Raw genomic sequence first — 65,913 nt, forward strand, 5'->3', positions numbered from 1 at the left:
ATCGGTTGCAGGCCTTAGTAACACATTTGTAATTGTAATTTGTTACTGTGATAATCACAACAAAATGAATAGCCTTTGTAATGCAGTTCCCCAATATTCCAAATGATTAGTACTCTGTAAAAGTTCATTAGCACTTTGTAGGTCAGCAAAGCTGTTATTTTTTAATCATCCGAACAAGGCAGTGTTGGGCACTCAGCCAACTGTTAAGCAATGCTGGTGCCATGAGCTAAACTGTACGTAATAATTTTGCTTCCATTCATAAATAAACATGGAACCTCGTAAATATCCATTCAAATTGCTGAAGCCTGTTAAACAAAATAGAGAGTAAAAGTTGTTCATAGCTTAAGTGTGTAAAGCCTGATGAAATCACTAAATACCCTGGTCACAAAGTAGATTAAGCCTAGCAGCACATGACCCAATCATTCAGAGGCAGCCAGAGCCCACAGCAGGCGACTTGTTAAGGGAACAGAGTCAGCAAATTAACCCCATGGGATCTCAACATGGTCCACATAGAGGAGACCAGATTGGACAGGGAAAAAATCAAAACAAAGCTCTTATTGGTCAAATGACTCAGGACAGCCAGATAGAATAACATCACCACAGAGAAAACAGGAATATTTAGAACAAATGGCGTGTCGCATACTGAAGTAATCCAAAGCCTCCATATGCAAATAAATAAAGTAATTAATTAGTCAGAGATTTTGGAGCATCTGACACTTTGAGGTTTAATCTGACATATGGTTTGTTTGTGGGAGTGGAGGAGTGTTCTAATACAGATGGTTTAAAATGGATTTCATTTTAAACCATCTGTATTTATATGAATTCCATTTAATTTAGGGAACTAAATAAAACTAATTAAAAAAAATATATATATAATCTTATCTTATCTTTTGCTTAAAACAAATATCGATTTTGTATCTGATACTGATCAAGACCATTGCATTGTGCTCCAATTACATACACATTTTATTGGCTCCTTTTTTATTGTGATACACAGTCACTTTATGTCCAGTATGTGTAGAGAATGGCCTTTTTATTTCATGCAGTGTGTGATTTGGTGACACTTTAATATCAAGGTCTGATGGAGAGGAAACACTTGAAGGCCTTCAAGGATGTTTTAATACTTTTTCTCTGTTCTCCTATACTTCTTCAGTAGTAATCTCTCCTGTACACATCTGTTTCTAAAGCTAAGTGTAGGAATAAAATCAATAAACCAGAAGCCACTTGGCAAGTGCCTCTTATTCACCTCTCACGGGACTGACAGCATTGTAGTCCACCCTCTTACTGTCACACTGCCAGTCTGCCACGGCTCACAAGATTGGTCGTTCATGTGCCATTTCTGCTGCTCTTAGTGAAGCAATGTGACAAAATTGAATTTCCTGATAGCTCACTCAGACAAGCGAGAATAATGGGCCTGTTGTTTCTCTGAGCCCTCCTGAAAAGAGCTGCGTGGTTTATAGGTTTCGCTCAGAGAGCTAAAATAAGCATTGTGTTTCTTACTTTTTTTATTCAGGATGTAACAGAATGTTTTGGTACTTCAAACGTCGTTACATTTAGTAATGAAGCATGATATGTAACTGCAAAAAAAATTCAGGTGAACCTACTTTCCAAACCCTTTCAGAAAGGACCAGAACTCTGAATTATGTACCAAATACACTATGATACTCATGCACGGCCACAGGAGGGCCTCAGAGAGAGCACTCAGAAGACACGTCTTCAAAATCTTAGCAACATACTTTCAGTATGGTTTCAAATACATAGTGGATCCACAGTTATGTACTTGTAGACAATTGATGTGGGATATACAAAAAATCTATACACTAAATACTGGTATTTAATACATTGACTTGTTTTTTAATCTATTGCCTGTGTGAGAAGTCTGCATTGAAAAGCACAGAACATGCAATGCTAACACCTGTCATTGTCTACTTACTACATGGTGATATTCAATATTCATATGTTTCTCTAGTTTTTATGCTAAAAGGCTAAAGCCAAATGTACCCCTCATAAAACACTGCCCACTCATGTGCCCACCACATACTTAATATTGCTTTGGTCAGGTCATATTCCCATAACCCTAACAGCGTAGCTAGGGACTTCTGTGTACTTATTTCCCTGTGTTCATGTGCTTTTTCTCAGGGCTTGGGAAACCCCCCTGGCCAAGCCCTTCACCAGGACATGAAGGGAGAGGGCAGAGCTGCTGAAAATAAACCCCCATTAAAGCCATTTTATTCTTGTGCTTCAGAGAATCATGACAGCAAAAACTGGTTCCCTCTGGAATACGTGTATGTGAGTGGAGAATATTTTTTGATATTATCCTGCAAATAGAACACAGCCCCACACATGAGGTTGGATACAGAGAGCCAGAACAGTGACCTTTAACATAATGATGATGACATCAATCTACCAGTACCCTATAGTGTAGGCCTTTGTATTGCATACAGTCTGTACCTCAGAACAGTGTTTAATCACCTAGTTGTCTATAGCATTTCAATTGGTATCAGGAAATATGGGTCCACTCTTTTGAACACAATTGTTTTCATGACATTTTGTCTCCAAGACAATTTGAAGTTTCTTTTTGGGGGTGCGGGGATACTCACTATTTACTGATTTGTGTAGTTTTTCTTCAATGCTTTTATTGACAGACATAACAACTGGGGATGCATATGAAGAGTAGGCAGCTTATGAGCTGCATATGTGCGCAGGGCTGTGATTGTTACCACTGGGCCAGAGCTCCACACGCAACCCAAAGACTCACTCCACAGAAAATAAATAGTTATGGCAGTTGTCCTCAATGTTTCAGTGCTATAGAAATGTTAAGCAAACCAATACTGAGGGACTCTGAACAATGACCTTCTCATGACAAAATACCATGGAGCCATTCAGGACGGTTCCAGTCAGTTTCACCATCCTGTGTCATGGTGAAGGAACAATTCAATGGATGAGTCTCATCCTTCAGCGCCACTTCAGAAAGAATGTCCTTTATACTGAATGATTTAACTGGGTCATTTGACGGTGAGATGGACGGTTCTATAAAGGATTGGGATACAGATAATTTAGTTTGACTCCAGAAGGTCCAGCATAGGGAGACTGGAAATCTCAGTGGTTTGGTTTGAAGCTTAACGGTTGTCTATTACTCCACACTTAACTTTGGTATAACCTGTTACTGTGTCAATAAGGATGGGTTTGGTTCCATCCAACATCAGGGAAAGAAGAATATTTCACTACACTCCTTTAGTCTTTAAACATATTTGGGTTATTTGGAGAAAATCTCAATTAAGGTGCAATTAAGGCTATCTTGCTAAGAACAGAACTACAGATGTTTCACCTTCCAGACTCTCGGATTTGATCTAGCAAACATTTAATTCCTGGTCAAGTGCTCTAATAGCTAAACTATCTGCTGCGTTAGAAGGGATTATTAACAAACCCTCATCAATTATTACGTAAAAACCAACCTCAGCTGACCTTTAAGAATAAGTTCTTACAATGAATGTGCCTACAGAGAGGCTTAGACATTAACATGACGGCTTTAATTTGTGACTTCCTGGTCTGTTTATCCAACTGACACATCTCACATGATAATCCTCTTTTGGCTATGAATGGAGGCTGAGAGCATCGCCGGTTCAGTTATACTTCCTGAATGCTCCCGACTAAAAACAAGGGAAGGATAGTGGACTGGCTTGCATGGCAGCGTATCAGCATTTATAGCATGACTTATGGTGTTTTCTATGTAGCACATTTCAAGGATGTCTGGATGAATCTGTTTCATGAAGGCAGTCATAACCTGTTTTTCAGATTTTTTTGCTATGCTGCCGTGAAGTGTGCTGTTTCACCTTTCCTTGTTCTATTTATTCAGCCTTAAATTGAGCCATTTACTTAAATTAAAACCAGTCAGACGCTTGTTATCTGGTGATTTGTCTGTCCATCCACATGTACAGCATATCTGTCACCTCTGATTAACTTAATACACCTGTCCACTGACCGGCGTCTGCTGAGGGCAGTCAGACTTCCCCGAGGCAGCCTATAAGATAGCAGAGCTTAGTCCACTACGTAGCCTATCTGGTTATGTATTGGACTAAGGGGAAGGGTAGCCATTGAAATTCAAGCCTACCCAGCTAAAGCGGGACGACTGTCAGTCTGTAATCAGCTGTGCTCTCTGTCTCTCGCTCTCTGTCTCTGTCTCAGCAGCCTATTGCTGTTAATGCTGGGCTATTAACGATGCGTTTTACTGTAACACCCCGAGGCAGTTTGACTAGATTAGGGGTCGTTTGTCAACAGTGTGGGATTGTCAGAGGATTGTTTACTGTACTCTTAGCATGGGAAGAGATTTCGAGAGAGAGAGAGAGAGAGAGAGAGAGAGAGAAGGGGAGAGAGAGGGAGAGAGAGGGAAGAACATAGAGAGGGAGGAATAGAGAGAGGAGAGAGAGAGAGAGTGACGGCGGCACTGAGAGAACTTGTGACTCTGCCCATGCAGGCACACAGTCGTACAGCAGGGCACAGCACAACTGGCTGCACACGTGGATTCGACTCACATCTCATGAACCAACCTGTCTCACAAGTCCGTCTCACTAAGAAGATGGGCTTCATCTAAATACACTTTGTTCCCAGCAGACCCACATCCAAGCCCTTGTTTCTAGTCACCTCTCGACTTTCAGACCACGGAGATCGCCCAGGGAGTACCAGCGGGACCGACAGAACAGCGGACAGAGGCCAGCTGGGACAGACAAGACGTCCTGGGGTATTTGGCCGGAACTCTCATTGGTAGAGGGAAGATGACATCCAAGTCGTCCCGGCTGGGCAGACCCTCATCGGCAGGGTCCAAGCAGCCCTCTCAGAGGAAGGAGTGCCAGGCCGGCAGTCGCTCCTGCATGCTCCGGGTGGGGGAGAGGCTGATGAGGGCAGGGAGTGAAGGGAACCTACATGTAGTGAGACCCAAACCCGCTCAGCGGAAACCCCCAGAGGAGGGACCCCAGCAGTCTGGCGCCGCCGCTGCCAAAGGTAGGTTAAAATCCGGTGGGCGCTTTGTGTACCGACTACTGTTCTGACAGCCTTTTCTGGCGTCGTACTAACTCGCTGTTGTATTGTGTTAGTTCCCGGATATTGAACTGAACGTTTTCTGTAGAAGTTTTAATCCGCGTCACTAATGAATAACAGATGTGTGAATGGTGTACATTGCTACATGTCTCTGCCCTGTAGTGGACTCGCTCACCCCATAAACCCTCACACTCTCTCAAGTCCGCCCGCCAATTTCACACACACGCACGCACGCACAAACACGATACACAATTACTGTACAGTATGCGAAGGGCTTAGATCATCCTGTCAATGGGGCATTTTGTATTGTCATGAATTCCTGGGTGAGGCACATGAGTCTGGCTACATTGTTCTGGCTAGGCCCCCTCTGCGGCCAGTGGATAAAGCACCGGGGTCAATCCTTTTAGCTTTCATTGTGCTGATTAGTTACATTCCCCCTCTTATCATCACATTCCCTTTCAGTAAAGTTGACTTCATCTCCTGACCCTGTGTTCAAAAGCAACTGCTGCCGCGGACCGTCTGATTGCAAATTGTACCGGTTTGAATTGAACTCTGCCAACTCTGCAGCTGGAGTCATTCAGACAGAGAATAAACATTTCTCACAAGGTCTATGATAACTGAGCATCAATCACAGGTGCATGTGGCCTATTCACACCAGTGGTGTTATGTACTGAATTGCTTTCCTCCTTTCCTATATTTCTTCGTTTTTAGCACGACATTCCAGAAAAAAAATTTTTTTTTTACTTTTAAAACATCATAACTCAGCATTTGTGGAATGTCCTCTGTGAGTTCTTAAAACATTACAAGACTTCTAAGTTGTCAGCGTATTTCACTGGTGAATTAAAATCCGCTTTCATCCAGGCATTGATGCAACCAAGAGGCTACAACCCCAGTTCCCTCTAGGTCTGAAATATATAAATTGAGCTGAAAAACAATGGCTTTGGTACATGCACATGGCCTATAACTGACAGATGACATTTTCTTGTGGATGTGTATGATCAGCTGCTGTTGATGGTAGACAGCACCAACAGCTCCATTTATTCTGAGAAAGATCTAAACTCTAATGCTCCGCTCTCCTCTCGGGTAAAGATATAAGGCCATTCTGGTAAACTGCCCTTAAACCACCCTAGTTTTTAAATGTCTTCCCTTTCTCCTTACATTGTGACAAACTCTCCTGCTCCCACTGAGCCCTCGGCTTGAAGTCCCTTTACACTTGCTGTCACATGTGACATACGCTGGAGTTAGACAGACTAGAATAGAATATTGCTGAATTTGGTCTACCATTGTGAATGATCCCAATTTAGTTGGTATAAAAATAACCTGTTGACGTTTAGTGTATTTGATTAGCTTCTTGTCCGTATGCGTTTGTATTTGTTTGGCCTTCACAGACTAACCAGGCTGTGAATAACAAATATTGCCGTGGAAAATTATCCACCCTCCCCTCTTCTTATTTTTGCTTATTTTTGTCATCGAATGTTTACAGATCTTCAGCCAAAACCCCCCCAAAAAAGAAGATTTAACTGAAGGAACCATAAATTCTTAAAGAAAAATGTCAGGCAATCCACCGTGAGCTGAATCAGAAATGGATCTTGGAAAACAAGAATCTAAACGCAAGCAAGTCTGCATTGTAACAGCTGGATATGGAGATGTAGTGGCAGGACCTTAAACAGGCAGTTCATGCAGAAAAACCCGCAAACGTCACTAAGTTCAAAGCCGATCTTCATGTAAGAGTGGGACATGAAGCCACCTGAGAGAATGATCAAGAACTACAGAAGCCATTTCGTTGCAGTCTTTTCGGAGAACCAGTTATTCAGTATAAGGGAATAGTGTGTGTTGGATGTTCACCATTTTGTTGAAGTAAAAAAAGTACATTTAGTGTTTACTTACTTCCCCCTTTATATAATGTTAGGTTTTGATTGAAGATCTAAAAACATTCAGTGATAAAGGCATATGAAAACAAAGAAAAGGGGACACATTCCTATTTATGGCACTGATTAAAACCATAATGGGCATTTTCACTGATAATCTAAATCTTTTGATGCATCACCAAACAGCCCAGTTTTCCTCCCTCATTATCCATATACATCTGAAGACTCTAGACACTTCCAGGCCACTTGGAAGAACTACAGTGTTTTATCTCTGAGCCATCAAAAGCAGGTTCATCAACCAACTCTTTTAAAAGTATTAATATCAGTCCATGACATACAATCTGGACTCTTAACCTTTCAAGTCTGGGGAACGCCTTTCACTTTCAGTGAGGTTTCATTACTAAAGACTGATAAACTGTGAAATTAATCTATTCATCTCATTCCCTAAAAATCACACCTCACCACTTTTTTATAGGAAATGGTAAGTGCTAAAAAAGTTATATTGAATTCAATTAGTGTCTCAGAGTGTTCTTATGTACTCAAAAACTTGTTTCAAATTAAGGTTAATTGAGATAGTATGTGTTTAGATCCATTAACATTTTAAGAGCAGGCTGCACAGGCTTATGTCAAAAAGAGTTCATTTTTTATGTCCTTTGCACATTTTTATTTACACCTACTAATTTGTAAATTAATTGGTAGAGTAATTGGTAGTGATGAAAGACTTTTGGAAAAAACACTAAATGTTTGGAAACAGGTGATTTTGTACAGTTAAAGCCTGTCTGTGTACACTGTCTGGTAGTAATGATCACTGCAGTTCAGGCATGGTGTTTTGGTTTTTGTCAGTTTTCACTTTTTTTTTCAAGGGTTTAAAACAGTTGGTTGCAAGTTCTTCTAAAATGGTTGTTTTTGAGCAAAGATACATTTCTACTGGCCTTCACAAGTTTCAGTTTCAGGTTTTCAAGTGGATACCTGTTTTGTTACATACATATACCGGTGGCTTTACTAACACCTTATTTCTGAACATACATGTTTGAAAGTGTAAACTTTCTCACAATTTCTCAAATCTCACAATCTCCTAACAGATCTTTAACCAAGTTGTTCTAACCAAGTAAATACATTTTCACTTATGTAACACTTGATTCATCCAAAAGTGTTCACGTGATCTAGCAATTATATCAATTCTTGTGAGTTATTGCAGTCAGCAGCCTAGCTCGGCAAAAACTGATTCTGATTTGCTCTGACAGCTGCGTGATTTCATATCAGACGGTCCACCTTGTCCGTCCCCACCCCCACCACCTAACGCTACCGCCTCTACAATGATATTTGTATTTTTTATAGCCACAAACAGTGATGCATGCTTCATTGAACACACATCTGAAGCAGCTGCTCAGACAATTTTCGTTTTTTGTTTACCCCTAGTGATTTAGGGGATCCGGGCATGACTTGGCTATTTCTGTGGTTTTGATTTAGATGAGATGCTCACGAATGAAATCATCGAGGCTGGTGTGCTTACACAGAATGGAAATTGTTCCTTGTGCTCCCGTTTGGAAAACCTTCTCTATTCTCAAAATGTGTCTATTTACCAATTTTTGGAACCCCCCCCCCCATCCAGCTGATGGTTGACTCAGATTGACTTACTATAAGATACCCAGTTTTAACCTGCACTTATGTACCTATTCAACTTTTTCAATGATTTCATTCAATAGGAATACATTATACCACAAAACTAGCTAGAAGTAGCCTGCTCAGTCTTTTCTAGCTTCTCTAGGCTTTGTCCATGTTACAAAGGTTAAATCGTGCTCCTGTCAGTGCTTACTTGACCTGCTCACCTGTAGGTTCTTACTCAACCTGCTCACCAGTTGTTGCTTATAGAAGTGATGAGAGATGGATAGAAACTGTTTTGGATACTCCTCAGCTCATAGATAAAGTAATCATCTTAACCCACCATGGAAATATACCTGGCTAAAAGGTTACCTATTTTCTTATTACAGATATCTTGAGTTGAACTCAGATTTGACCTTACGCTACAGCTGTACACTGAGGCTGACAAAATCTAATCCCAGAACCATTCTTGCTTTATGTTCAGCGCCTGCCAAAGTATGTGTAGTTTCGTGTTAAAGTGAATGCTTTTGTTGCTATAACTTTCTGTTGTATATGACATTCTTCACTGCCCTCACCCAGTCAGTTATTAAAAACCCTCCCCCGCATGCTGGACTGGGAGCATGATGTGAGTTACAGTAACTAAGTAGCACAACAAGCCTGGATAAAGCTAGTGGGAAAAGACACATTCTGGATGAGATCTTGATAGCCTTTTCGATTATAACATACCCAAAAGCCTTGTCGTGCCAAGTTCACTTGAGGTTAAACTGAAACTATTGAAATGTTCCTAATCATTGTGAGAGCATGTCAGAATACCTTATCTCGCCCAAAAGGACAGAAAAAGAAGAGCTTTAGCTTTGCAGCTGTGATTGGCAAAGTTAAAATAAGCGTAATGGGGAATCAGCATGTTGTTATTATTTAATGGTTACTTTTATTATTACTAATAGTATTATTATTTTATCTTCATACAGTAGTCTAAATGATCACTTCAGACTTCTAAGCCATTTCTAACAGCTGGAACCAGGCAACAGGTCAATGTCATGTCAACTGTGATTATATGGGTCTGTTAGTGTTTATCAGGCATTCTGGTGTAGCAGTGTGCTTCCAGTGTTTGTATAAGCTATTGGCTTGGTTTTAACAGTCAATAAAATGAAGCATTCCAAAATCTTGGAGAAACTGACAGAAGCATCAAGTTAATGACTACGAACAAAGATTCAGAGTGAGTTTGGCATACCACCCCATATCTTGACATGAGATGGATATATAATATGTTTTTGATTAAATTGTTGGGCAATCTCGATAATTGAAAGATACGTTAACTTCCAGTGTCAGCTCTTAACAGACATGTCAATGTCCTTGAAAACAGGGGAGGGGACATTCTTGTGATAACTTGTTTATTAAGTCAGGGATCTGGAGGGCTGTATGAGTTGATATAACTGGGCTACATTCCCAATGGCACACTTTTCCATAAATAGTACTGTACTTTTAAGAGATCCGTATGGGGCCCTCATGAAAATAGCACACTATATAGAGAAAATAGTTCCATTTGGGACCCACATAAATTACAGAATAGGACAATATTGTAGCCTTGCTAGTAGACAGAAAGGGAGAGTAAAACATTCCTATACTATCGCTTTGCTCTTCCAGGATTCATCTTTTAAAATGGTCTCATAAAGTATTTTCTTTTTTAGTTCATGATGGCTTATGAAACCTTGTCACATACCATTTCAAAGCATATTTTCAAAGCTGAATGTCCCAGCCTTCAGACTCACTGAAAAATGAACAAACAATTGTCTTACAAGATCCACAACACAGTAAAAAATTACAGTAAATGTCGGTCCCCACAAATGATTTGCAGCACCTATTCTTGGCCAGTTGGGATATTGTGTACGACTAACTAATTTAATTTGCTTAAAGCTGAAGTATGTTTTTTTTTTTGCATTAACACATCGCTATTCTATTAATCTGGATCGTCGATGAATTCCTACCATATCAGACGGTCCCAGGCCCGCATCTGAAAAACCTCTGTATACCCTGTACTGCTCCTAAGGAAAAGAGTGGTCGGCTCTCACAGTGGCAGGAAATGTTATCCTGCGCACAGGAAGTGATGCCTTTGACGTATCAAACAAAGAGCTGAGGCTGGACAAAATAAGGAAGTGGCTAATATTATTTTGTGTATGAAGCAGCAAGAGACACTAGCCAATTTTATAAAAGAAAATGGAAGAAGTTCAGAATGTAACGGTACCTAAGAAAATATGTTTTGGGTCAAAAGAAAGCAAATCTGGTAAAAGAGAGGCAGATAAACGCCGTTCGAAGTTAACATTGGTGCAGCTGCCTATCCACGATGGATGGAACTCTTGGAGCAAAATGCATTAAACTTTGATGCTGATGATGGAAATTCTTCTGTTAAAATAAGTAAGTGAAGTTAGCTAAAATGCTAGCTACCTAGCTAACCTCACACTGTTGTTAGTAATTGCCCTATTGGTGTTAATGTGGCTAGCTATACAGAGAGAGCAAAAATGGCTATAGTTACTGACTGTACATCTATTCAGCAGACATTGTTCACAGGTTTTGCTATTCCTACCAGCTTCTAAAAATGTCAGCTTGCCAGGAAGGACAATGTTAGCTACCTAGAATAACCTCATACTGTTGTTAGTAATTGGCTATAACTAATTACCAGGCAAAAATTATTGGCCAATTTGGTTAACTAGCTAACTTTCTGTGGATAAAGACGCGAGCTGCCATCTCTACATGCTCTTTGCTTTGTTTACTAGTCCAGCTAGTAGTACTGTAATTGGAAAAACATTACCAAGGCGAGTTTAGACTAGTAGCTAGCTATTCTCATGTTTTCTATGTATGCTATATCAGATACATTTCGTTTAATTAATTATAATATATCATTAAAATAATCATATGTCAACTCAACTGGTCCATTAAGATTTTTTTTTTAGATGAGTTGAATAAAGTGCACGGATAACATGTTGGGCTTTAAGAGTTACCGACATCACACCAGCGACAGCTGAGATTTCTGGGAAGATGAGGTGGAAATACTTCCTGTTTTGAAAGTGACGTCCTTCAACTTTATGTAGCACTCGCTTTGGGCTCACCAGTGTGATGTTGTAAATCTATATACATCCCCCTGATATTGTTTTACCGCCATCATGGCGGTATGCCATTATGTGCCAGACCTTGTCCACACAAAGTAAATGTTGGTCAGTATTGTTTGCCAAGCCATGTTGTTTTAGGTGTATTGTGGGATTATTTAGCTTAGGGACCTTTGACCAGAAGAGTATAGTTAATTCTAAAAGGCTGATGACCTGTAATGGCAGCGATTATGGGTCCCTGAAACATCGTTTATTCTGAGGAGATAGATGTGTGTACCAAATTTCATAACTTTAGATCAAGCAGGGGTAAGCGATGGGACCTTGAGTAGCTATCAATTTCATTAACTTCTACTAGCTCCACCATCTGCATATTTTTTAGCAGTGCCTTAAATCTCTATGATCAGATGCATTATTTACCCACATTTGGTCAAAATCAGTTGGCAATGATGGAGATATCATGTGTGACTTATAGAATGGACTGACAGACAGAGACCAACCCAGTCCCCTTCCTTATTTCACAGTTGGGGGAAACATCTGAACATGTGACCAACCAACAGGGGTCTTTTGCAATTGAAAACATCCTTATATTTTGTTGCTGAGGTTGCTCTCTTCCTCTTCCTCTCTTGCTCTAACTTTTTTTTATTCTCAGCATTGAGATACCATTCTTTAAATCATCAGTTTTGCCTTACTTCTCTAATCTCCACTTTGTGATAAGGATATACAAACACCCATCCGGAAAATCATTTTCCATAATGAACTCTCCCAGAATTGTGCAATGTGATATGTAGTTGAAGCTGAAGCATTCTCTGGCTGGCTGTGTAGTCAGCGAACCAATGCAGCATGGCAGACCAGAGATCCACCTTCGGGGCAGAAGTGAACTAGATCAATCAGCTCAGCTTTGTCAAAGGGATAGAGTAGGACTAGGCCTCTCTGCTTTATCTGCTGCTTCCTTTATATCTGTGTGTGTGTGTGTGTGTGTGTATGTGTGTCTCCCTTATAGTCTATCTCTGTCTCCCTCTCTCTCTCTTGCTCTGCTCTTCACTTCACTTGTGCGGACTGTCACACAGAGAACCATAAGTGTCACATCCACTTGGCAGGCTTTTCGTATTGAATCAGTTCAACTGCTTAACAATATCTTTCCAGAACCAAAAACCTAAACTGTATAGCTGCCATACATACAGTTGAATGCCCAGATGTCTAATGTTCTGATTTAGAATTAATTATTATTTTCATTTACAATCATCACAACAATGTGTTTTTATTAATTTGTGATTTTTAATAGACTACATGCCAGATATATGCCAGATATATGCCAGTGTACTATGGAATAGCTTTCCATACCCAATTATCTGAAATTACCACAATGGACAGTGTGAACATCGCCTACAGGAACATTGAAAATAAATGTTTCTTCCAGTTGATATAGCCTACCATAAGTCTCTAAGTTAACGCCATGGTGAAAGTCTAGCGCATGGAGCTCAAACGGAATTGAGAGGAAATACTAGCTTTTTTTGGCCAATTCAACATGACGGAGTGATGCTGATTCAGATTTTTTCTTTTTTAAATATATAACATACAATGGGCTCCCAAATTGCCCAGCGGTAAATTATAGTATAATTACTTTATAGCCGCACCATTTCAACCGGTTTCATGGAATAACTTCAGATCCCTAGATCTGTTGCAAAATGGCTCAGCTACAAACAAGGTTGTTAGATGTAGGAAATGGCTGCCATTCCCCTTGAGGTTTTAATGACTCCTTGGGTCAATTGAGCACCTGCAAGCTGAATCATTCTCTTACCAAACTGCATTAGTGCTGTTCATGTAAATGTTTAATTATTATTATATTTATATATTTCTTAATTTGCAGTAATTATAACAGGTAAATTGATTGAGAACCCATTTGCAGCAATGACAAGTGGAGTAATATTCCTTGCGTAAATGCCTCTACTTACTGTTTAACTTCGCAATCATTTGCCTTGTGTTGGACAAAACTCGGATTCTCTGTGTGAACATTTTAATGTAGGAAACTGTTGGTGGGGTTTCCAGTTTGGCCATGACTGTGACCTTGAACTCAGAATCCAGCTGTACACAGGGCGAACAGAGGAGAGGTTGAGAAAAAGAGGTTCAAATATAAATATAATAGTATTGAGACATTTGGAACAAGTTATGTTAGTAAGATATGTATTTCATTTATTCGTTGGATTAGCTATGTATTCAAAAACATGTTAGGAGGAGCTAAAAAAAAAATAAGTCTGGAAAAATTGAGAACAGGTTTACAATGGAACTTCCTCAGGAACACACGCAAACACGAGCACACACATGCTCATGTTTTAACCATAACTTTCCAGGTGTAAACTTTCACTGCAGAGAGACCTGAACACTGAGTTCACAGTAAATGCAGAGTTCATATTGTTAAGGTAATTGAGTCCAAAGGCAATGGAATATCAGTACCAACAACATACAGTCTGGAGGGGGAGAAAAGGTAAGGCCAAAGCAGCATGTAAAGACTAGATGTTATTTCCATTATTTGACATAATTGATGTGGATTTAAATCCCTTGCTGGGCTGGGTGGGATTTGTCCAGTATTCCTCCGCTATGTTTTGATCATTTGAATTTCCTGTTAGTGAATAATTATCCAAAGCACCATTGAGGAATTACCCGTAAACTGAAATGCAGCTGTCAGACGTTTCTGTAGTTATACAGAAACGTAATAACATTCCTGGTATTAACAGACTAACACCCCGATTTAGCTTAATTAAACACTCAGTCATGTGAGGATTGCTAAGCTGAAATATTTCAAGTAGGATAAAGTGCCGTATGACTGTGGAGACTGTATTACTGTATCCACCCATAGGTGGATTAAACCCATTTCTTGCAGGCTCATCAATTAGTCATCAACTTTGATGTTTTTATTCTTACAACAGTAAGTCAAATTGTTCGACCCTCGTTTGTGTGGTTCAGATGCACACCCTTCATGGCGTGGATCAGCTTGGCTCAGTACAGTCAGTACAGTTTCATATATAAACGTAGATGAGAATGTACTCTTTCAGATGTTTTTTTCCACTGGACTGATGAACAGAAGTGTTTAAAGAGCCAAATGTCTGCCACATATAAATGGTCGTACAGAAAATCTGTCAGACTGCAGATCAGTGTTATTCGGCCACAGAATTTCATAGGGAAAATATAAGTATATTTCTATGTTATGGAAATTGACCAGGCAGTCCTCTGCAGGAAGCAGCTTGTTTCCAGAAAACACAATTCTAGTGTTATAAGTCAAAGGTCAAGGTCATGTGCCATGTGGGAATAGTTCACTTAAGATTGACTTGTGTTGCTCAGCCTCTGATCATCCTGGGCAAATATACTCTACATAATGTGCATAATTGTCATAATTGGCATGGTGGCATTCTGGGCATGAAGTAGCTTGTTTCTATGCCAAAGTGTTCAGAAGTTACGTAGATTGAACTGTCAAGATAAAAAGAAATTGGGAACATTTTCACTTTAGAAATCATATATTTATGGAATTGTGGAGGGAAAAGCTTCTTCCACAGTTTTATATATCAAGGTGAAATTAGGCCAATTGTGAAGGTCTTTTTGAAGAGCAAATTGACTTCAAATCATCTCTCAGGGACAGCCTAACTTTACTCAGGGTATGTTATCAGTATGTTTCAAGTTCATGTGCAGCTTGTTTATAGGACACATCATTCTTTGTGTGGAGTCTCTGTATCATATTTTGTTTCTTAATCCAGCTGCTCATCAAACTAACAATATATATAACCCAATGAGCTGTACATACTCCTGGTGAAAAACTGGTAAATGACTATGAACTGATGTTGCATCTATTTTGGGATTAGGAACAAATCCTACTGTACAGTGAAACGAAACAACAGAGAAAACATAATTCTAATGCCTCCGATTCAAAAAAATAAAAACAAACTTTTTTTTTAAATGTTGAAGCCAATATAGAAGCACTGGGCAACTTGGCTGAAATTCTCACAGCTGTGTACATGTGCATCCGTGGCCGCCCCCCGTCCCCCTCCTGGGGAGGCTTTACAGCACACTGCACATGCCAGAATGGGTTCCCTCTCTCTCTTGGCTGCTCTTGCCTAATTCCAGGAAGATAAATAGTGGACACTGGGTACAGAGGAGACTCGTATATGGGTCTCTGACCTGCCTGCTCTGCCTCCTGTCTCTGTTTTCCTGATGGCATACCTCCTGCTTTCTTTTTTTTAACCAGGAGTCTTGATGATTTGCTTCAGTTTATATCCACCATGATGGTGGGCAATAGACAGGCTGTGCTGCAAAGAGAACCCTGAATATGCTTTCCCATGTTAAACATCTTAACTTTCCTCTGGACTGAAGTAGGACCCTTGTGTGTGTAACACCCTTCAATAATGTCTTTGTTCCCCATGCCGTAAGTGGAAAAACCTCTTGCTGTGAGTATCCTGCTGTGGGTTTGAGGATATCCTACGAGCTTTGCTGTTTGTATCTCTGTGTTAAAAAGGTGAAGGGGACCACGGCTGGACTTGTGCCAGTCTTTGGCTGATTACAGACTAGATTGGTGAGATAGAGTAGCAGTCATCTCCCAGCAAACACAACATGCATTCTTGAGTCAGTTTTTCCATGCAAGGCCTTAAGCCACGTTCTTGTAGGATCAACATTGTTCTGAACAGGAAGGAAAGCTATGTTGAACCTAACGTAACCCTATATGAGTCTTCGTGACACCATTGTCCCATCATTTGATTCTTGCCTGTATTTGTAGTCATCACTGCAACAGACCCCACAATAAGTGCCAGCTCTAGCCTTCTGGGGGCCCTGAGCAACATTTTATTTGGGGCCCCCTCTCCCCTATCGGTCGGGGGCTCCCCAGCAGTCAGGGGCCCTAAGCGACCACTTATGTTGCTTATGCCTGGAGCCGGCCCTGGCAGCAAAAGACCACCTGCACAGTTGCCTTGCATACAAAGTTTGGCGACAGATCGTACATGGATTGTTCACATGAAATCAGAATAGTTTGAAAACTATTTGGTGATTTGGTGTTTCAACTGCTGAGTTTTATTAAGTGAAAAATAAGACAACATCTAGAGTATTTTAATGTTTTAGATTTTCTTTTGTGTATCTGATCATTTGCCAGTTTTTTTTTAACTGCTGTGTTCGCTTCATGTCAGACATAACAGGACCTGCGTCTTACAAAAAGTTCCACTTTTGACTCGTCTCTCCACAGAACATTATCCAAATGGCTTGGGGGTCAGTAATGTGCTTTTTGCAAATGTGAGATGACCATTAAGGTTTCTCTTAGCAGTGGCTTGTTCCTTGCAATTCTCCCTTGCATTCCATTTTGGCACCGCCTTTTTCTTATTGTATAATCATGAATGCTGACCTAAGTTGTGGCTAGAGAGGCCTGCAGGTCCTTAGATGTTGCCCTAGGTCATTTTTGACTTCCTGGATGAGTCTTCGCTGATTTGATTGGCCAGTCACTCCTGGGAAGATTCACCTCTGATCCAAGTTGTCTCCATTTGGAGATAATGGCTCTCACTGTGGTTTGTTGGAGTACCAGCGCCTTAAAAGTGGCTATGTAATGCTTTCCAGACTGATATATCTCAACAATTTTTATCCTCATCTCTTCTGGAATTTCTTTTGATCGTGGCATGGTGTGCTTCTTGTTGAGACCTTGTAGCCTACTTCACATTGATGGTGAGGTTCTATATATGTCATGTTTAGATTGAACAGGGCTCCCAATAATCAAGCTTGGTTGTGTCTGCACTAATTGAAACCAGTGATCAATTATATTTGGTTAATGGGGTGATTGAGTAACTACAGGGGCTATAATTTTTTCACACAGGGCCAGTTGGTGTTTGAGATGTATTTACTCGGTTTCTCTTCGGGTAAAAAGTGTTTTTATAACAAAAGTGTTTTTACATCACTAAAAAACACGAATGTTCAGATTGAAAAATCACTTTTGTATGTTCCAGAGTAGAATTCATACACCCTCCAAACACCAGATCTTAGATCTCTTTCAAACACCCTCAAAACACCAGATCTTAGATCTCTTTCAAACACCCTCAAAACACCAGATCTCAGATCTCTTTCAAACACCCTCCAAACACCAGATCTCAGATCTCTTTCAAACACCCTCCAAACACCAGATCTCAGATCTCTTTCAAACACCCTCCAAACACCAGAACTCAGATCTCTTTCAAACACCCTCCAAACTCCAAATCTCAGATTTCTTTCAAACACCCTCCAAACACCAGATCTCTTTCAAATACCCTCCAAACACCAGATCTCAGATCTCTTTCAAACACCCTCCAAACTCCAAATCTCAGATTTCTTTCAAACACCCTCCAAACACCAGATCTCTTTCAAACACCCTCCAAACACCAGATCTCAGATCTCTTTCAAACACCCTCCAAACTCTAAATCTCAGTGCACTACTCATGTTTGTATTTTGCAATTATGTTTTTCTCACTCTTATCAGTATTATTAGTGCACAACACTGCAGCTTGGTATAGATGAAATGTTGTTCCGTAACATCATTTCCCCCAACAACCTATACACACACATGCACAGCAACCTTCCAGCATAATTGTAAAAGTCATTTTCTGCTTAACCGAAAGTGCTTTCATCAAAAGCATACCTTAAGGTCCGCATTAAATGTCAGCTTGATGTGTTGCAGCATTCTTTGCCCGAAGTTGTTCAAAATGCTACACAAATGTGGACATCTGTCATTAGTCAAGATGAAGTAAACATAGCTTTGGCAAGCATAAAATGAGCAAGGCATTTTAAGTATCTTAATCGTTTTGTCCATCTCCTCACACAGACAGCCTAACTTTTGTATGGAACAGATGTTCAGAAAATATAGTCAACTAAAAATGTTTCTAGATGTTTCACCTCACCCTGATTCCAAAGTCTGATTTAGTGTTAAAGGTATAGTTCCCCCAGCTTAGAAATTACAGTTGATGGCACAAAAGCCATTCAAATGATGGTCCTAATATTGAGATTATTAAGATTGAGGTTAAAATAATCATAGTAGAAGAAAGATGCGTTTCAGCTACTCGCGGATTATTTGAAAGTGATGCATGAAAAATGTCAATAACAGCACCAGGACTTGGAAGGGATTTGTGCAACAAATTGTAAAACAATATCATTTGGAAAAAGTGCCAAAAAAACTAAACCCTGTCCATAGATCTTTTTCATTAACTATAAAGTAGAGCTAGTGCTCTTTCTATGCAATCATAAGGAATTGGCAGTTGATAAGAAGGCCTATTTCATGATCAATTTGTTGACCCAAAATCAGCAACTTGTAATAAAGAAAATTGCCAGCAAATACACACTGCATTTGCGTATTATCTTACTCCATATTATTTTGCCTGACTTACGTTTCAAGGTTGCTGTTTATCCTTAAAACCCACATGTTGGTTTTACTATGAAGCTGTGTACTGTCTGTGAAGAGTAAGTACATACCACAACACAATCTTCTGATGAAAGTCCAAGAGATAGAGTACATGTCCCCCAACAAGCCTACAGACAGTCTGACTCCAGCCCAAATCAGCGCTGTGTGTGATATAATGAATAAAGAGGATTATGCCTGCTCTCTCATTTGGCCTGCCCGCTTTGAGGTCCTAAGCCTCCATTATCAAGGTGCTTTAGTAACACCACCTTTTTCAAAAGCAAACACCATGGTTGTCTTATCATTCTTAAGCCATACAAGGTCTGACTTCAGTTTTTTTCATTAACATTTCACAGTTCTCGTTTCATTTCGTAGTAAGGTGCTTGCCTGTTTCAGTTTGTTTAAATGTCAGAGTTGAGTTCAGAGTTGGCTGTTTTCGTCCTCGGGCATTAGCTGATGGATTTAACATCAGCAGGTGTTGCAGGTAGTCTAGCTGTTAAGAGAATTGGACCAGGAACTGAGAAGTTGCTGGATCCAATCCCAGAGCAGAAATTCTTAAAACTCTGTTGTTTATCCTTTGATCAGGCAGGTAACTCTAATTTCTGTCACTGTCAATAATGATTGCCTGGCACTGACCAAATTATCCAAAGGTGTCTCAGAGTGTGTGGCATTAGCGTAAAACACATTTACAATTCAAAGATTTATATTATACACTTTGTACTCATTTAGGTGACTCAATGTACATGGTAAGGTAGTCTTCACTGCATCTGCATCTGAATGTAGTATGCAGTGACGGTTAATTAATTCAATTGTTTTTGTATTAGAGTGTTGGCTGCATGAATAAAAAATGTATGTGCTGAATGTTGAACTCGACTGTAGATTAACGCAGCCAAGACTGTCGGCCAGATAATTTTTGGGAGCAAAACAAGTTTCTGACGGGTTATGAAACAGACAGCTATACTGACTCATCATGTTAAATACTGTTCACACATCACGCATGTTGTTGTTTTTGGATGTGCACTTCTCATGATTAACAGATGACATGAATTTAATAGGCATGGACAGGTTTGTGGTTGATCCTGCTTTTCACCTCATGACAATATTTGTTTGCCATGTTTGAATCCAGATGATTTATCCGGTTCCTCTACATCTGTTTTACCAACAGAGTCCGGAAACAACAACCCAAGACTGTCGTCACCTGAGGATCTAGAGCACCTCCACAGACAGCAGAACCCATTGAATCAGAACCACAACTCTGAGCCGCGCTCCCCCAGCACAGTCCCGAGGAGGTACACCATCGGAGGGCAAGCGCCACGGAGTGCCAGGGACCCACTGACCATGCAGCATGCTGAGGTAGAGAGAAAGAAAGAGGTGTTCCTGGAACACCTGAAGAAGAGGTATCCTCACCATGCTGCAGTCATCATGGGTCACCAGGATCACCTCAGGGAACATGTAAGTGGAAATGTGTATATACACAGTATATACATATACAGCTCTGGAAAAAATTAAGAGACCACTGCACCCTTTTCTTTCCTTTCTAAAAAAGTTGAAAAGGAAAGTTTTTAGTGAGGAACAGAAGCGTTCAATTTGGAGTGGTCTCTTAATTTTAACTCTTCTGTTCCTCACTCAAAACCTTCCTGTTCTACTTTTTTGGATGACACAAATTAGAGGAAAAGCCAACATAGTGTCCCAGTAAGGTGTTAGGCCACAACGAGCTGCCAGAACGGCTTCAACGCACCATGGCATGGATTTTACGAGTCTCTGGAATTACACTGGATGAATAACATGTCGGTCCAAAATCTCCCATAGGTGTTTAAATGGGTTGAGATCTGGTGATAGTGAAGGCCATGGCATTTATGTCATCATTTTCCATTTTCCATTTTCCTACTCAATATACAACAATTCAGTGACCCCTTGTGCCCTGTGGATGGAGACATTGTCATCCTGAAGGAGACCCCTTTTTTCCTTTGATTTGTCACCTGTCTCCTGCACATAGGGTTGAAATTAGACCTAGGAGGAGTTGAGCTCCTGTACTTCTACTGCCCAGCAGTTTAACATTTTAGATACAACTGGAAAGTAGAAAGTGGGGCTACCCCACTTCCCATATCACAATTTTCCCCTGTGTGTATATATATATATAGGGGGTAAATTGCACGATATAAATAGCAAGATCTAAATATATAACGAATTTAATTTATTGATTTCACGTCAACCGGTGCATTTCATTCGCATGTTATTGGATCACTATCTGGGAAAGCGCATCATTCACCCAAATTTAATTCGGTCGCTGGTGACTGGCACGCATGCACGAGTGATCCAGACCCCTCCCCTTATGTGATACTAAATTGAAGAATTTTAAGGAAATTGAAATCCTCATGAAAACATTAGTATTGTGTACCTGAAATGGCATGGTCTGCTTGCGTGCGACAAAGAGGGGAGGTGCCGTATCTGCACTGATGCTTCCATCTAGCACAGCCGCAGACGTGCTAAAAGAAACTTGACTGTTCTGCAAGTTTGACAGGTAAGTCCAGACCAGCAATTGGGCTAGACAGAGTTTGTTTCCATGTCCACAACTTATGTCACGTTAAAGAGAGCTCATTTTACAAGCGAGCGCAACGTAGTTATTGAGAAAGAATAATCGCACTCGAAAGCACAACCAACGCGCTCCCCTTGGACGTCTAGAATAATCGGAATAAAAAAATGGATGCTATAATTTTGGATTGAGGCTTTTACATTTCCGTTCAGGTAAACCTTACTTTGCCTTGATTGTGTCCCTGTTGCTCGTTAATTACACTATTAGCTATTCGGACGGCATATGATTGTAAGCAACAGTTTATTTCTGAGTAACTGATAACCTTGTTGGATGTTTGCACATATACTTATAAGGATACAGGTAGGGAGTATGTCCGAGAGCAGAATAGCGTAAACCTTTTTTTTCTCCGATTTGAACAAGGTATTATATTACAACTACAGCCATGTAATTATTTTGTAATGATAGAAATATTCTTATTGCGCGATTGCACTTATGTATTTTAAAAATATTTTGCATTTATAGATTTATGCACTAGTTCATTATGAATATCATTGTTTGACTTTTTTTTTTATTTGAATGTTCGTTTGTAACAGAACATTTTCAATTATTTTGTCATTTAACCCTTTGCCCTAGGCCAGTCTACAGTTCTTGTTCAGCACCCATACAGTGTGTGTTGTCCTGGTTTTGTAACAGGGGGAGTAACTGCATATATATCCACCTGTTACCTTGTCCGACACAATTGGTCTACGACAGCAGTGAGGGATTAAGGATGAACCATTTGCCAATGCTTTCAAAGACCTGGCACCCAACCAAAGTGGACGAACCCCGGTCTGGTCTCTGTTCTGTGCCCAATGCATCTGCCAGTGATTAGACAACATCAAAGTGGGCCATTTGAGCAATCTGATGCTTAGTGGGACCCCTGTGCTCTCCCACTTACTATGAGTAACACGTTGAACAGTGATGGAGTGCTACCTTATGGTGAAGAGGTATGCAATTGTAGTCTGCACATGGAACCCATATTGGTTGGATTAATTCAGTGGTTTTGTGTACGCACCTGGAACTATTAGTCTAATGTACTTCATCATTAATGACAGGCTGGGTCCAACTGGCTCTGAGTGACTCTTAGCTGGTATTTCAAAGGGACATGTCGCCCCCCTCAGAACTGTCTTTTAAGAGGAGACCTATGTCAAGCTTTAGCCAAACATATTGCCTGGTCCAACTTTAGTGACACTTAAACGTGCTGTAATAAGGCTGTGATGTAGTGCGAAAATGCACAATGTGTCCCTTTGTTCCGTTATTGTGCAATCCTCAAACTGGTATCACCGTAGCAACCACTTTCATACCGTGATCAGGGTAATTACACTGTAGTTAGCTACACCAGTCTGCTCTTACTGTGTTAATACATGTTCTTGCTAACACTTACAAGGAGACAGTTATTTTTTCCCCCCCTTAGCTATGTTTTGGTCTGTTTGTCCCCCTGTACTGTCACTCAGACAGCTTCTCCACCCTAATCATCCAACACATTATCAGCACAAAGAATAGGGTGAACCTGATGATCACCCTCATAATTATCTTGTTTTCAACTTCAGGTTGGAAAACCCTGAATATATTTAAAAAGATGAAAACCGGTATGTTTTTACCCAGTAGCCACACCTCAAGTCTTCAGAGAATCTTTGAATAACTTAAATGATGACGTATCCATTTACCCTGGACGTTACTGAGACAGTTTGCATGGGCACAACCTCAGGGCACTTTGGGTATTCCACAACCAGGTTTCAAACGCCCGGCCACAATGACACAGCCTAACTGCAAGGCATTGACTTAGACCAGCGTGCCACTCAGTGGCCCCTACTCTATAGATGTTATTCATTCAATTCATTTCCTGTGCATCAAATCATGCAATGATAATGAGGCCGGTCAGGGTGAAGTGGAAAGGCCGTTCTGATCCATCGAGCTGCCTGGGGAGGATATTCACCAGCGCGTCAGCAACCGCAGCCTAGTCGCCGTCGATGTTCAGTTGTAAGTGCAGTGAGTAAGTTTGCCGTGTGTGTGCGTCAGGTTGCAGATGTCCCCTAGCGAGGCAGGATGCGACTCACGCGGCCCACGACCTCGCATGTGAAATGGGGGATCATTTCGCTGGTTCGGTTTTGAGTTGGAAGTGCTGTTGGTGGCTTTTCCATAACTTCAACAGTACTTCTCCTTTTTAAGGCGTCATCATATTGAGTCCTTGCCAAATAACACAGAACCAGTCCATTATATATACATTATGTTTATTGTATATGTATATATTTTTGGCGCCGACTTCAAACTGTTTCTATGCGTGCGGGCCGTGCAGTGGAAGTAGATGTTACTTGAAGTTGACTACCGGACTTAGGTGTGGGAGTGTATGTGTCACTGGCCTTTTCTCAGTCTTTCGTCTCCCTGTGTGCCTCTCCAGACCCGGAGCCCCCAGCACTCTGCCAGTCCCCAGCTCGCTTTAGGGGAACAGCTAGAGCACCTCTCTGTGACCTCTCTGGAGTCCCTGGAGGCCATGTCTGAGGGAGAAGGTCCGGCTACCTTCACCCGAGGCTGCCGGGCTCGAGCCAGTCTGCCGGTGGCCCGCTCGGCCAATCAGACTAAGGACAGATCACCGGGTAGGTACTGCGGAGCCGTCGGGGGTCAGGGACCGTGTGTGAGCGTGTGTGCGATCATCGCAAGCCTTCCCCCTCGAATGACCTCGCTCCTGAAGCGTGCACACAGTTTCCTCGCCACTGCCTGTCCGTCTCTGTTTCTCTGTATGTCTCTGTCTCCCTCCCTCCACCGTGGTTGGGTATAAAGCATGTTGCTATTTCCCGGTATCTCCCCAGGGGTGATTTACCTGCAGTATGCAGAGGAGACAAAGCAGGTCCGGATGCCTGATGAGATCAGCAGTGGGGACACCATCAGGGCTCTGTTTGTGAGTGCCTTCCCCCATCTGCTGACCGTGAAGATGCTGGAGTCTCCCACTGTGGCTGTCTACATCAAAGATGACTCAAGGAACATGTACCATGAGCTAACAGATGTCAGGTGTGTTCATCTAGATATATTTGAGACTTCACCTCCTGTGGTACTTTTCGCAAATAGACTTTTCCCCTCCAGGAAGTATTCTAATGTATGTGGTTTCATTGGCTGTTGCCATTGGAGAATCATTTTTGAGTTTTTTTGTTCAACTATTTTGGGGTTCTACCTGAAAGCAAAAGGGGTTATGAAAAAAAACTTTTTAAAACCTTTTCTCCTTCCAGTGTAACCAATTCGCACTTGACAAAACATAGTAGTTCAGTAATATAATACCAACTATCCCTTAGGTATATTAGGTTTAGGATTCAAAGCAATAGTCAAGTTTTGTATGGAGCACCATCTAAACCTACAGCACACTGGAGTCATACAAGCATAACACTGAAGCAGTTGTAATGGATCTTCAAATTACAGGAGAGGCTTACAAGTCATTTTGGCATTTGGGTTTCTAAAGTGTGCCATGAATGCTCCTCCATCGCCTTCTCTCTCAGTTTCGACAGGGAGGCATTAAACGGTGGTATTGTTGAGGTCTCAAGAGGAAGGCCCATGTCTGAGCATGTGCTTCTGATGACCGGGTGTCTGGCTTTACCGCACCCTAATCTAAACAGACAACCCTCCACGGTTAGATTTAAGAAAGAATACGTAGTACCAGGAGGGCTTGCAATTATAGTGTAGACTTTACTGTTGCTGTTCCATGTCGACAACCTGTGCTTAAAAATTCAGTAGGCCCGTTCACACAAAGCCCTCCCCACACTTCACTTAGTGTAACTTGAGACTCAAGCTATATTTCTCTTCCAGAAATATCACACCTCGCTGCTGTCTGAAGGTTTACCACAAAGACCCTGAACAGGCCTTCAATCGCAGCAGTGCACGGCCCAACTACAGCGACAGCAGAGTGAGTGAAGCCCAAGCCCCGACAGAACCAATACCAAGCACACCACCTCCCTTAAGTACCTTAAATCCACCTGTCTAGTGCTCTACCCTTGACATCAAGGAAGCTTCCGGGTTCTAAATCCCTAACCAGGGGCTCATGTGAGACACACAGGGATGAAAGCAGCCTTGTGTGTTTTCATCAGCGGTGGAAGCAGGATAAGACGTTTTTTTCCTCCCCCTGTCTGTGTTTGGCTGTATCTACCAGATTTTGATTCCTGTTGACGCTGAGATTTTGTTAGAGGAATCAATCTTAAATGAGCCTCCAGAATCCACTGAGCAGACGGACGGGATTCCATTTGATCCTTCAGAGATGTAGCTTTCCGTTGAACTCTTAGGAAATGCGATGACTGGATTCCTCTGTAGCACCAATCGGCATACCATCATTCTGATAATGTAGTAAATGCTCTCCTATGAACCCCATTAGCCATGTTATAGTGTCCTGATATATGGGCTGAACTGAATCCATGCAACGTGTCACCAGCCTTCTGAGGCTTGCTCCCATTCTGGTTAACAAAAGACAAGTATTTAGACTTGACTTGTCTGTACCACTGTGACATGTGCAAACTGTCTACGAAACAGTTCCGTTAGGATAGTGTGGACCGTCGCTTATGTCACATAGAAAGCAAACCAGAGGAAAGGAATACAGGAGCCACCCGAGCCGTGTGTCTCAACAACAAGGGTTTGTGGCTGATTTTGTGTGGCGGTCTGACAAAGCTGCCCTGTGTTGTTCCTGTTCCAGGACACACTGGACTGTTCGCGTCGTATTTCTCAGCAGTTGTCAGGGACTGTTGTAAAGGACTGGGTCGTGGATTGCTTGAGAAGCATCGTTTTTTTCCGGCTATAAGCATTCACGGAGTCAGGGTTCCACGATGGATTGGGAGCCATGTAATCCGGCTGGGAAAGGAGCTCAGATTCCTTCGGTGGGTGTTGTACTGGGGGAGCATGTTGCATTGTGGTCGGAGGACAGAGTGTTGCTAAGGGATCAGAGGTCCTGTGGCTCTAGAGACCAGAGTGTTCTGGTAGTTGTACCGTATCCAGCCTTGTGTTACGACACCAGAAGATGTGAAGTCCTTAGAATACTGCATTTATCTCACCCCTTAAAGCAGGCTCAACTCACTTTAAGATTACAGTGTTTATACACGGTCAGCAGTAGTTTGGATTTTCCTCACCTCCGAGGCACTGATAAGCAGAAGTGATTTAGACCCGTAGATTAAAGAATGTATGACTTTTGCACTGGTCTGGAATGCGTGCCCCAACATGAAAATATTGCTTTGTGGAACGTCATTACTGTACCCAGTGGTAAGACAGCCAGCATGTTTTGTCAGGGAATGTCTAGGAGGAGACAGAGGTGATTGATGATGCCCCTGTTCAAAAATATTTCCTGTTAGAGGCACTCTACATTTTTTTGGTTTTCACAGGATGAGCAAAATTTCATGTGGATTAACTTGATACTGTAGTTCCATTGTGTTAGGCCTATGTTGAACGTCTGTCTGCTTTGTGGACATACTGCAGTAGCAATGCTATGATCCAAAGGTCATGAAGAGATTTATGTGTGAAATACTACAACAACACAGTGGACAGCTTGTTTTGTACAACCTGGCTATTCTGTGATGTACAATTTAGCATAAAAACATGACTTGTTTATTACGCTTTTTGCTTTATCCACAGCCTCAGAGAATTAGGTCACCTGACTGTGGGGTAAAGAACATTTTTATCTGTTGTGACACTCCACCGTCATTTATTATGATTTAATAATCCCTATGAAAAACCTGAAAGCCAGTAAGCCAACACCCTCTTACCTCATGAGACGGTTTTAAAATTCTCTGATCACTGTTTAAATCGGCTGAACGGTTGACAGTAAAGCACCTGCAGCACACGGGTTAGGAGCAGTGTAAGTACCAAATATATCCTTATAGTCATATCTATAGTCTTCCAGTATGTCACTGTTCTTTTGACAGTATCGTGGTTTTTATGTGTGTGTAGCATTTTCAATGATTAGCCTACTTATGCTTAGATTAGCTGCTGTACAGCGTTCTGATTTACACGACGACAGACAACCGTGGATGAATGCACTGTTGCACAGAACGGTGTCAGGAGTCAGTCTTACATGACAATATGATTATGTAAAAATAAAGTTTTCGAAGTGCTGTCCTCAAATAGCTCAAGAATGAAGAACACGAAAGTTGCTGTTCAGGGAGTATTATAAATTGGGATTTCCTCATGTTGGGTATTGAACTTGACCTGCACACTTAACACTTAACACACTTAACTGTGTGTGAAAAAGACTGTTCAGCTTCCTCTCATTTCTCTTACGCTGAGTCGGACTACGGCCTTAGACAAAACAGAGGCAACATTAAAATGAGCATTTTGACATCCGTGAAAGTGGAGGCAACAGAAGAAAATTTACTTTGAAACTATTGAGATTGATTCCTTACTTTGTTTTGGGGGGCACAGAAATACTGCTGACCTAATGACAGCGAGTCTGTCTGAGTAACCTCTTATATTTTACCAAAAAAGTAATTTTAAGATGTTTTCAGTGAATTTTCCCCTGTGTTCAGATACCAAGGGAGATGCTATATGGAAGCCACAGTCCTGTCCACACTTTACACTCCACCCGAAGTCCTGTCCAAGCCGTACAGAGGTCCATGTCTCCCCCCACGGCCCGCTCCATGCCCTCCTCCCCCTCCAGGATCCCCTTTGGCTCCCGGGTTGGAGGCGGGGTGCCGGGAAGCTCCACCCTCCCCAGGGCCAGCATTTCCAGCGGACCCCCCTGCAGGTCTGCCACCCCCTGCCCGAGCGCCATCCTGGAGAGGAGGGACGTCAGACCCGACGAGGACCTGGGCGGCAAGAGCATGACGCCGGGGCGCTCCGAAGGGATCTACGCCGGCGTGGCCGATCCCTACGCCCTCCAGGAGGGCCGACTGAGTATGACCTCCTCCCAGGGGGGCAGCCACGCGGGGGAGGTGGTGGACATGGGCGGGGTCCACCGGGCCAAGTGCACGGCCTCCTACACAGAGAGCCAGGAGCACCGGCACCAGCAACCCCTGTACAGACAGAAGTCCCGGAGGTACGGGGAGAGCCAGGGACTGCCGCCGCTCGGCACCAAAACCCCTCCCCCGTCCCCTCACAGAGGGAGCGAGGTCCGGATGATCAACAACCCTTTGGCCATGGAGAGGGGGGGGCCTGTTCGCCAGTCACTCCGGAGGGAGAGTAACGGGAACGCGGGGGAGGTGGTGAACAGAACCAGGGACAGCGTGTCCTCCGTGTCCTCCTCTCCGGTGTTCATGGAGTCCCCGCAAGGTCACCACGGAGACCGGCTGTTCCAGGGGCCCATCTCTCCCAGTGACCCCCAAACCAGGTAAGACAAGTAATGCAGAGCAAAGCTGGCCCCTCTGACACTAAATAGCACTTGAACTTGGTTATGGAAGTAGATAGGGCAGCACTATATAATACAGTATTGTTGTAATATATAGTACAGTATATAGTACAGTATTGTACATTGTTTTTAGAAACTATGCAACACTATGTTGTTAGAAACTACATTGCTTTTTTTTCCAGTCAGCGAATGAAAGCCATGGAACAACAGATTGCCAGCCTGGCTGGACTTGTTCAACATGCACTTGCTATTGGGCCAGCGGAGATAGATGGGAGGACTGTTTCTCGTTCCCATGTCAACAACAGCGCAGGTACTTGTTACACAAATTTATTAGGGTTTTACAAACTCACGCTTCAGTTAGTTTTAGTGTAGTTTCTAATATGGAGAATGGAAGTTTGAGTGTGTCTGCCCCACTTCTGTTGGAAATGTGTTTTATAAGAAGCAAATAAACAATTTCAAATATATACAGGCTGGGTGCTTAAACTTTTTAACATATCAGAAGAAAACAAGACATGCATAGAAAACACCAGAAATACAGAAATCAAAATACAGACACCACAAAACAAAACAAACAAAAATCCTCATTCCCCCCCCCTTTCCCAAATTATAAGTGGCTCTGCCCCACTTATAATCTTGCACAATAGTAACTCACAGAACTGTGTCCCACTGACCTTTGTAGGAGTGTCCCCAGTTCCTCCAGCCAAAAGCCCCGCCCTCCCGGCAGACGGCCCCAGTGTCTCTCAGGGCCCTCCCCCTGACCGCGCCCTGCAGGGCACACTGACCACGGTCCGGAGGAATGTCACTGACCTGCGACAGCAGCTTCAACAACTCAGACAGCTACAGGTACTCAGGACGTAATGGAAGTCGTTTTGGGGCGCGCTCCTGTCATTTCCCCCGGGTCTTGTATACATCAGGTGGGTATGTGGGAAGGCCAGTGAAACCAGTGCGTACGGTCCGTTGGCAGATGCAGAACCAGGACAGCGTGACGGTGATGCTGAGGAGAGCCGAGCAGGAGCTGGCCGCCGTCATGTCAGAGAATCTGCAGAGACAGAGGCAAGAGTCAAAGCCCGGCCAGAGACAGAGGGTCATGGTGGACGAGGAGAGACACAAGTACCTGACCATGGAGGACAGAGTGTTAGCCCAACTCAGGTAAAGCTTTAGAAACAGTGTAGTGCCAGGACGAACATCTTCAAGGGCTTTCCTTACTTGATACACTTAATATTGCTACAGTCAGGTCCTTATGTGTTGGATTAGAATTTAATTTGCTATAGTAGCCTTAGAATACAGAATTAAACAAGAAACAGTAGTTTGGCTATACTGCAGCAGCATTGTGAGCATGGTCTTGGGTTGTAATGTGTGGTTATATACTGTAACTGAATAATTATTTACAGCTAAAGTAGGCTACTCAGGATTAAGCTAACAGATCAGATTCAGGTGAACCACTATAGTCAATGTTATGCGACGGATTACAATTCAGTCCTACCAAGAGTATTGTGAAATGGGACGCTTAAAATGGGACATTTACGATTTGTAATGGAAATGTGTTCCACAATACTGACTAATTGTCCCATTCTCACAATACTCACCCAATTAAAGGGGTAAATGTACAGATATGTCTCTACTGATTTGGGTACATACAGTAACCCAGCAAGGGAATAAGCCAGTGGCTTTCTGCCAAAACAATACGCTCCTGATGTTGCACAATATTTAAATGAGCGCTAATGAGGCTGTTTGGTGCATGCGATCTTGGAGGTCTGTGGAACACTGCGATAGGAGAGATGAGTCAGGGGAGTCAAAGCCAGTGTCTTTCCTTGCTAACGTCAACTCATTGGACCACATTCATCTTGGAGATAAACTCACTGGGGAGTTTACATACTGAGTTATCTTTGGTAGCTGTTAAGTCATCTTGAGAGCACCATTTGGGTGGGAGATTAGACATTGCCAAACAGCTACTTATCACACTTTCTCATGCTTACTTTCACCCTTATGGATGTTGACTCCTATTTAGGTCCAGACATGTATGTACTTGGTTCTCTGTTGGCACAATATATAAACTGGCTATTAATGTTGATTGACAGAAAGTTGTGGCATACGAGGCTGTACACCATAGGTATGACAAAACATTTATTTTGACATTTCTAATTGCATCCATAGCTAATATCAATTAGGCACTTTGGGGGTTTGTGCTATATGGACACTATATAATTTCTAAGGGCTACATCCGGGCTCTCCACTATCACATTGTGTCTCAGAACAGCTCTAAGCTATGGTAGGTATTAGCAATGTGCCACGCCTGCTTGTGTCTTGTTGTCCATTAATAAACAGTCTGGCTCAAGCCCTGAAAGCTAATTGGCTAAAAGCTGTGATATATCAGACAGTATAATATTAGTACGTTGATAACCAGTTTATATGTATACCACAGATGAGCAGTTTATCCAATGATTCTGCCTTGTGTCTTGCATAATCAGTATCCCTCCCCCGCTATGCATTGTTGCTTAAGTGTATGTAGGTTGTTGTTATGTCATCTTGAGATCACAGTTTGGGTGGGGAAAAATGTATTGGGAAACAACTACTTCTAGCACTTTCTCACGCTTACCTTTGTTTTTCCAGATAGTGTATCCTTTATAGGTCTGGACAAGCATGTACTTGATTTGTGACTGGATTAATCAGTCGCTTCAAACAGTCAAACTATTATGGTTCCCTTATATTTGTCCCTTTATGATGTATTTCGGCGGGAAAGTAATGAAATAAAACACTGTTACATTAGTCGCGGCCCTTGTTTATCGTTTAGCTGAACTGTTTGTGTGAAATAAGTTGTTTGTGGACTACTTTGATTGCAGTGGTTGACACAGAGGCCGCTCTTGTCACAGTGTTGTCAACAAACAGCTTCTGACTGAGCATGTCGAACAGGTTTCTCATTTGGCTGTAATAGCAGCCGTGGGAACACTCCTCCTGACAGTGCTAGCTTAGAACTGGATAGAAGGGTTATGGGAAGCTGACTGTGTTTTTACATTTATGCTGTGAAGGTTTGACGATGAACTCAATGTATGGTGTCTTATGTACATTGTTGGAGACATCCCTATTCTAAAACCATGGTGGTTGAAAGGAGATGCAACAACTGTTATTAAACTGTGAGCACAATATTAACACTAGACTATTTGCCTATCATTAATGACTTTCTTTGTCATTAGTGTTATTTTCTTACCATTTTGTTATTTTAAGGTATTTTTTTTAATTATGTCTTCCTTTGGGAATGGCTGGAGTTGCAATATAATGGTCAGATGTGCAACGTCTGTCTCCCAGGGAGCTGGAGGACTATGTGGATCGTCTGAAGAGGGACTCTGGGCCCTCCGCTCCGGGCCTGCTGTCGGTCACCCTCAGGGACGTGGAGGAGGGAGCGGTCAACCTCAGGAGGGTGGGAGAGGCGTTGGCCAGGCTGAAAGGTTAGAGGCTAGCACGCCGGCAACCGCCACTGGAAAACGTTGTTCAGGTCATTCACAGTTACGGTAGCGGTGTTAAATAAATCTGTCCGTTACCACAGCTAGGTACGTCGTGGAAGGGTTAGGGCAAAGGCTTGTTGAATAGCCAGTGACAGCATTAGGAGATAACTGGGCGTGACTCTCCCCCTCCACCCCCAACTCCCGTTCATGTTGCTAGGTGAGTTCCCCAGCCTGCAGGGGAAGATGCGGGCGGTGTTACGGGTGGAGGTAGAGGCTGTGCGCTTCCTGAAGGAGGAGCCTCAGAAGATGGACAGCATGCTGAAGCGGGTGAAAGCCCTGACGGAGGCCCTCAGCGCTCTCAGAAGGTACACGCTGACCCTGTACACCATTGACGCCGCTTGTGGAGGGGATTGGCGGTGAGAGTTATCCAATAAAGTCCCGTTCGTTCCTTTCAGACGCGTCACCGAGAATCATCCTCAGCCCCCGGAGCCCGGAGCGTACAAAGCAGCCGAGGGCGCCAAGACTGCCGATGCCGAGTCCGATCCCGGCCCGAAGAATCTGCCCACCGTGGAGTCCCCCAAACCCCAACCCAGGTCATCCGTCAAGCCCTCCCTACCCCAGCCCCAGGGTCCGAACCCTGCAGGAAGGCCCGACGCGGCCCCCGCCTCGCCTGTCGTGGCCCACCGCGTGAAGAGCTCTCCGGTCAGCAAGCAGCCGTGCCACCACGCGGCGGCCCTGCCGCACCACCCCAGCCCCCCTTTGACCCCCACCTTTGGCCGAGACTCCCCGACCGTGGCCAAGGTCAGTCCACGTAGCCGGGAGAGCAGCCCGGCCCTGCAGAAGAGGGGGGTGCCCTGGTGCGGAGACGGACCGGGCAGCTCCGTAGCGGCCACGCGGCCACCTGGGTCAGAGGAAATCCACAACTACAGGGGCAGCATCAAAAACAGAGGGATGGACATGGAGGTATACGTCTGACATATATCCTCAGCGATCCTCTTATTGTCTTTACAGGGACAAGGTGTTATAATACACATAATAACTGAATAAACAGGCTTCTTTCTCACAATCTCAGTAAAGTATGAGTGCGTTCCCCATTGACACGTAATGTCCAGCGCGCTGTCCATCCTCCCATCAGGTTGCAGAGAGAGCGGGGGACCTGGAAGAAGAGAGGCCACCGCAGAGCTCAGCCACCCCAGCTGGGAGTGAGTTTGAGCAGATCCTGGAGGAGGCCAAGGCCAGCCTCATGAGGGCCATACCGGACCTGGAGGTGACCGAGGAGGGGAGGAGGGAGTCAAAGTCTCCCCTTCCACCTCTACCTCCACCTGTGCCCGACACCGCTCCGGACGCGGAGGTGCCCCTCGACATTCCACTGCCAGACGAGGTCGATGCCCCTCAACTTGCTGAGGTCCCCCTTCCAGGTGAGGAACGGCAAACCTTAAGGGTGAACATTGTCAGAAATGTTGGAATAACGTGCCTTCTGTTTTGTTCTGTTTTCCCGGTTCTGTTCAGGATTAATCTTTTTTATTTATACTAAACTTAATCTGAGACTTTAATTTTTTTCTTCACGCTTGGGGAAAGATGCGTATGTATTTTTCATGTTTTACACGCTGCTATGCATTTTCCTTGTGCGTGCGTGTGTATGTGTCGTCTTCTGACAGAACCCCCTCAACCAGGTAATGTGTCCACTGAGGCGACAGTACAGGCCAGCCCGGAGCCGCACAGGCCGATGGTGGAGAAGCCTCGCAGGCCCAGTGTGGAGAGAGAGACGAAGAACAGCTCAGAGAGAGTTGGAAAGTCTCCTCCACCCCCACCGCCGCGGAGGCTCTTCCCCTCACCGTCAGGCCCAGGGCTGACCACAGGGAGGTCTGGAGAAGTCATCTTTACCACCAGAATGGAAGTGGCCCCCGCCAAGGTGTGTGACTCATTTGTTTGTTTCACCTTGCCAAGCAGCATTCCCAGACAGCTCTCTTCATCGCTTGGCACCTCATGAAGGCAGCTTCACTTGTCGGACAGTTTTTTCTGCCGGCTGTCTACGAAAGAGTAATCTGAGTATCCAGAATGAAGCGTTCAACCAATAACTCATGCATGTAGATAATATTTTGAACACGCTGAACGGCTGTATTTTATGCAAGCATACGTGACTTAGTGGATCAGTGCCGGTCAGTTTTGCTGTGTCAACCTTTCCGTTAAACGGATCAGTGTGTTTCTGTGTCCATCAGGACTATAAAGAGGAAGCGGCTCCACAACCAAGTCCCAAAACCACCAGGCAGCCTCCAGAGGTTAAACCTAAGCCCCACACCACGTCTCTTATCACAGCCTCAACTGAGCCGGAGGAAGAAGAGGATGAGGAGGATGAAGATGAAGAGGATACGTTCATGAAGGAACTTCAGGTAAATTAAAACCACCACCAATATATGTACAAAGCACTGGTCTATTTCTACCCTTTTAAGATAAAGAGAAAATCCAGTGTATATACTGTGTAAATTACTAGGCATTTTGAAAACTGAAACTGTGTATATGTCGCCCTCTGCTGTTCAGCGGAAGAATGTTTGTTGTCAGTAGTATAAGCATAGCTAATAACCCAGTTACTGGAATAATTAATTGTGCAGCCCTTGTCATGACATATGTAAGCAATAAGGTTCGAGCAGGTGTGGTATATTGCCAATATATCACAGCTAAGAGCTGTTCTGAGGCAGAACACATTGCAGAATGCCTTGACACAGTATTTAGCCATGGTGTATTGGCAATATATCACACTCCCCCAAAATACAGCTCCGGAAAAAACTAAGAGACCACTGCACCTTTTTCTTTCCTTTCCAAAGAAGTTGAAGAGGAAAGTTTTGAGTGAGGAAGAGAAGCATTCAATTTGCAGTATTTCTCTTATAAACCGGTTACCTTTGCAATAAGAACAGTACAAAGGGATGTCTTGTCATACCCTTGATATACAGCGTCATATACCATGGCTATCAGCCAATCAGCATTCAGTATTCAACCCACCCAGTTTATAAAGTAGGTCATTATTATTGTACATCGCATCACATTTTACTGCTTTAATTGTGTTGGTAACCAATTCATAATACCAAAAGGGCACAAGGGGTGTGGTGCTTAGCCAATATACCACAAACCCCTGAGATGAACTATAGTGGCTGTGATCTAATTGGCCCATGTTGACTTCCTCAGGTGTTTCAGAAGTACACTCTTAGAGATGTAGGCACCAAGTGTGTCCTAGATCTTACGAGCACTGCATCCCAAGTCAGGCAGATAGAGACAGATTCCTCCCTCTCAGCCAACCACCCCAAGGTAACAGATGCGGTGCCCCCCATTATTAACATTACTAACCCCCTAATTGCTTAGCTTTGCCTCTAATGTTAATCTGATCTGGGGACTGTGCTTACAGCTTTGTCAGCCTCTGAGTGGTCTGGTCTGAGCTTGGATGCAAAGCTTGTTTTTGAATACTGGTTTAACCAACACTTTATTGCTGTGTTCAGCTATTGCTAATGGAATGACTGAGTCTTTTCTCACAGTGGTTTATTCTCTTTGTCATGTCATGTCTTTCAAGAAATTGGCTGGTGTCTCTTTTTAAAGGTGTATGGGTTGAAAAAATTTTGCTTTTCATTTCTCAACGGGACATGTCTTTAATTTCTCTTAATTTCTCTTTCCGATCTCAGACCACAAACAAAACATTTCTCAAAAGTTCTCAATTTGCACCCTTTGTTTTTCTGATCACAATGTGCTTGATCCTCTTTCCCTCAGTTCTCTAAGTGCACTTGCCTGGCTGTCATGGCTGTACTCTTCGATGTATACTGACATTTAAACTGAAATCAAAGAGCTGTTGTGAAATGTGTTCCTGCAAACTGTTTTAGGAGAGTCAGAATCACCAAGAGAAAACTGATGAGAACAGATTAGACACTGATACAAATAGCCCCAGGGTAAGTATTTCCTTGTAAAACCCATGTTCCACAGTTGAAAACCACATACACAATGTATATTTCTGATGTTGATAAATATTTCCCTCCATTTTTTTCTAGGTCATGTATTACATCACATGCCAGACATCCAATGAGAAGGAACTAGATGTTCTTCCATTGGGAAGAACAGACCAATTGGAAGGAACCGTGTCCCTCTCACAGGTTGCAAACACAAATACTCTTGATTCCCAGCAGTCAGAGTTACTAACAGCAGATGGGTCACCTACAGCACCATGTAACTCACTGATGGAGATCCGTGACTGGTCTCCAAATCCCCAGGAGTCAGGAGTCAGAGACGATTGTGAGAAGGAGACTCTTGTAGATGAGAATAACTTGCAGGATCCTGTTGAGAACCAGGAAGTTACTGAACCTGTGTGTCCTGCAGAGAAGCAGGATTTCCCTGAGCCTTCTGAACAGGGCCCATCTACTAGCATTATACAGTCACCACCATCAACACCATTACTACCATCGCCACCATCACTACCATCACCACCATTACTACCATCACCAACATCATATCTACCATATCTACCATCACCACCATCACCACCATCACTACCATCACCACCATTACTACCATCACCAACATCATATCTACCATATCTACCATCACCACCATCACTACCATTGCCACCATCACCCCCATCGCTACCATCAGCACCATCACTGCCATCAGCACCATCGCTACCATCACCACCATCACCACCATCACCACCATCGCTACCATCACCACCATCACCACCATCACCACCATCACTACCATCACCACCATCACTACCATTGCCACCATCACTACCATCACTACCATTGCCACCATCACTACCATCACTACCTCCGTCATCATTATTATCATCCCCATCATCATCTTTACCACTGTCATCACCTTTATCACCCCTACCTCCTCCACCCCTTCCGGCCCCGCCATTACCAGTCCAGCCTGTGAGTAGTAAACCTCTGGAGGTTTCAGGTAGTCCGGTTCCTCCTCCAGCGATGGGGAACATGGGTGACTGCAGGAACCAGCAGGTTGTGCCCGGGTCGCCAGGAAGCAGAGCTCCATTGTGTGTCAGTGACGACGGCGGTCTGAGCCCTGACCTCCCAGACGAAGAGGGCCCTCCCCGCCCTGAGAGCATTGGCTTCATGATGATCACCAGCAGCAGAGTGCAGGCTCTGTCCACCAAGGAGTACCAGGAGATATTGAGCAGCAGCAACGGCTCAGAGGTTCAGACCGTCAAGGTGGGGAACGACTCCACCGGCTTCCGGCAGAAGGAGCACTGCGGCACGGACCGTGAGCCGGTAATCATCATATTCGATGAGCCCATGGACATCCAGTCAGCCTACAAGCGAATGTCCACGATCTTCGAGTGCGAGGAGGAGTTGGAACGGATGCTGCGCCAGGAGAGCATTGACGAAGACATTGAGGAGGTTGAGGAGGCGGAGACAGAGAAGAATGTACCTCAGGTAGAACGTAGCACCGACCTACGTCAGCCAAACAGGACGGAATCCTGTGCAAGCGGTCGCGACCACGCACCTCCTGGGATGGAGCAACAGAAGAGTGCGCCAGGCAGCCCGCTGCAAGAGCAGTCTAAAATGGAGCCCCCGAATGGCAGCAAACCAGAGACCAAAAAAAAGTTCAAATTCAAGTTCCCCAAGAATAAGCTGGCAGCCATCAGCCAGGCGCTTCGCACTGGAACTAAGACAGGCAAGAAGACACTCCAGGTAGTGGCCTGTGAGGATGAGGAGGAGGGGCGGGGGGAGGGGGAAGCACACACGAAAGCGAACAAGAAGTTTGACAGTAGCAGCAAACCGCGAACTGACTCCGGTCAAGACGTCGGGGTGAAGAACAGCCCATCGCCAAGAACTCTGAACCGGTCCAAGTCCAAACGGCGGACAGAGGAGATCTGTAAGAACGCCTGTGGGTCCATAAACAATCTAGAGGAGAACATCCAAAAGCTGGAGATAACCGTAGATAACATGAGCCCAGCGGAGTCCACGACAGAATCCAGTGGACAGTCTCCGTCCGCGGTGAAACCCAAACGCGAGAGGGAGGGGAGTCCCTCGAAGAGGCCTGCCCCCCCCCAGGTGTCTAAGTCCCTGAAACCTCCTCAGAGTAAGAAGTCCAAACCACAGCTTCCGCAGATCACCGGGCCGTCAACCACAGGCAGCTCCAAGAAACAGCTCACTGGGCCGTCCACCACAAGCAGCTCCAGGAAACAGGTTTCTCTCTAAGCCCCTTTTTGCCTAACGCTACACAGGGGGCTGGGTGCCTGTGAGGACCATGCTGGTGTCGGTGTTCCTGGGAGACTTCCCTTCCCATCCCTTGTAACCACTCTCTTACTGAAACATTGTTAACCTGCTGTTCCAGGCACTGCTGGGGATATAACTGGGATCCGCCTATTATTTGGAAATGTCTGTTAGTCAGCTGACATGATTGTTGTCTCTGGGGATCTTGGTCGCTACAATGTGTTTTTGTCTCCTAATTACTGACTTTGTCCGGGACCAAATGAATGGCTTTAAAATGACTTACTTTTCTATATTGTGCTTGTAGTTCCATTGTTCATGCTCTGCTGTTAGAGTTGGGGCTGGTTGGTCAGAGGTTTCCAAACTTGGAAGAGTTGTGTCATGCTTCTTTGTCCATGTATATACAAAGGCTGTATCAAAGGCAATATTATCATCTTACATATCTCCTCTACATAAACACATCATATGTGTTATTAACCATCAATTACAAGGATGCTAATGTATCTAAACTAATAGTAAAATAGCATGTCTAAACAGTAAGTGAAACTCTAAAAAAACAAAAGAATACGCCCTGGAGTTTGTGTTTCTACTTGTACCTAGTTTGGAAAACACAGGCCGAATGTAAGCCACCCAGCCTCCCATCACTAGTTATGGGTCGGTTTGTGTCGTTTGAGCTCCTTGGCATTTTCCAGTCCAGTTCCAGTAAATTATTTCTGTGTCCATTTTTGTCTGTTGAAATATTCACAGAATACGAGTGGCTCTCCTTCAAGTCGGACATCCCTTTCTGCATCGCCAAAGTTCCGGCAGCAGCCAGCAGGATCCCCTGAAAAACCAGAAGGAAAAACTCAGAAGCTTCCGGACAGTCAGAGGCAGTTTCGACAGGTAGTGTTGCTATAGGATGGCCGGTGTTAGGAAGTAGCAGTGCCACCATGTTCATGATTTACAGATGCGTGTTAATGTGAACCATTAGACACTGTACAATATAGTGATATGTTTGTTAAATCGCTGCACTCTCTGTCTTGTTCTCCTATGTCTTCAAGACCTTTTGACTGTAACCGTCTGTAGCCTCTGCTTCACCCATGTGTCCTCCTTGACCGTACCCTCCATGTAACAGTCATTCACTTGGAGATGGGGGCAAGGATAGAAGATTGACAAGAATATTCCCATCCCTGTTCGAATCGCCTCCTTGAAGCCTTTTTATTATTCAAACACATACGATTATCTGACCTTAAACTAATACCCGGCTCAGCTAAAGCTATTCTCAAACTGAACTCATCCCTCTGTCACCCAACCAAGTACTTTAACCCTCACTGTTGCCCTGAGTAGCATGATTTTACATCAGGAAGTGTGCATGTGTGTGTTGAGTTAAATTAATGGCCATCATTAACCCTTTAGATCATTCCCTGACTTCTGTTTTACTGTGATTGTTTTTATTTTCAGTTAATCATCTATTGCTAGTGTAGTTTAGTGCCATTTGTCTGCTTTCTAACTTACTGCTTACTTATGTTTCTATAATAACCCTTTCTTTGCCTTTCGTGACATTCCGTGCCTATTTTGTTTTGCAGGCTAACAGAAGTACTAAAAAAGCTGCTGGAGATTGTAACCATTCTTTCCTTGCTTTACCTGCTTCTAAGATCCCAGCCTTTTGTCATGGTTCTGTAAAAACCACGTCCTGGCCTGCTCCTAACTCAAATGTGTCTAACCCCATTATATCGCCTCTCTCCTGCCCTTCCTCGTCACACAAGTCTTTCATCCCTTCTCTCAGTCTGAGTCGTCTCTGCCCTCCTAGCCCCTCTCTCAACGACCGGCGTCAGTGCCTGTCCCTGTCGTCACAGGCCCAAAATGGCATTCGCGGCTCTTTCTCTTACTGCACATCTCCCTCTTCATCGTCAACCTCCCCGTCTTCCAACTCCTCCTCGCTATCGCCCACGTCCACGTCCTCCACCTCCTCCTCCTCCCCTCCCTCCCCGTCCCTGCACTCCCCGACCACCCTGGGTCAAGGTGCGCGGAGTATCCAACGCATTGCACACTTAGCCAGCGTCCCCGGTCACAGGACGCCAGGTGGGCACAGCGGCAGAGCCACACACACACCAGCAGCCTGTTCATCTAAGGACATGTCATGACCTTTTTCTATCTTCCATCAAGTTTAAAGGAAGGAAATGTGGTTTCCAGGATGATGCTGTACCGCTGTGTATTCTCTCCCATATGTTTCGTTGGTCAGTTTGAGGTCACATGCAGTACTAAAATAGAAAATAACTTGACCCTCGTAGATACACTCCATTGGGGCAAGGGGATTTTCTTATTTATTTATTTTTACATTTTTGTTTGGTGAAAACCATACAATAGATAACTGTTACTTCACAAATTATCAACAGAGGTGCAAACATTCTAGGATTGCTCTTGTAGTTTAGTGGTACTGAGCGTTTGGAAATCTAGTTTTATTTTTATTGATGTGAGAAATCTGTGCTTTTAATTGATAGTGTTGAATACATAGTTTGCAACTTCTTGTTAGATGGTTCACCTTTAAAATAGTTAATGGTCTAATTATAACAGTTCTCCATGGATTCCTTTTTATTAAAAAACAATTACAAACTTTTTGGGCCAAATCAGGTTAAATCTAAAATGTGCCACAGAACAAATTCTGTTTGATGTTAATATCTGTAGTTTTTAAAAGAATCTTTGACATTCGCATATGTACGTGTATAGAATATTAATATACATTTCTAAATGAAGTTGTGTAAAAGTATATAAGTTTGGATATATTTACATAAAATACAGTACTGTGTTGAGTCCAAAGACTAAATACATTACAAAAACTTTCATTGTAGACAAATGCTTTGGCTGATTAAAAAAATTACTTCAGATGTGTCTATCAGTAAGCTCATACAAGAAGCTTAAAGGAACTTAGACATTTCCATTATGGAACTGAATTGGTCAAGTAACTACCAAACAGAGTAAGTCAGTTTCTTTATCACTGATATTTTGCTAAATGAAACTGAACCATGGACCACCGTTTTTCCTGGCTCATAAGCTACTAACACCAAGTTGTAAAACTACTCCTTTAAACAGATTGGATAAAAAAGTGTTATTACATAAATTAATCAAATGATTTATTTAGATGTTTATGGGGTATGAAGGCACAGGCATAGTCTCTTTCATCTAGCATAATTCAGTTGGCATCTCTTATATGGATCTTAGATGTGTGAGTGAAACTTTGAGGGGAAAAAATAGCTTGGTGATTTCCCAAGCTTACTATGCACTGCCAAAACCTTTGAGCTAACAGTACAACTGCTGTATATGCAAAGTAATGTTTAGAAGCCTTTTAAGGCAGTAGCTGGATGTTCTAAAATGCCAAAGTGTTTTACTGATCATGTACCTTAGACAAGCACTGTGTTGACATTATGTTTACTTCTGGGATGGCACCTTACTTATTTTAACCATACTTACCATGATACCCCTCAATTAACGACATAAATATCCATGGAAGTGTATGTGTTTAGGAGGGGTTGTCTTCAAATAAGTATTTCGCCAAACTCCACTACTATGCATGCCTTTTAGAGTTTTTGGTTATGTATCTACTAACTATTGTGTTTGTACAACTCTGTACATATTTTGTGTTCTCAGATTTTGTAAAACCATGTTGTAAAAAGGTATTGTAGAAGTAAATGCTTGTGAGGTTGAGAAACTAATAAAGGGCTTTCTGTTAGTATTTATTGTTCATGACATATTGTGTTATTATATGAAAAGGGGTTAATTGATATATTGTAGGTAAAATCACTAGTGGACATATGCACATCAAATTTAGTTGCCTTTAAATGAAATATAAAATGCATGTATTGCAAATCAATCAAGAAATTTGCACCAATTCCATAATGTACATACACAATATGTACATACATCCCAAATATATTAGTCTGTGGAAGCACTTTTCACAGTTAATAAAGTTGTGAGTCATTCGGAATGACATTCCAATAACTTACTGAGGGCAAAATTGATCTATTTGATTTGGCACAATTATTCAGGGTAATTAAACTTGCAGGGAAAACATTGCTGGGTAGCATTATTCAAGTATTGTCTTGTATTATTTTAGTCAGCACCGACACTGGATGCTTTAGAATAACCTCAACTCGTTTAGGGAAGTGAATTCTTGTGAGAAGACAAAAGGAAAAAAATTGTCATTTGAAAAGTATTTTTAACATTGACTAACACTGAGTGTGGAGTAGTTAAGTAGATACAGAGCGAAAACATCCAATGGTAATATGTTTTAATATTTCATTTCATGAAAGCAAAATGTGACAGACTTTTACTATTTATTGTATTGATGTGAAGTCAATTTATGCTTCCTAATATCGTCCAACAGAGGGCAACATAATGCAGTTGTATAGGGAGGGCAGCAAGAAGGCAAAAATGCACTTGCACAAATATTCCTAATAATTTAAATACAATAACTGATGCAATAATATTTATTTCTGTTATGTCAAAAACATTACTAACAAATTATCAAGCAATAATTATTTTCTTTTAAATAATGTATAACATTCTAAAGTTGAGCTAAAACAATACATCTAAAATATGGCTTCTTATGATTAGGTCATTAAAGCATATTGCTCATAAAGAAAACCTGATAAAAACACATTTAAGAAATTTGACATTACAAAAAATATCAGTGAAAAAATATAATTTCATAAAAAATACAACCATCCTATATGCAAAGGCCATTGTGCAGTAGAATAAAAAAACACAGTGAGTTAATGAGATATATTATCATTTTAATTAGTAAATTACTAGTAATTAGTTTCATCAAACAATAATTAGCTCATATGTAAATTCCAGACATAATGAATCCCAATGCCCATCTCCGGTAATTAGCATATCATCATTCTGCATCGTATTTAACATAGTAAAGTTGACGAGAGTCCAGATTGTGAGATGCAACACAGAGGGAGGGATCGCTGGTAATTAAAAATAACTTATTTTAGCATCATAGGGTTAATTATGTTCTCTCCCAAAGCTTTATGGTGCTGCTGCATCAACAGCACCAGTCTAGGAGGACATCTACAAACCAACAAGGAACTTTCAGTCAGTTAATCAAAGATGTGGCTCCCTAATTTGCATTCCTAATTGGAATTACTGTAATGAGGGAGTCAATTCGTATGCTCTGCCAAATAATCCAATTCATTTCCTGCAAGTGAAGGGGTTTGTAATTCTAAAAACACGAATCTGTTCAGTTATTTGGCAGGATTTTCCACAACAGTTCAAGGCATGAGGAGATTGTATAAAAATATGAACCCAGAATGGATAACAGATATTTACAGATCAACATTTCTAGCACTGATAAAAAGTACAATTGACAATTTATGGTCACCATGCCGCTTCCTCAAGTATACAGGCTTTGCGTCAGTCACCAAGGGACAGAGCGTTATTGGAATGAAAGCAAGTGCTAAGTCATTGGCAGGAGTAACAGTCTACCACCCCTTTAGCTCCCTGGGTGTTTGTGATGTTTCCCATGTGGTCAATCAGTCTGTGCATGGTTGTGGGTGGGATGTATTCAAATATATTGTCTTTCAACTCAAAAGTGTTCTGTCCGTTTTTGGCATCATAGCAAAGTTTAGCAGCAAGTACTGCAGACAACCAACAAAGCCTCATTGGTAACTTAACGATTTAGGTCCTCGCAGTCGGTATAGTGGGAAATGCCTGTCAGGGTTTTTGTTATAGGTCACTCAAAAGGAACTAGATGGGTCATTATTGTACCAGCCTTTTGTGGGAACTGATGCTAAAGGGTTATGCTCATTAATGAATTTTACATTCTAGGAAGAACAGTATACAGTACATTATTTCTTTGTTAACGTGGGTGCATAGTACACATCTCATTGTTCATGTTTTACGCTATACATTTTAGGAAAGCCCTAACGGCAGGCTCTGGCTTATATAAACATTTCTTCTAGTCCAATAACTAGAAAGCCATTCACCGTACAGTGGGTACGTAACTCTGTTCTTTTTCTATTCAATCATATTGATTTCTCTTCCCTCGCCCACTTCTGATCAGCAAACGTAGCCTACATCTCAGTTATTAAAGATTATAGGTATATTTCTAGAGGGTTTATTTTTTAGAGGACTTTGAATTACTAGAGCTGGATTTCTCGAAACCCATGAGTCTCAAGGAAGATGTCCTCCTGTGCATAGGTACCAATGGGTCCACCAGAGTACGCCTGTCAAGGTTATGGCTGCATTTATTAGACAGGAAGGTGATTCAGATGAGTGGTATAGGATACTATAATAACAGAATAACAGCATCAGGTACATGATATCTGATGTATCCCACCCTATTCATAAACCACACAAGAAACACCTCAAAGCACCAAGAAATACATCAGCTGCTTTGGCAATACATACAATACTTGATCAGCTTCCCAGAAGTGTATCTAGCACACGACCTTGGCTGAGGCACTAATTCAATTGAGTGTTTTTGAGGGCATCACCTCCAGCTATTCTCCCACCAGAGGTGCTAAGAGATAACTTCAGGCACTTGTCTGACAGCTAGTCATTTTCTATCACCAGTAACTACTTTAATACTTCATTAACAATTAATTAAATCAAGTCTTTGTGGAATAGTCTTAAAAGTAATACTAAGAGTGTTTGGAAGAGTCTGGTATGAGAGCACAATTTGGTTGTTTGGAAGAGTCTGGTAAGAGGAGAATCTGACCATCAAATTCTGTTCGTCAGTGCAATCTGGACCACGACCAGTCTGGTAGTAGTTGCAGGTTTTTGTACTGTACCCAAGACCAGTCTGGTAGTAGTTGGTTTTTACACAGTACCAAAGACCAGACTGGTAGCAGTTGCAGGTTTTTACACAGTACCCAAGACAAGTCTCCGAATTGATTTGATTATTAGAAAAATAAGGAATAAAAGTTAAGATTAGGTACTAATCTAAAATCAAAGTCCAAATAACTATGTAGGGTTGTGTATTTGTGAGAAATAAAAGACTATCAGATTCATTTTGACAACAAAAGTCAGATTTTATTCCAAAATAGTTGGAACCTTTGAACAATAAAATAAAAAAATCCATAATTTAAACATTCAGTCCACAAAAATAACATCAATTTATGTATGCATTTTTCATGGTTGTTATAAAAAGCTACAAAACGACAGATTATCTATTCACAGAGTACAAAATCTTGCAAAATATCAATAGTAGTGTGACTGTACATTGCAACATGTTTAGACTTCATTGATTCCTCCAATATAGGACCTCAGTAAATGGAGAAATGCACTTTGTTAAAACCTCATTGTGTGTTCTCCTTCTGGCCATCAGCATCATGTGAACTTATATGTAAGATCATTAAGGAAAGTGCTGAGCTTAGACAAAATCACAAACTGGATATCAATAAATATCACTACAATCACCTGACAACCTTTAAAGCTGGGACTTATTTAAAAGGATATGATTCATAATCCAACTTCTGTGTCAACACACCAGTCAATATGAATTCAGCATTGTGAACATCTGAAAGAGAGAAACACAGGAAGCCAGGTGGGGCATCAGCCAAGAGTCAGAATAACACCAAACACTCTTGCAAGGTGCTCCAGAAGCGACTCAAATGTAAATCAGGACAATGTGATAACCAGCAGCACTCAAGGCCCTTCTACGTGTACATTTACAGGTTCCTCTTACCAATGTTCTTCAAGAAGTACTCTCTACATAGATGAAGATCATTCTCACAGGATATCAGGACGATCTCTGGAAGGTTCTGAAAATAACATTCCACCAGTTCAGTAATGAAATTGCCGTTGTCACATTCTTCCTGCAGAAATATATAACGCCACGTTGTGTGGAAATGGCAGTACCTTGTTCTGCTTGTGCTCCATTATTTTGCGGAAGGACGGCAGCTTGGGGAGCACCTTGCCTCCTGCGCTCTCTACAATGGCTTTCATAGTGGTAAGGCTGGGACAAATCCCAGGAGTAATGTAGAAATACTTGCCCTAGGCAGACAGAAGAAAGCAAATACGTTTCGGAGCCAGTTGGGGATGTAACAAACCCGGTCAGACAACTTGACCCCATCTCAGCCAAGCAAACAATTCAATATTTTAAGTATGCAGATGGACATCGGGGATATATTTTACAAGGTCATGGTTCCCACTAACTTTGAAAAGAGGTGCATTGTGGGCCCTCTTCAATGACTCTTCCAGACTAAAGCCAAACAGCACCTCAGCCTCTGCATCTCTCAGCATGTAGTGGTGCTCATCTAAATGAACAAACACAGAAGAACACACATTCTGTAAAGAACACAGCCATACTCTGAATTGAGCGGCAAATTCAAGGTTGACACTGGATTTATAGTGAATTCCTGTCATGTCCTGGCATTTATTTTGGTAAAACTTTTCCCCCTGTACTGCCATGATCCTGTAGCAGTTCTATAACCCTGAAAAGGCTCTCATGTCAGCATGCAGAAGTCAGAAATATCTTCCCTTCAAGCTGTGTCTGAAAACCCTTTGCTCTGCACTTTGCTGCATGTGTGTTTCCATAGCAACGGCTCCGTTTTTGGGCTGTCCTCAAGGGGACAGTGATTCTAGGTTAGGATTTTAGCTTGCCATGTTTTATTGCCCAGCTGATAGAAATTATCTTCTCTTTTTCTAAGACAACACTTGCCAGGTGTAAAAATTTGGCAAAAACCCCCAAAACATTCAACAGTACAGTTTACATGTTAACATCTGTTGCAAATTAGTTTTGTGCTATTTCAGTTCTAGAATTTATGTTATATTTCACCACACCCCTCAGAACGCAGAACTAAATTAAAATGATTTATTTTCTTCACCACAATAATACTTATTTTAGAATCATGTGTGACTATAAATACCATGAAGCATAAAACAAAATATGCTAAAACAATAACTCTGGAAATATTTGTAGATCCTGTGTAGGTTTGTCTACAAAAAGTTATTGTGTTGTCTGTAATAAATTACGTTTTTAAATATCATTAAAAAATAAAACCCAGAATACATACAATTAATGGGACATTCTTGCAGTCAGCACTGATTTGCTCAGCAGATATTGTTTTTGTAAATGTCCTAACCTGTATGAATGGCAAAGAAAGATAATACATGCCATTCCAGTGCTAATCCAAGTAATATACACACACTGGTTTTAGGCAACAGGCAGAACCTTAATCAGTTTGGCATCACAACTAATATTGGAGATGGGTATATTCAGGCATTTAAGTCTTTTTAAAGCCATTGCCTGAATTGAATCAAGCAACCCTTTGTGTTGTGAGGCCTTTCCATGTTGATGGATGACTAAATGAGTTCAGCCTGTGTGTGACCTAATATTTATACCCCAATAAAAGAGGACATCACAGTTAACCACTTTCCCAGTCTCAGATTAACTATAAAATGTAAAATCTTATTTGTAATTTACACCAAAACAATTTAATTCATAACATTTTGTAAGGATGCCAATAACTGCGGCATGCACGTCTCCTTGTAGATGTTTTTTTCTTTGAACACGTCACTCAATGAAAGGTTGATTTCAAGGCACCTATACCATTTCAAAATCTGAAAAATAGTTATTTGCTATTATGGTTGCACCATTGTATTCTCTGGCACAGAATTGTATATTTCCCCTCAGGCTTCAAAGAGATGATTTTGACCATATATGGGTAATTAGGGGCGTTTCAAAATGCAAATAGCCAAGGCCATGCGTGAGCAGTGATGCTTATTTATCAATATTATTTATCAATGGTGATGTATCAGGATGCAAATAACATAATATTTTTTGTTAAATCCCTTTTTTATGCTTACAAACATCCTAAAGTCTGCTGTCCTAAAGCACATTAGAACATCAGCATAGTGACCAACCAAGATTGATAAAGATTAAAATAAATGTAAAAAAACATCCGGGACTTGTGTTGTAAACTACTTCAACTGCCATTTCCAAAAAATAATAGGGGTCTGATACTTTGAGATAGACGACTGCAAACTACCAGTAGCAACCTGTCGGGGGGACTCCTGCGGTAAAGCATATAAAAACACTTTACAAACCAAACACAATCCCTTTAAGAACAGGTACTACAAACCAACAGGATGCGCTCATAACAGCACCTCGCAGCACAGAGTTAGCTCCCAAAGACATTATCAACCAGCTGAATGAACGCCAATTTCACATACCAACGAACTTGTGGCTTTTCCAGCTCTCTTCTAACCACTCGGGGGTTACGATGTGCTTGACGATGGACATGGCCGTGAGGAATTTAACTGTCCTCGTAACCTTGTGGGCCACCAGATGAGTGCACTTCTGAGCACTCTCTGCCGTCTCCCCCCCAAGGCTGTGCAGCCTCTGAAAAGGCAGAAGAGGGCATCAGAGGTGTGATTACGGGACGGTCGGTGACCGCTGGGGATCCGATGGGATTCTTTCATGTGTTTCGCTAACTACGGGTTATTGATAGTAGCTGGCAATCACATACAACAATGACCGTTTCTGGCAGACTCCTGCCCAGCTGTGCACAGTAAGAGGCCATTACCTTCAAAAATTGCTGGACCTGTGCTGGCTCAAAGCCAGTAAAGAAAACGTATGGCGTAGACTCTGGTGGAAGCTTTTTGGTTGGGCCTTGGATTTCTTCAAGTCTACAAATGAGATTTGGGTAAATATTTGGGTTGTGGGTAGAGAAACGGTAATTAAAAACACAATTTTTCTTACATTACTTAGCAGATTGGCTAGTTCATCTACTGTACTACTACACACGGCTATGAAACCCGTGGTGAAGAAAAGACAGACCGTGGCTTCTTATTCGGAGGCTGGGAGTTGGAGTCCGACAGTTTCTGCTTCTGCTGCAACTGCAATGCAGCCAACGCGTCAGGTGAGACCTTCACAGGAATGCGCCAAGCACCTGAAATCAAAGTCCGAAAGGAGAAAATAAAAGAAACCAACAATCTGAAGTAAACTCCCAACATCCCCCTGCACGAAGACTCCCGAAGACCGTACCTAGTAGGTTCTGAACCAGATGCTGGTTGGGGCTGAGCGGTTCTGGCAGGTTGAAGTTGGAGTATCTGCTGAGCTGGATCTGCCGGAGTGCCTCAAAGTTCCCCAGGAGGATGTCACAGAGCCACTGGGCATTGACACAGGGGATCCTCCACTCCTTGGCCTTTTCATACTTCAGACCGCTTGGCCTGAGGAGAGAGGGCATTCAAACAGTATAGTGAAACACACAGACCAACAGACCTACACTTATTCTGAACATGAAAATGCCAATGACTTGATTATCCACCCAACATTTACATGGGATTCTAAATAAGTGAGAGCAAATCTCATACTCTTTACAGATGAGCACAGTGTTGCTACGACAGAGGTAGCCCGTGTATCTGGCTCCTGCCAGGTAAGCCATCAGCTTCAGGTCGTCCCGGTCTGAGTCCACGAACCCAGTCACAGAGATTATCTGAGGAGAGACCGATAGGACAGAATATCACTGGACTTACTTCAGAAGCAAAGCTTCTCTTTCAACGCTATTACATGGGCCTGGGTCCCCAAACAGGTCTAGTCAGAGCCCAATGGAAAAGCAAAACATTCAACAGGGTTCCCAGCACATGTTCAATGTTATCAATGGGTTGGGTCAAAGAGGAAGTGATGCGTACGTGTTGAGAGCAGGGCTTGGCTCCAAGAGGGAAGGCGAAAGGGAGGTGTAAAGTTCTGTGGGGAGGAACCATCTTTTTTTTCTTCAAGATTGTGTTCAGCCAGTGGGCAGTGACACACCGCCTACCCTCCCGTAGAGCCTGAGGCGAGAGAGAGAGTACCTTTAAGATGTATTCTGACCGACAACATGTTTCATATTTAACATTTAGTTTTGCAACAACTGTTTAAAACATTGGCAGCTAAATCATTATTAGTGAAATGAAAACCAAGATGTACAAATATAAAGATATGCTGTACGGTTTTGCATTAGGAGAAGGAAAATATCAGACATTTTGGGCTGGCTGTGTAATGTTGTTTGTACTTGCAAAATCTATAAGTAGAATCAATATCAAACCTCAGTTAGAAATGTCATGTTTGAAAGCAAGTAGTTTTAATGACACAAATTGACAAATACATGACACTTCCAGACTACAGAACGGTAAATGTGAATACTGAAAAATTAAATTTAGTTTTAAACAGCACCACTGTCTGATGAGTGGCAGGGACAACGCAGGGCTTGGTAGATGGGGCGCCTACAAAGCTAAATTAGGTCTTTGAGTAAGCACACTCCATGTGACTTTCTGGTAGGAGAAGCTGTCTGGAAAGAAGCAGAATGGCTTGGCACAGGTGTGTAGGAGGAAGGCCTGCTGTGATCTTCAACTCTCCCAAACCCTTTGAGAGTTGTTACTGTGAGACAAGGCCGCAGATACAAATTGGATAAGACGAAGTCGAGGAAGGGTTAGAATGGGGATAAAAAAAAATTAAAAAAGTGAAACGTCTATGAGCCAGCTTTAGTGATGCTTACCTGGACATACATACTGCTGACTTGTGTTTCACAAAGCAGGTGAGTGCAACGGTTGTTGAGAGAGGAGTCCACTGTTCCGCCATAGGCCTGGATAATCTGCAATCCACCAAATACAACTCAGCAATCCACAGTTCGCAACAATCGTCACAACAACAGGCAGTAATAAGGCTGTCTACTCTGCATGAAAAAAGGGAATTTGTTTCTCACCCTCTTCCACGTAGCCAGGAGCTGCTTGTCGGCCATTTGCTCCGGATAGTCAGCGATGGCAAACACACAGCCCAACAAGAAGCCATCTTCTGGAACTACAGCAGCACGTAAAAAAAGAGGATTGGTCAGTCAAACAACCGCGAACCGCTAAACCATCGTCATGACCACCGCCGATTAAAGTTTCTTTTTTTTGCACTGTATCTTTGTCATTGTTGAATGAAAAGCTGAAATCAATATCCTATTTCAGTGAACTTACTCTCTTGGCCTGGCTCGTGGCCGAACAGCGGGTGCACTTGAGTGGGCTGGGGCTGAGGCTGCAGAGCCCCCTGCTGCTGCACAGACTGCTGGCTTGGATGCGGCTGCTGTATCGGCTGCTGCTGCTGGCTCTGGAGATGTTGCTGCTGCTGCTGGAGCTGCTGCATGTGCTGCTGCTGCATTTGTTGTTGCAAGAAATGCTGCTGCTGCTGCTGTTGTAGGTGCTGCTGGTGGAGTTGCTGCTGCTGCTGCTGGTTTTGTTGCTGCTGCTGCTGCTGCTGCAGCTGCAGTTGGAGCCTGTGCTGCTGGAACTGCTGGAGCTGCTGTTGTAAAGCATGCTGCTGCTGGAGCTGCTGCTGCTGCATGGGAGGCCGAAGGAGCTGCTGCGGTCGCAGCTGTTGCTGGGAGAAAGCGTGCGGCGGTTGTTGCGGTTGCTGCGGTTGCTGCTGCTGCTGCTGGGTGAAGACCTGTTGTTGGTGGATCTGTTGTTGGTGTTGCGGCTGCTGAATGAACGCATGGGCCTGCTGCGGTGGCATCTGAGGAGGGAACCCTTGAGGAACCTGCTGCTGCTGTTGCTGGTGGTGCAACTGCATGAGTTGCTGCGGTGGAAGATGCTGCAGCATGGGGTGCTGCTGTTGTGGGACCTGCTGAGGTGGCTGCTGGGGGACCTGATGGGACTGCTGCTGCTGGAGCAACTGCTGCTGTGCTTCAGCTGTCAGCTGCGGACCTTGGGGCTTCGCCTGGTTGAACAGCAGCGGGTTGGGCTGGGCGTTGGGCTGGCTCTGGTTCATCTGCTGCTGTGGCTCCAATGTCTTGGTCGAGGCAGAGAGACTCTGTAGGATCTGAGGTGGGAAACCAAACAAAATGTTGACATTTCAGCGAGGCGGTTAGAAACGGACCGGGGATTTTGGACATAATGAGGGTTTCACAACAGAACTAGGACTGAAGTCACGCTATAAAGAAGGCATGTGTGCAAGCAAAAGGACTGCCTTCTTACATGGGCAACGTTTGAGGGCCTGCTGGTCTGCTGGATGTCAGAGTTGTTGGTGATGTTCCGTAACGTCCTGGGCGCTGGGCTCCAGCCCGCAATGCCCTCTGGCCTATCTGCCCCCAGCTGGGCACCACTGGGTCCTAAGACAGCCCGGGAATCGGGTGGCCCTGCACTGCCTGGCACAGGGGGCACGCTGGCACAAAGATTGATCAGGCCAGAGTCCTTCCCAGCTGGTAGTCTGCGTTTGGGACCTGGGGGCGGCCCGGTCATCTCTGCAGGGGTCCAGTTCAGGTTCCGTTCCTCCTTCTCCGTGGAAGAGTCGTCCGAGTCGTCGAACATTAGCTCGCTGCATCGCTCGGCTTTGGGCGAGGTACCTCCTCGGCCACTTGCAGGCGAGTCCTCTCTTGATGAGGGGCTGGATCTCCGGGGACCTGGACGCCTGCGACCTGGAGGGCTGTAGCTGCCCTCCGAGCGTGACTCATACTCGCTCTCCTCCTCTTCTTCTTCCTCCTCATCTTCCTCTTCCTCCTCTTGGTATGTCAGCCGGGGGTGGTACAAAGCCTCGTCCTTCCTGCCCTTATCCAACGCGGAGTGTGTGACCCACTCAGGTGTGACAATTTTAATGCTGCTGTGCTTCAAGGCAACTTCATACTTTTCCTATAACACAATTTTACACCATGAACCTACAAACACAATTTAGGTGTGAAACAAATTATCCAACCAACAAGATGCACCATCACAAATAACCACCAAGTAAAGTCTAATATTACTGGGGAGCCGCTCAAATGTGTTTTGGGTGAATACACGTTGAGAACAACAAATCCTTTAAGGAATGGAATCCAAACTACAAGATCTACACACTATTGTTGAGTTACAGCCCCAATGTCCCCTGGAAAGAGGATAACAACATTCAAAATTGTGAATTGTGACAAAAAACATCCTTTCATCCTAAATATTTGATTCAGTCCTGACAGATTCCCTTAATTTACACATCTTTTAACAAGAAATTAGAACATGACAGAACAACAGGAAGTAACAAAGGGGGGTTGTATTCAGGCATTTCTCAGTGGTCAACCAAAGACCAGACACAAGGCAGCCTTGTATAGGCAGCCTCTCCCTACCGGTTCCCTGAGCATAAAGACATAAAATCACCAATCCCTTTCCTGCAATAACCATTACACAGATCAGTGCCAAACCAAGGCTAATAGAATGTCCAACACAAGCAAGGCATATCAATAAATCAATAAAAATAGCTACATGCAGATATTCTTAAAACAAAATTCACCAATTTCTCCACTCATATTCTAAAGGAAACGCATAACTTTAAACCATCTTTGCAGCCATACTTGCCTTTTAATTGGTTAGAGTTTTGGAATTATTTTACATTTTAAATACACATTTACGCATTAAGAATTTCCAAACTTCATTATTGTATATAAGAATATTATTGTATATAGTTACCCCTTTTGGCTCAGGAACAATCAGGTGAGTACATTTCTTGTTCAGGTTAAGCTGACAGTCACCTCCATAAAAAGTGATCAAGGCCCAAAGAGTGCTAAGATCCTCTGGTAGCTTAAGGACAAAAAACATAAGAAAGATGTAAACATTCTATATAATGATTGAGCCAATGAATACATGAAATACAAAATGGGTTATACTATAATCAAAGTGGCCAATGTGCCAGGGTCAGGGTTAACATTTACAAAATTGCTCAATGTACATTATTGAAGATTTAAATCTGTAGTCACATGAATAATAGTATAGATGGGCAAAATGAGACCATAAAAAGAAGCAAACATCTGCATAAAAAATGTCACATGGACACGCACTAATTTGTGCCATTGCTGCACTAATCGTGTTGCGAAGCTTTGTGGTCGCTTGCCCCTACTTCTGAATAGTAGGGGATGGATTGGGCTGGTCATAGTTTTGAGAGAGGAAGGGAGCCCATGTCTGGCTAGGGGGATGGGGCAAAGGTTAACTGTCCTGTCTGCAACAGCCCCAAACTGTTTGCTCTTTGGGGTTTTAGTCTGGGTATCTGTATAAGCAGTTTGTGACAGTAAAAAAAAAAAGAAAGAAAAAAAGACATTTGATTGATTGAAATACTCACTGGTACCCTAATTCATAGCCATACCAATCAGACAGGTATTATGTGAAAGCACACACCTTAGGCAAACATGCAGTGACACCGAAGAATACCTGTCCCGACTCTGGCGAGAATCCTGTAACTCTGTAATCTATTGTCAGGGAAGTCATTCAGCTGAAGGAATATTTTGTCTAGCTTGCATGTTAACATTTAAACATAACTCAAACATAACATAACAATACACTAAGTGGCCGATTTATTAGGCACATACAGTGAGTCATGTGACCATAGTCCCCCATGTAAAGCAGGAGGTTACTGTCTGATTGAATGTCAGAGCAACTGAGCTTGGTATGATAGTCAGCACCAAGAACCATTACCAGCATGAAAATGAGCATGGACCAACCACCCTGTGAAAGATCACCTCCTTGTAGTACCCATGCCCTGAAGAATTCAGGCAGTACTGGGGACAAATTCTTCAGGGCATGAATTCTACAAGTTTCTACTACTCTGACCTAATACTCCATAGGTCTACCTCATTAACCAGCCACTTCAAATCATTTCCATCAAAGGATACGGTAGCAGGTCCCCACATCTGACGGACAAAGTCACCCAAGACGGCTGAAAAACAAGGACGGGTTAAATGGTTGAACGTCTGCTTCCCTTGAAGCTGCCAAGGCTAAGGAATGTTTTTATGAACGGACTACTTGAAGGGATCTAAAATTCCCACCCTTACCTTGACAACTGGAAGGTCAAAGACTTCTCGTGACTCCCCAACCTCCGGGTTATCCCCATCTTCTGCTATAATGTGTGTAGCTAAGGCATTGTAAGATACCTCCTTGCCTTTCCCTGCTTTCAGCAGCTGGACAATCTAGGACACGTGAAACCTTATCAGTGCAGCCAATCAAAACACCTTGTAGTTTACTGTACCAGTTATACATAGGTAATGAAATCCATGAGTAATTATGGAAGGGAGAAGGCATCAAGAAGTTATTCATGAGTAATTTGGTTGCGTTGAAAATACATTTTCAATGACCAGTAGAAGATATTCGGCACGGCTGAAAGGGTTCACATTTGCGAAGAAATTGAATCATTTTGGTCACAACCTTTCTATGTTTGTTGCGTTAAAGTGAATTAAGGGGATAAAGTGTCTGGTTTGGTCGGTACTACACATCAACTGGATGAACTCTACGAACATAACGTGAATAAAGGTAATTCATTTATTTCAAGTCGCTGCCATTTCTGTTCAGCACCTGTTGTTTGTTATGTGCAAAGTTGAGTCAGCTTGATAGTGACAGCCATTTGGATGAAATAGTAACCAAAGACAAATAAATTGTCTGAAAGAGGAAGCCTGTCGTTAGTAATACGGCCATTGTAAATATAATTACTTATTGCATCCTTAAGTATATGCTGGTGTTTGAGACCGCAGAGTTCCAGTGGCACAATTGGTTAGGGGTGTCAATAAGGTTTCTAGTTAGCAGGTGTTTGTTATAAAAGTTTTATGAAAAGCGATAGTGTGTTATCCCCCATCTCCAGCGTAAGAAATTCTGATTTCACAGACAGGTGACTCAGAAGTCAAAACAAAAGAGAGACTTTTCTTTCACCCACTGATGATTACATATTTAATGTTTGACCACAGATGTATGCATCTATTCAGTGTCTGAAAACACAATAACAAACAAGGTTGTTGATATCTATGGCTGTTTTATTTACAGAACCATCACTGGGCCTTGAGCATGTGAGTGTTATTGGAAAAGTACTTTCTGCCTATCTTCATACTAATCCATCTTTGACCTGAGGCTTCAGATGTATGGGCTATTTGGCTCGGTGTCCGGCACCTTACTGTTACCCAGCACCTTACCGACTTCACTTCTCGACATACGTTCACTGTCGGCTTAAATCTCAAATGTGCCCACTGTTGCTTGCAGCTTTGCTAACTAGTAACCAATATATGCAAGGCGGGATTTGGCCAAATCGTTTACGGAAATTGTTGTAATACTTCAAATCGTATTTGACTGTGAATATATCGTATATTATAAATCTGTTATACAGCACAAAGGAGAGCAAATAAAAACCATTATTTGGCAGGAAGTTATAACTTGCAGGTCTACAATGTAGCAGACATGTCCTTGCACCTGCGCAATGACAGGCGCACAATTCTGCAAGCGACGGGCTGTGATCACCTGAATATTGTTAATCAGTCTCGTTCTATAGTAACCATTCATATATATTGGAAACATTTGCGAATGTTTAGTTAACTGCATTATAAATTGGACGAAGAAAGTGAATAGCTGGTTAGCAAGACTGCTAACGTAACGGTCATTTAGCTGCCTAGCAGCAGCTGCAAACTAGCTGGTGGTGGTGGTAGTAGTAGTAAGGTAGCTAACGCGCTAGCGAACGTTGGTTAACCTCCTCTTGATCAATGATAACTGCAAAACGTTATTTTTTTAATCTGTCGTTATTTGTGAAATGCAATGTATGTATTAGTTGAAATTAACTTAAAATAACGTTATTGGATATTAATGAACTGGTAGTGAAATTGAAAAATGTACACCGGTTAGCTATATCGGTAAACATTGGTTGGCTAACGTTAGCTAACAGTGCTTCACCTTTTGATCAATGTCCCCGACCACGTAGAATTTAACATCTTTGAAGAGCTCTTCTGGGACCTTCAATTCTTCGTCAGACATTGTTATCCATAAAATGCAAATCGAGATATGTAAAACAAGATCACTAACAACTCGAAATACATGAAAAAGTTATACCACTGCAAATGTTAATCAAGGAAACGTACACAGTCTAGCGCCAAATCTCTCTGAGCGCGCCCTGGACCAGACGATGAAGGGGGTGGAATAGAATTACCTTATTATTTAGTTTGTGCATTCTATTTATTGCGTCCGTGATATAACGTATGCATTTTATTGTATTAACATTTCATTTATATCTTACTAAATCAATTACCATTAATAGAAAAAAAAACTACAAAAATGTATCTAATTAAAATGCTACCCCCAACAAAATGTAACATGGAAAGTCTATGGGAGGGGCTAGATTATGACGTAAAGGATAGGAGCCATGCTGAAGTGCTCAAATAAATTAGCGTCATGCTGGCTACATTAGAGATTCCGTACCAACAATAAGACTTCGGGATTTCTGATTTTGCCTTCAAAATACAAGTCCGCGGTAAAACGCTATTTTAATAAAATTAAATGTCTCGATTTTTACACTTTGCTTAATGTATATTGTAAATATGTATTGTATGAAATGTTCAGCTGAGTGGATAGAATAATTATATTCAAAAAAATCAAGAGACACTGTGTATTTGCAATTGTTGCTGGTGTTTTACTCCACCCATCCTAGATCCCATTGGCCACAATGTAACTCAATGGATATGAAATATATATTGCCCTATAAAAAAAATCTGTTCTATATGCCGCAGTGAATGTATTGTAGGAAATGTTCAGGAGAGTGGATAGAGTAATTATATGCAAAAAAAAAATCAAGGGGCACTGTGTATTTGCAATTGTAGCTGGTGTTTTACTCCGCCCATCCCATTGGCCACAATGTAACTCAATGAATATCAAATATATATTGCCCTATATAAAAAAATATATTCTATACGCCGCAGTGAATGTATTGTAGGAAATGTTCAGGAGACTATACAGAGTGTTTATGTGCAATAACATCAAGGGGCACTGTGTATTTGCAATTGTTGCTGGTGTTTTACTCCGCCCACCCCATTGGCCACAATGCAACTCAATGCATACTACTGGGTGCCCCTTGATTTCTTTGCATATAATTACTCTATCCACTCTCCTGAAAATTTCCTACAATACATTCACTGCGGCGTATAGATTTTTTTTTTATAGGGCAATATATATTTCATATCCATTGAGTTACATTGTGGCCAATGGTATGGGCGGAGTAAAACACCAGCAACAATTGCAAATATACAGTGCCCCTTGATTTTTTTGCATATAAACACTCTGCATAGTCTACTAAACATTTCCTACAATACATTCACTGTGGCGTATAGAATAGTTTTTTCTGTATGAGTCAATATGTATTTCATATCCATTGAGTTACATTGTGAAAAAAGAGGGTGTGGAAATATTGTGTTGCTAGATGTAGCACACCATTCCCCATAATTAGACAGGTTTGTCTTACTCTACACATTCCCCTGGACATTTCCTATTCTGCTTTCTCTGTGGAATATTCAATTGTTTATGAGCTATGAGGCAATATGTATTCCATATTCTGTCATTGGCATTGTCTGAATTGTACCCTTGGAACGTGTTTTAATACCAACTTTTTATCGAAATTAAATATGATCATATTTGAATTGTTGTCAATGTTTTGAGAGGTACATTTTCTCAAACAATTAATAAACTAAATTTATCTCCGTTTTTAAGTAATTCGTTGGTTTCTTTTATTTTGAAAGATTCCAGATTTTCGTGACCCGGAAGGGTTTCTTTAATGTTGCTCACAAGACGCTGATCTGAAATAATAATGAATACAACTAGGTAGAGTAAACTCAGTTTAATTAATTATAACAGCCAGGGGTGTTTGGGGGGATAGTTATCAAGGGATAATTTTTTTAAAAGCAATCAAGAAATGCATCGTGCTAACAGAAAAAATAAGGATGGTTACTGGAGGCTTTTTAATTAATTTGGCCCTGCGACCCGGTTTTGCACCGGGTGAAAGTTACATCCCTTTTTAAACCGGGCTACCATCTTGCCGAGGCGACCCTGCTCAAAACTTAACCCATTACTACACGTTCTTAATTGAGTTATGTTTTTTTCACATGCAAAAGTAATTGGTTTTTATTAAACATCATTTTTATTTATTATCTGTCTTTAATAAAACGTGGTTTGGAATGGTAGACAGACAGCCTACCTACAAGTGAAGTGAGCGATCATGTGTTTACATACGTCGTGACTGATATCATTTTTGAACTGGATGATACAGATTGTAGTGGTGAATGAAATTAGTGATGTGCGCATCATGTGATACTTGGCATAAAGACATTTTCATTTCCCATACATACTTTTTTTATGTATTCATTTGCCTTAATATTATTTATGTTAATGCATTGTCTTTATTGAACCGGCATGCTAGCAGATATTTTCTGATTTTAAAAGGTTGGTGAAATGTTTGCTTTAGTATTCGTTTGGGCTACAGAGAATTACTTAAAAAAAAAAAAAAAAAAAGGCTTCTGACAGTAAGCCTTTATCAGAGTTGGGCAAAATATGGCCAGGGGAGGATTTAGTTATGGGAAAATAAATTCTTAGGGTAAGAAAATCTCCAGGCTACTCTTAAACATCTCAAATTAAATCTGAAATAATATGGTTATGAGATTGAAAAAAATACATAGGTGTTGATCATATCCTGGTGGGAACAACCACAGGGTGTCCATTCAGAATGAGAAAGTCAGATTTTCATTATAGGGGTTTTATTGGGTAGAAAAGATTTACATGTGCACCACGTTTTAAATTGATAAAGATTGTGGGTCCAGAAAGGAAAGGCAAAACATAGGAATTGCATGAAAATATGCCTATATATATATATGCTTTGTACGCAATTGAATGATCCAATTTTTGAAAAATGCCATATTGTAAGTGAGCTACATTTAAAAATAGCTTAGTGCTAATGTTGCTAAATAGCATATCAAATTGCACTGCACTAATGTACAATGTACATAAAACACTCGTCAATTTCCATTTTGGTTTATTTTATCCTGATTACTTGATTTCCGTTTTCAGTTGTATTTGTAATTGTACTTTCTATAAATCTCTTAATTCTATAAATACTAAAATTACAACACCATTTCCAAAAACTTTTGGGACGCTGTGTAAAATGTAAAGGAAAACTGAATGCAAAGAAATGCTAATTATTTAAACCCTATATTCAATAGAAAATGGTACAAAGACAACATATCAAATGTTCAAACTGAGACATTTAACTGTTTCTTGTAAAATATAGGCCCACTTTGAATTTGATGCCAGCAACACGTTTCAAAAAAGTTGGAACAGGGGCAACAAAAGAACATCTCACAACTAATTAGGTTAATTGGCAACAAATTTGTTTTTATTTGGGGGACGCCTTTCAAGACACTCAAGGACATCTTACATAAGAAATGGGCCTACGAACAATGAAGTTCAGTACAAACAGACAAAAGTTTAGTGCATTAAAACATTTATAACAGATATCAAAGAACCAAAGGAAAAGGTGAGATAAGGGAGGAAGGATGGGAAGAGGATATGAATCCTGTGTCAAAAGGTATAAAAAAAGATGGGAAAAGGATTAAATAATGATTGTGTAGAGACTGAGAAAGACTTAAGAGCTAAAGGTTATATGCAAACGGAAATAGGTGGGTTTTGAGAAGTTTTTTGTTGATTGTGTCTGCATGGCATATGTGTGGGGGGAATGAGTTCCAGAGCATGGGTGCCGAGCAGCTAAATGCCCGGGCACCCATTGAGGAGAGACGGAATTAGGGTGTGACCAAGAGTAGGGAGCGAGAGGGGGCATAGATCGGGAGAAGGTCCAAGAGGTAGGAGGGAGCCAGGTTGTGGGGGGCTTTAACAGCATTAATTATCATAGCTATGCAAATGATACTCAAATATATATGGCTCTCAAACCGTATGACAACAACTCAATAGACTCACTGTGCTTCAGTATAGAGCACATAAATACCTGGATGAACCAACATTGTCTACAATTGTCTACATTGTCTACAATTATTGTGTTTGGCAACCAGGGACACCAAAGCGGTCACCAAAACAGCATTCTACCATCTTAAAAATATAGCCAGAATCAAGAACTTGATGTCCGAAAAAGACCAAGAGAAGCTCATCCATGCTTTTATCTTTAGTAGGGTTGACTTCTGTAATGGCCTCCTACATGGACAAAAAGACTAAAACAGCTGCAGCTCATTCAGAATGCTGCTGCTAGAATGTTAACCAGGACCAAGAGAACAGAGCACATCACTCTGGTTCTTAAATCTTTGCTCTGGCTTCCAGTCAGTTACAGAATAGATTTTAAAGTGTTGCTTTTAATCTATAAATCACTGAATGGTTTAGGCCCCAAATACATTTCTGATATGTGTGAAGAGTATAAACCGAGCAGGGCTCTTAGATCCATGAACTCAGGTCAGCTAGTAGAGCCCAGAGTCCAAACTAAACATGGCGAAGCTGCATTTTTAAATCCAGGTTAAAAACACTTTTCACGCACGTATGACTGAGTGCTTGAACTTAACCACACTGTTTTTATTGGTTTTTATTCTATTTTGTTCTTTGATGTTTTATTATTATGATGTATTTGTATATTTCTCTCTTTGATTCAATGTTTTATTACTACTTCTATTCTGCCATGTTGAACCAATCTTTTTTCTGTAATGCAGGTTCTGGTGCTATAGCCTCTGTGTAAATGTAACAATCTGCTGATGATGGCTAATGCAAGTTCTTGTGCTGCTGTTTAGACATCGATGTAGGGTATTATCTCACAAAAGGACTGACGAGTTTATCCAAACGCTGGAGCACGAGGATTGAGATACCAGGGTGGTTCAGTAAACAGCTGTGATAACTGTAATTCATTAAAGATTAATATTAAATGCATCTACAGACATGGCATACATTTCCCCCTGGCGAAAGTATGCTGTCTGGGTGGTGGTTTGGATGTGCGATTTGAATGAGAGGGAATTGTCCAGGGTGACACCAAGGCTTTTGACTGTTGTTGACAGGGGGACACCAAGGCTTTTGACTGTTGTTGACAGGGGGACACCAAGGCTTTTGACTGTTGTTGACAGGGGGGACACCAAGGCTTTTGACTGTTGTTGACAGGGGGACACCAAGGCTTTTGACTGTTGTTGACAGGGGGGACACCAAGGCTTTTGACTGTTGTTGACAGGGGGGACACCAAGGCTTTTAACTGTTGTTGACAGGGGGACCGGTACACCACTTATTGCAATGCTGGGGTTGTGCTGTTTGATGAGGGTAGATTTGGTGCCGATGTGCATGACCTCGATCTTGCTGCTGTTCAGTTTGAGGAGGTTCAAGCTCATCCAGCTTCGGATGTCTTGGATCCAGCCAGACATTCCATGAGGATTGGATGGGAGATTGTATGAAAGGCTGCACTAAGGTCTAGGATGACGAGGATAGACAGCAGGCCTGAGTCGGCTGGTCATTGGTTATTTTGACCAGGGCTGTTTCAGTGCTTTATTTGGAACGGAAGACAGACTGGAATGGTTTATGGAGGTCATTGAAGTTGAGGTGGTTTTGCAGTTGGACGGCCTCCACCCTCTCCAGTGTTTTATAGAGGAAGGAAGGATTGGAGATGGGACTGTAGTTGTCCATGATATTTGGGGAAGCATTCTTTTTTTTTTTTTAGGAAGGTGGTCACAGCAGCAATCTTCAAACAGATAGGTACAACTCCTGTGGTGAGAGGAGAGTTAATTACACCAGTGAGTAGGGAGAATATGGAGGGAAGGCCTGCTTTGACAAGGTTGGTGGGGAGAGGGTCAAGTTGACAGGTGGATGGTTTGGATTTGGATCAGTTCAGTAATAGAGATTTCAGTAGGCAGGGTGAGGTCAGAGAGGCAGGTGGAGTAGGCAGGGCCTCTTGATGTATTCATCCAGGACAGGTTGTGAACAGGGGTATTGCGAGGTGGTAATTGTTGATGGATGTTTTGTATTATGGCATTGAAGAAGTTTTAGAAATGTTTTAACAGTTCGAGGGAGGAGTCATCAGGGAGGTTGTCAGGAGGTTGAAGGGAATTTTTGACTGTGACTGTGACAATGACTGTGGAAAAGTGGACAAATCAGTAACATAATAAAAAAAGTATCCCAGTGAGGATGAGTCTTTAAGAAGTAAAGATCGGAAATATTTCATGTATGAAAAACTAAATTCAATTGTATGAAAAAAATAGATTCAAGCGTGGAAAAAGTGTATATTAAAATCGATTTTTACGTCCGAATTCTTAAACAATTCCTAAACTGATCTCTACAGATTGCATTGGGAAAGCAGTTCATGGAAAGGCTATGATTGTCTCCTTATAATGGTGTAATTCATGGCTAATCGGGTGCGAGAATTCAATGCCCAGATATAGCCCCGCCTCCACGCCAATAGAGGCTCAATACTTAGTTTTGACAAAACATGATTCAAACGAAGGTGGGAAGAAATTGTAATCGTAAGAAGCGAACAAAGACATTTTGAGCTCGGATGCGAAAATCCATGTAAAGATTTTAACATACACTTTTTCCATGCATGGAATATTTCAGTTACATTTTTCTTTTCTTACAGTCAATTAATTTGAGCTAAATTTGGCTCCATAGATGTCAAACCTCAGTTACTTCTCGGAGCTCTCCAAAAACCGTTCAGGTCTATTCTCCCACTCGGAGGGACTTTCACCTCTCAGTTGCTCATGAATGCACCTTCCAAAACAGAGAGGTTTGATTCAGGTAAGCACCAAATGAGTCAGCTGTCTATCGATAGCTAGCTTGCTTACCTGCATATAGTCAGTTCTTGTAGTTTACCTCAATTGCGAACTACAAACTTATGCTCAAACTGCTGACTGTGAGATTTTGACAGTAGCAGGGGCACAAAGGCGACGGTGGCTGTAGGGCATACTATGATTTTCGGGGCATCACAGCCAGAGCGAAGGGCGTGGCTGTCGTGAAATTCCTAAGCTGCTGCAAAGGCTCAGGAACACAGTTTCTCGCTTCATTCACAAAAGCCACTTAAAACTCTACCATGCAAAGAAGAAACCATACATAAAAAAACTGAAATGCCAGCTGCATGAGCCCAAGCTCATTTAAGATGGGCTGTGGTGAAGTGAAAAACTGTCTTGTGGTCTTACGAATGAAAATGTTTAATTATTTTTGGGAATCATGGACGCAGCGTCCTCCGGACTCAAGAGGAGAGGAACCATCCAGCTTCCAATCTACATAGTTCAAAAGCCAGCATCTGTGATGGTATGGGGGTGCATTATTGCACACAGCATGGGTTACTTGTACATCTGTGAAGGCACCTTTATTGCTGAGCAATATACAGGTTTTAGAGGAACATATGCTGCCATCCAGATAAGGTCTTTTTCAGGGAAGTCTTGCTTATTTCAGCAAGACAATGCCAAATCACATTTTGCACGTATTACAACAGCATGGCTCCGTAATAAAAGAGTCTAGGTGCTTAACTGGCCTGCATGCAGTCCAGACCTGTCAACCATTGAAAACATTTGGCCCATTATGAAACGAAAAATACGACAAAGAAGACCCTGAAGTGTTGAGCAGCTGATATCTGGTATCAAGCAAGAATGGGAGAACATATCATTTTCAAAACTACAGCAATTGGTTTCCTCAGTTCCCAAATGCTTACAGAGTATTGCTAGAAAAAAGAGGTCTATGCAACACAGTGGTAAACATTTCCTGTCCCAAATTTATTGAAATGACTTGCAAATTCAAAATGGGCATGTATTTTTCTACAATGAAACCCCAATTTCTCTGTTTCAGCATTTGATGTGTTATCTTTGTACTATTTTGTACTATACTGCACTATACCCACAACTGCTATAAAGTGTTTTTAGGTTTGTGCAATTTTACACAAATTAATGGATAAGCATAAACATAATACATCTATTTGTTCACAAGTAGATGTCAAAAGTCTGCACACAGTTGATGAAAATGCAGCTTTTGCTGATGTAAGGGCTGAAATAATGACAAAGCATGTCACACCTTTCTTCCCCTTTAATATGATTAGGGGTTAAATTGTGCGAGGCGGTACAGGAGGAGCACAGCCAGTGCCCTACAAAATGAACTCCAGCAGGCTACTGGTGTGCATGTTTCTGATCAAACTGTTAGAAACAGACTCCATTAAGGTGGCATGATGGCCCAACATCCTCTAGTGGGACCTGTGCTTAAAGCCCAGCACCATGCAGCTGGATTGGCATTCGCCAGAGAAAACCAGAATTGGCAGGTCTGCCACTGGTGCCCCGTTCTCTTCACAGATGAGAGCAGGTTCACACTGAGCACATGTGACAGATGTGAAAGAGCCTGGAGACACCACAGTGAACATTATGCTGCCTGCAACATCATCTAGCATGACCGGTTTGGTGATGGGTCAGTAAAGGTCTGGGGAGGCATATCCTCAGAGGCCTCCACGTGCTCGCCCTTCACATGCTAGCCAACGGTACTCTGACTGCTGTTAGGTACCGGGATGAAATCCTCAGACCCACCATCAGACCTTACACTGGTGCAGTGGGCCCTGGGTTCCTCCTGGTGCAGGACCATGCCCGGCCTCATGTGGCCAGAGTGTGTAGGCAGTTCCTGAATGATGAAGGCATATGTTCCCCAGACCTGAATCCAATTGAGAACCTCTGGGATGTTATGTATCTGTGCATCTGACATCAACAAGTAG

The 65,913-nt window shown here is 42.3% G+C and overlaps 3 protein-coding genes across 4 annotated transcripts; 2 read left to right on the forward strand and 1 right to left on the reverse strand.

Annotated features, from left to right (window-relative positions):
- The first annotated feature begins 4,405 nt into the window (after positions 1–4,405).
- On the forward strand, positions 4,406–42,219 carry si:ch211-207d6.2 (sickle tail protein homolog). Of its 2 annotated transcripts, XM_010894036.4 has the most exons (20): positions 4,407–4,998; positions 20,155–20,441; positions 23,960–24,155; positions 24,369–24,567; positions 25,354–25,450; positions 28,047–28,846; positions 29,047–29,174; positions 29,544–29,707; positions 29,829–30,013; positions 32,168–32,307; positions 32,522–32,669; positions 32,760–33,267; positions 33,440–33,722; positions 33,963–34,216; positions 34,524–34,694; positions 35,485–35,604; positions 36,168–36,233; positions 36,333–36,434; positions 39,258–39,392; positions 39,551–42,219. In XM_010894036.4, the coding sequence occupies exons 1-20, from the start codon at positions 4,773–4,775 to the stop codon at positions 39,557–39,559; spliced, it is 4,218 nt and encodes a 1,405-aa protein (XP_010892338.2). In that variant the 5' UTR covers positions 4,407–4,772; the 3' UTR covers positions 39,560–42,219. The 2 variants fall into 2 exon arrangements, with proteins under 2 accessions (XP_019900943.2, XP_010892338.2); XM_020045384.2 differs by lacking the exons at positions 36,168–36,233; positions 36,333–36,434 and having other exon boundaries at positions 4,406–4,998.
- LOC117594132 (sickle tail protein-like) lies at positions 37,029–39,269 on the forward strand. Its single transcript, XM_034291200.1, has one exon. It carries the CDS (start codon positions 37,263–37,265, stop codon positions 38,496–38,498), a length of 1,236 nt encoding a protein of 411 aa, XP_034147091.1. The 5' UTR covers positions 37,029–37,262; the 3' UTR covers positions 38,499–39,269.
- A 3,318-nt stretch (positions 42,220–45,537) lies between the features above and the next one.
- On the reverse strand, positions 45,538–57,325 carry paxip1 (PAX interacting (with transcription-activation domain) protein 1). Its single transcript, XM_010894037.3, has 20 exons — positions 57,117–57,325; positions 55,244–55,378; positions 55,085–55,128; positions 54,591–54,654; positions 53,889–53,999; positions 52,434–53,084; positions 51,438–52,278; positions 51,182–51,276; positions 50,975–51,070; positions 50,133–50,270; positions 49,815–49,936; positions 49,486–49,670; positions 49,279–49,390; positions 49,025–49,127; positions 48,672–48,840; positions 46,653–46,753; positions 46,356–46,490; positions 46,183–46,258; positions 45,954–46,014; positions 45,538–45,840 (listed from the first exon to the last, which is right to left on the reverse strand). Exons 1-20 carry the CDS (start codon positions 57,195–57,197, stop codon positions 45,825–45,827), a joined length of 3,336 nt encoding a protein of 1,111 aa, XP_010892339.1. The 5' UTR covers positions 57,198–57,325; the 3' UTR covers positions 45,538–45,824.
- Positions 57,326–65,913: the final 8,588 nt, after the last annotated feature.

This window comes from Esox lucius, chromosome 3, assembly GCF_011004845.1.
Source record: "Esox lucius isolate fEsoLuc1 chromosome 3, fEsoLuc1.pri, whole genome shotgun sequence".
Classification (NCBI taxonomy): domain Eukaryota; kingdom Metazoa; phylum Chordata; class Actinopteri; order Esociformes; family Esocidae; genus Esox; species Esox lucius.

Coding starts and splice junctions, on each gene's coding strand:
- LOC117594132 (XM_034291200.1), top strand. CDS start 37,263: ATGGGGAACATGGGTGACTGCAGGAACCAGCAGGTTGTGCCCGGGTCG.
- paxip1 (XM_010894037.3), bottom strand. CDS start 57,197: ATGTCTGACGAAGAATTGAAGGTCCCAGAAGAGCTCTTCAAAGATGTT. Junction 49,937..50,132: donor CCAAGCCCTGCTCTCAACAC/GTACGCATCACT, acceptor GTCTCTCCTCAG/ATAATCTCTGTGACTGGGTT. Junction 46,491..46,652: donor ACAATGCACCTCTTTTCAAA/GTTAGTGGGAAC, acceptor CTGTCTGCCTAG/GGCAAGTATTTCTACATTAC.
- si:ch211-207d6.2 (XM_010894036.4), top strand. CDS start 4,773: ATGACATCCAAGTCGTCCCGGCTGGGCAGACCCTCATCGGCAGGGTCC. Junction 32,670..32,759: donor GCCCTCAGCGCTCTCAGAAG/GTACACGCTGAC, acceptor CGTTCCTTTCAG/ACGCGTCACCGAGAATCATC. Junction 33,723..33,962: donor TGCTGAGGTCCCCCTTCCAG/GTGAGGAACGGC, acceptor GTCTTCTGACAG/AACCCCCTCAACCAGGTAAT.